General features: G+C 42.2%; 1 protein-coding gene across 1 annotated transcript; it reads left to right on the forward strand.

Moving 5' to 3' along the window:
• The first annotated feature begins 16,065 nt into the window (after positions 1–16,065).
• CARD11 (caspase recruitment domain family member 11) lies at positions 16,066–59,521 on the forward strand. Its single transcript, XM_018067289.1, has 24 exons — positions 16,066–16,193; positions 36,506–36,718; positions 37,311–37,448; positions 38,068–38,393; positions 39,326–39,505; positions 41,366–41,518; positions 41,612–41,737; positions 42,226–42,423; positions 42,858–43,037; positions 44,076–44,130; positions 45,347–45,444; positions 46,604–46,707; positions 49,371–49,423; positions 50,007–50,139; positions 50,663–50,864; positions 51,298–51,424; positions 52,516–52,756; positions 53,171–53,267; positions 54,328–54,423; positions 55,368–55,500; positions 55,937–56,116; positions 57,272–57,396; positions 58,224–58,339; positions 58,891–59,521. Exons 1-24 carry the CDS (start codon positions 16,181–16,183, stop codon positions 59,093–59,095), a joined length of 3,492 nt encoding a protein of 1,163 aa, XP_017922778.1. The 5' UTR covers positions 16,066–16,180; the 3' UTR covers positions 59,096–59,521.
• Positions 59,522–72,089: the final 12,568 nt, after the last annotated feature.

Consider the following 72,089-nt stretch of genomic DNA (forward strand, 5'->3'; position numbering starts at 1 on the left):
TTACTGGTTCAAGTCATTGCATCATTTAACTGTGTTTGCCCAGGACCAAAACTGAACTGCAACCCCTTACAAAGTTCACAGGTATAAAAAACTTGGCAGTGCTCAGGTGAGCACAGCAGATCCTTCTGTAGCTGCTTCCCTCTGACGAAAATCATGTGGAAGGTAGAAAATAAGAGATGCCAAATATAAGAAGCATTCGGGTTTAAAACTGAGCAGCATTAGTCAAAGTATGGGTCCTTTGGGAAGGTTTGTCTCTCCAGCATTAGTCAACACAGAATAGTTTTCAGAGCTGTTCCTTTGGTAGGAGCTGGAAGGCACCTTAACTGTTCCCATTTGTTTGGAAGCTCAGGTGTGATGAGCCTGCTCAGTTGAGGCTGTTGTGCATATTCACATCTCAGTCTGGATCTGAGTCCTGTTGATAGTTTGGTTTGCATTAGTTATGAGTATCTAAAAATCAGTGAGAAATTTCTTTAAAAAAACTAGTTGTTGAGTGCTGAAGGTGTAGTAGGAGAAATGCAATTTGGAATATATATTTTATTTAAAATAAAATAATTTCTCCAGTGCTCTTCTGCATACCAAACAGGCCTGCTGACACTTCTGATATACTTCATGCATTGTGACATTTTTACATTTTCAGCCAGGGAAGCATGCAGTACACAGCAGAAGTGATTGTATTAGCTTCTTAGTTTCTGCACTGCCTATTGTATTAAATAATGGCTTAGAAAAATAAAATAAACCCAGTTCATGCATAAAGATGAATGGTGTAGAATAATAATTATGTGCATAAGTTCAGACATCAAGTCTGGTAGGTTATGGGAGAAGCCAGGCTCCATGCTCAGGAAGTGCATGCTCCCATCCCGCTGAACACGAGGGAGATTTATTTCTGGAATCTGAGCAGGCTGTTCCAGTCCTGTCTGTGAAGGTGTGGGCACAGGGATCTCTTCCTGAGGGATTCAGGTGAGCTCAACTGCTCTTCCTTGAACACTCTCCCAGCAGAGGCTGTGCAGAATTTCTCTCTCACTATGAATTAGAGCAGATGATTTGCTTCCCCCCATCTCCTTAGACCTTAACTCCCCAAATACTCACCCCTTTGCATTTCCCTGCATAAAGCCCCCATTGCACACAGAAGAGCCCCCCTCACTGTGCAGCACTTGGATTCATGTCAGCAAGGAATAGATTTTTCTCCAAGTCCCTTTTATGCCAGACTGAGCACACTTTGTACTGCAGATTGCAGGGCTACATGTGCCCATATCCCCTCTGGGAGCAGGGCACTTGTAGCTGGTAATTTGCCCAGGTATCAAGGAGCTGTTTGTGCTGGGAAACATTACGTATGATAGCAAGTTTTCAGAATTAAACACACATAATTTTGCGTCCTGTTCATTTTTGTGGGTGTTTTTGCTGGGATAAGGTAGCAAGATTAAATGCTCTAATTTCTGTGGTGCACTTGGAATGCAGGCAAGGATATTCTACAGTTTCATGAATAGGGAAACTCCCAGAAAAGAGCAGTGACTTGGGTGTGCCAACCTCTCCACTTCCAGTGTCATGAAATGCATGGGAATGGAACAGAGCAGTGGAGAATAGCATAGAACAGATCAGGAGAGAAGCAAAACCTTTCTTACCTGTTCACATCCATTTAACCTCTGAGATTATATTTCCTCTTTAAATAGCAAGAAAAAATAGCCCAGAGAAGCTCATGGAAACCTTAGGAAGGATTTAAAATATCCCATCTGTGAAACTGTTTATGATTAAAATATTGACATGCAATCAATAAACCTATGAAATTTTACCAAAATAACTCTGCAGTGGTTGCAAAATTTTGTAGGATAATTAATACTGGAATAGTGTGAATTAATGAAGCACAGTATTAAAAATACATGCATAGAATTTGAAAAAATTTTGGCAGAATCATAAGAAGAGACACTTAAGAGAGATGAGCATCTTGCTTTCTCCTGGTTCTCACAGAAATTTGTGCTTTCCAACTTTTTTGGGCAATCTTCCAGTAAAGAAAGCCCAAATGGCTTTTTCTGTTACAGGAGTCACTGCTGTCAGGGACTGAGCCATAAAGAGAAACCTGGGTTTGTGATGAAATGAATGGAACTGGAAGGGTCCAAGATTATTCCAGAATTTTATTTTGCTGTAGGTGCATGTGTATATTTGTTCTAAAATAATTGTGAGTTTTTAAGCACATTATGATTTTATTAATTTTGAGGAAATGTTTCAGTGTTTAATACAGGAATTTGTCTGTAGATTTGAATATGCTTCCACTCAGAATCTCTTTAAAAATGAGACCAAGAAAAAAAGTAGTTTTTTTGACATTTTGTCTTCATATTACTAGCAGTAGATCTGAGGTGATCTGCTTATGTATCCTCTTTTATATTTGATCAGAGCATTTTTTTTTATTTAATTGAAATATATCAGTAATACAGAAGATTAGAATAGCACAGGAATAAGGGAAGAATGTCTAATCTCCACTTTCATAACTTGGACCCCCAAAGGACCCCCAAAGAGATCCCCACCTCGTGAAACTACAACTTAAAGGAAAGCAATGTTATTTATGATTCTAACAAACAAACCTACTGGAAGTCAGGGAGCAGCCAAGATAATATCAGTCTCTCACAGTGTAGATATTACCCAGAGCTGTATTTAAAATTATTCCTAATTGGAGTGTGAGTCTGCATATTTTGTACCCCTATGCAAATGCAGCATTCAGATAAGGGCTCTTAGAAAGAGATGTTCAGAACAGCAGACACTTGGAAAACAGAGTGTGAAATCCAGAAGCAGTTGGTTGTTAATTTTCTGTTTTCTGTATGGTTTTTATTGACCCAAAGTGATCTATTCCTTTATGAAATAAGACACAACCTCACCAGCATTCACCAACGTGTGTGAGCCCCACTCTGTGCTGAGCTGCTGGGTATGGAGAATTAACAAACGCGCTAAATGAATGCAATAAAAATAAATCAGGGATGGTGCAGTGCAAAATGGGCTTTGTTCATTTATTTCTGACATGAATGGTTTAGTTTTAATTATTTATAATCCTTCACAGTGCATTGGTAAATGTGCTGCAACATATTTTGTCGAAGTAATGAAGTTTTTGAGGCAGCAGAGCACGGCCTGGATGTCAGGGTTTGGGATGGTGGGGAGTGACCACTGCAGAGGGAGAGGGAGAGGAAGGGGGGGTTTGCTCCTGTTTGCTGTGGTGTGGGAACATTTGTGATCTGGACATTTGGTTTCTACCCACGCTGTCAGATGGAAGTGGCACATCAGGTGCAAATCAGAGCCCGGGGCTTTGGGCTGGGATTTATGCAAGTGTTGTGCTTGGGAGAGGAAAGCTGTGCTCACCCTCCTGGCCCAAACCAGGGAGGTCTCTCTGAGCTGAATAAATCAGTGTCACACGTGCAGGTGGCAGAAAGCAGCAGGGGACACCAAGGCAGCTGAGGGGGTTGTGCTGCTGGTTTGGGGAAGGCAAACAGGGACAGCAAACGCCGCGAGTGACCGAGCGTCTACGGGAACGAGGAGCTGGAAACTGCAAAGTGTGCACATTCTCTGGTTCCACATTTTCGGATCATTGCCTGCTCTCTTAAGTCAGCACTAGGAAGCAAATGAGGGCCTGAGTTTGGAGGCAAAGATTTCTTAAATAACCCCTAATTTCCTTCATATGATTTTGCGTGGAAACTAAGGAATGGAATTGTCTCTTTTTGTGCAGGAACAAGGAAGAGTTTCAGGCACTTGGGGAGGAGGGGAAAAAAAATCTCAAAAAGAATCAAGTATAATAATTTAATCTACTGTAAATACAAAAGAAATGAGCAGAAGTATATTTTAATCCATCTTTCAATTTGGAGAGAGCCTTAAAGTTCACTTTTGATTCTGACTGTGCTAGCTGCTAGGAGTTTGTAAACTCTAAAACCATTTCAATTAGATTTTCTGGGCTTTACTTTTAGTACTTTTTGTCTGGTTGAAGTCATTAGCTATCTGAATAAAAAGCTAATGTATGAGATAACCCTCTCTGCATCCATGTGGAGGTAATGGAAGATGTCTGATACAGGGGGGGTTGATGCAACTTGCTTGAGGCAGTGAAAACAGTCACAGAAGCACCGTGGAAAGAGTCTTTTTGCCTCTTATGTGAAAAACCCACCCCAAACCCTCTCCTTTTCTCTGCATGTGTCATTGCATTGATAATAACACAGCTAATGACTTACCCTTGATGGGAGGAAAGGCTGGATTTGCACAGCTGTTTATGATATATGTTCTCTCTCTCTCCTGTTTTTACCTTGCTGTTTCGCAGTATTGATATATTCAGCACTCAAAATAATGCAGAGAAATTAGCGTCTTCTTTTTACCACTTTATGACAGCAAATATATCAATACAAATACAAAGATGCTGTACAGAGGCAATCAAATTTAGTCTGGCTTTATATGCATGTAAATGTTTTATTTCTCAATAGTATTTGTAGCCCTTTACTGCAGCAATGATATTAATCTCTGATGACTTTGAGGAAGACCAGAAATTCTAATGACTAGCACAGCTTGCATAGGTTCTAGGATCCTAGAAATAATGGAATATGCTTTACAGTCTGCTTTATTCTAATGTCTTTCTCATAAAGCCACTTTTGTAGATTAACATGGGATTTAAAATACAATCCTTGATCCTGATCCTGCAGAGACCTACTACTAGCCTTAATTTTAAGCACTGCTACTTCAGTAGGACTGTTCACAGCATGGAAGAGGAAGAACCTATGGAAGACTTTGCAGAATTTAGATCCAGGATACTAACTTTGTCTTAGTCTTGTTCCTTAATTATAATGGTGCACTGTTTTCAGGGACAATTAGCAGCTACCTCAATTACAGGGAGCTGCAGAGTGGCAGGTTTTGTTTGTGCATTGATCCTCCAGTCTCTGGCTGGTACCCTGGTACCATCCAGTCATTGAACATACAGAGAATGTCTGTTCTTGTTTTCTCTTACTCTCTTTTGTTCCATGACAGAATTAGTTACCCTTTGCTTCTGACCATGCCAGCAGCATAACTGGGTGCTGCCTCCTCTTCCTCCTCTTCTTCCACAGGAGTGCTAAGTATCCATTAGAAAAAAGAGAGATCTATCACACCCAAAGTTGTCTCCTCCTTTGAAAGTCTCGCAGTGGGTTAATCTAAATTCTGTGACCAAAAAGAAGCAGTTGGCCTTTGAAGTGCCCCTTTCTCCGCTCTCAGGGCCATGCCCAAAATAATCTGTCCTTTCTGCATTACCTTCACCCCCTCACAGCATGGAGACATCCTGAATTCAGCTAAAAAGGATCTATATGTCTTATTCCAGAAATGAGATTCGCCCAGGGTCTCTACCATGTGCACATTCCACTACACATCCTGAGAGTTCTCCCTATCCCCCCTCCTCTCTTCAAGGACAGCAAGTTCCTACAAGGTCTCCTGTCTTGATGGTGCTGTCCTCTGGGCTTGTCAGAGCAGACATTGTGTCCCTGCCTCCCTGTTGTAAAGCTGTTGAGATTTATACAAACAAAAGTAGCCGTCCCTGGTGCTCTGCTTCACCCAAGTGATGTAAAGCTGAGGCACTGAAGATGAGCCTGCAGTGGTTTTGTGGGGATACCACGGAATGAGCTGATAAACCACCCAGTTACTGCCTTCCCAGATGTCATTTACTTTCTGCAGGGCAGGGAAAGCCAATCCAGGGTGAGCAGTAATGGTCTCCAGCAACCATAAAAGCAAAATGAAAAGTGACACTTTTCGACTCAGCAAAATATAAAAGTGAGCTCTCCTTCTCCACCCCTCTGAACACTGGAGCTTTTGCTCCCAGCCAGGGCTGTCAGTTCAGACCAGACTCAGCAAAGTGAAAGCCTCTGCTGAAAGCACTGGATCATCAACTTAGTCTTTCTCCTCACTTTTCTTCCTTGTTAATTCATCTTTACCAGGCCTTTTGTTCCTTACTGTCACACTTGTTTTGTTTCTTATACCTAAGGCGTCCACAATGGTTTCCCACACGGAAAAAAGGTTGGACCTTGATTTTAATGTAACAAGGATCAAGTTGTGCTAAGTCTTATGAGGCCACTTCTTGTTTGCCTCTGGTGAGAACATCTGTGGCTGTTCTGGAATCACTTTTAAGACAATTTCACTACCCTTCCATTTCCATTAGTTGGGTTTTTTTCACTTTGTCTATTCAGAACTATGGAGAGCTACAGCTTTTGTACCTGAGATCTTCATATGTTGGCTACTAACAGCTTGTACTCTTGTCTTTTCAAGAGTTAATTCTTCTGTAACTTACGTACCCATCTCCAAATCCTGTTTGTTTGCCTCATTACTTTGATTACATGATTGCTTAGTTACTTTGCTTGTATTTCCAGACACAGGCTGTGTATAAATGTGAAATATTTTCTAGACCTTCTGTATAAAGAAATAAATTAAATGGTATTATCCCTATATGGTGGATTACCCACTCTCTTTCTCATCCTTCATTAGATTCCAGACACTCTCTTTGTTACTGTCATGTGCTGGATTAACTCTGTGCACAGAATATTTTATGGATGCTCACTATTACAACAGGATATTATTTACCAAAGATAATTTTGCTCGTACTGCAGCACACTTGAAAGTAAATACACAACTTGGGGAAGCGTATGGAGATTGTCCAGTGATTTTAACTAAGTTACAAATGTTTGAGACATCCAGTCACACATTAAAGAGATGACCAGAAATATCTTCCTGGACCAAGCTGGACTCAGATACAGCCACTCACTAACCCCTCCAGGGTTCTCAGGGAAGGGCATCTGCTGCTGCATTTGTGTGGTTTGCTGCAGTTTCAGGAGCTGGGCAAGGTTCTGTGTCTCTCTGGCAGGCAGAACTAAAGATAGCATTACTGGCAAGGTTTGCAGCCTGTAGGAAATGGAAGCCTTTTTGTTTCCTTCCCCTTTTTCCCTTCCTTGCCTGCACATGGTCACAGAGCCAGACAAGGACTTCATGTTCCTCTGTGGCTGTGCTTCCTGAAAGGTGCTTGAGTTCTGCTGGACCCCAAACACATGCACAGAATCAGGTCAGTTTAATTGGCTCAGGCACCCACCTTTTGTTAGTATTTACTGCCTTTTGAATTCATTCCCATGCTGGAAATAATATGTACTTTATTTAAGAAAGTCCTATTACTGAAATCATTGAATTTATTTTTTTATGAAAAGGCACTTTCTAAAACTAAAAGCCAGAGAAAAATCAGATTCCCCGTTTCTGACATTCTGACATTTTCTCTGACATTTTATGAGCAACTTCCATCTACCAGTCACCAGAGTCAGGCTCTGGGAGAACAGAATAGGACAAAGATTTCGGAGAATACTTCCTAGGAAACCCATTCCCTGTTGTGTCAGTAGAAGACTGATAGTTTTCCAAGCAGCTCTCAGCCTTCCTGACAGGCTGCTGTTGATGTGTTAGTCTCTTAAGACCCAAACCACACTTGACTTTTTCCCTGGGAAGCTGGCACAACCAGAAATGGATTGCTGACCGTTCCTGGAGGAAGCCTTCTGTCTTGTTTGTTAAATGGATGGTGCTAAAACCCCTTTAATCACCTACTAGTGAGCTGTTAAATACAGTGAAAGCAAATATACTCCATGCACACATTAATTTTTAATGATGAGAGAAATACCCGAGGTACAGGATGTGCATGACTTCTGCTCAGAAGAAAGGCAGGCAAGTCGGTAACAACAGGGATGTAATTAGTAAAAGACTGTCTGGTGGTATGTTTTGAGAAAGAACTATTTTGTTGTGGATAAATATTCAGGATTAGTGTGAACAACTGTTAAATTCCTCAATTATATTGGTGCAGAAAAAGAGCTCAGTGGATCCACGATGGAATATAGAATTTGGTTTGTTTCATAATGTAAGGATAAGAATTTGATGCAGTAGTTGCAAGGGGAATCTATAATTCCCTAAATCCTAATATAAAATGGTAGGTTCCCTATTTCTGTCAATACTATTAAGATTATTGCTTCTTTGTCTCACTGAAAGTCCAATTTAGGAGTCACTGGGGTTTCTTAAAATTTACAGGTTTTACTCACTGGAAGCTTAAGCCTACAAGTTTATAAGCAGTTTTTCATATTTTTGTGAGCCAAAATAGGATAAATACATAATTTGATGTCTTTTCATAAACAGACAATATGGTTTCTTTGTTCTATCCAAAACTTTTTAGACTCTTAAATTCTAAAGCACTTTGCAGTGCTGTAAATTTTGGACAAATATTTTTTTCAGTCTTAGTATGAAGGGGCTGTGTCCCTCTCTCTGTCCTTTCCCTCCTACATACAAAATACGACATAGGTATATTTCTGTGGATGGATGGGGGTCAGTGAGCTCTGCAGTGGCCTGGTGTGTTTTACACAAGAATCAGGCAATTAACACATCAAACCAGGTAATTAGTGTAATGTCTCATAAAATCAACCTTCAGTTTTATTAGAGATCATTATCTATTAATGTCATAAATATAAGAAGTTACTACAATCGTGGTAATTTAGATCTACAGATAAAAAAACTAAACTCGGCCTGTGGAAACGTAAATTAATTTCATTTCCACTGCATGTTTTGAGACGTGGTATCTGCATTCTGTTACATCAGGTACATCAGAAGTAACTCCATGAATGACAAGTGAATTAATGCTTGTTACAAATTCCATGGCCTGTAATGTTTGTGGGTATATGGGTATTGGAATGAAAGTCCTCTATATAGATGTAAAGGTATTTAATACTCTAACAGAGAGTTGTCATGCAGTGAAAAAGCACAGCTTCCAGAAACCTATACCATTGTTTCAAAGAGAAATGTTAAAAATTCAAAGCCAGGTATTCATTTATGGATCAATAAATAGCAGTCACATAGTTTTATGGCCATGTTTAATCTCACATATGTAAAATATTCCTTGATATATGACCACTATTTATATGCATCTTAGGAGCTCTTCTACAGGAATGCTCAGTGTCCTTCCCTTGGGAGCTGCACAGTCGAAAAGAAAATGAGCAAGAGAGCTTGGAAGAGCAAATACATCCAAAGCTGAAAAAAATAATTTATCAGCAGCAAGTCACAGAGAAATTGCACATCCTGATCAGGTGTGACACCGAGCTCTCTGTGAGCTCAGGGCTGGGCTCTAAGTCACACAGGCCACTAAGTCACACAGGCCACTTCAGCCTTGCAGGCTGTTCAAAACCTTGAGAACTCCCCACTACCTGCTGCTCCTGCCCTCTTCCCCTTGCTTGGAATGCATGATATGTTCATAACCTGCCCGGGAAAGCTCTGCTCTCAGCAGTGATCACTGCTGTTGTGGCAGAAGAGCTGTGCATGTGAGTTTGGCTCGCTCTATTTAAAGGAAACAATAAGGAGAAATAAGGCATAACATGGTAATATCTCAGTCTGGCCTCTGGGCTCTGGTAACTTTTCCATCAAATTACTGACTTAGCTCAAGTTGCTTTTGGCAAATTCCTGTTTCATAACCTTCTCCCTGTCTCCTCTGTAATGAACCAGCTCGTGTTCCTGCAGTGGAGCTGCATTTCCATAAGGATGAGTTCAGCTTCCAGCTTTGGGGAAATACAGTTTCTGTTCTCTGGGAGAGGTGGATCTTTGGTGTACTCAATATAGTAATTCTTGCTTTTCTAACACTTACTTATGATGTGCTCACGTGGGGCTCCATGGTCTGGTTTTGACACACCTCATTTATGTAACAGTTTCAGGTTCAAGGGTGTTGTGATTCTCTGTTGGATTTTGTGAATCACAGAGGATGTTGGCATCAGAGCTGCAATGAAAGTTAAAAACTCCTTAACTCCCAGGTGTGTGCTGCATTCCCCGGACACTTAAGCTATGGAAAAAAAAAACCCCTTGCCATTCAAACTATGTGGATCAATATAAAATTCTTTTTTAGATATTACATCATTTATATTCTTAATATTCTTGTTTCTGTGTTTTCTCTCGAAGCACAGCTCTTAGCACAAGTTTTCCTCCTCCTGACCTTTCAAAGAATTTGTATAGATTAATAAGAGAGAAAATGTTGAAGGATGGGACCCATTCTGCAGTTGCTTTCAATTTGTCTCTATTAAAAATCTGCATACTTTTATAATTTGAATAAATGCTGACCTATAAAGAAGACAAGAAACCTTCCAGTTTCAAACAAACAAACAAAAAAAATAAGTAACTCAACCTCTCCATACATCTTCTAAATTTCAAGTTTGATAGATTATTCCTTCAGATTGCAGATATGTTAAATCCTTCAGTCTAATAATCAGAATACATACTGACAATGCTGCTATTGCATAAATGGGGAAAGATGACCTTGTATTTTAAGCAAAAGATGAGATATGGGACTGATTAATTTATTTAGAAAAAATTTTAAAAGAAGTTTTTGAACTAAAATTATTTTTTTCCCAGTATTTGTTCTGGTGATAATGATCTGAATTCTTTTTTTTTTTTTCAGTAATAGTGATTGGATTCCTTCCTGTCCCCCTTGATTTTATAAAAAAAATGCCATAAGTTTCTGCCTTGATTTTTTAACTTTTTTCAGTTGTTGTTTTGTGGTTTTTTAAAAATAGATCGTCGGTGGTTTTTTTTAATTGAATTACGTGAAAATAACTCTATTTTTAACACTTTTAAGGGGAATAAATATTCCTTTCTTATCACCCCAATACTTTGTCTCATCATCTATTGAGTATGGATATAAATATGTAACTCATTGGTTGCTGTGAAACTGAATTATTTGTCTGGAAAGTTTAAAGATCCTTGGATTTTAAGCTCCATGGACATGTAATTAAGAACAGAAGGAAGAGCATAAGCACCTGAGCTATGGCTCATACTCGGTTTTGCTGAATTATATATGTGTGATGAAAAGAGACTTGTTTGAGTAATAACTAAATTAACTCTTTTCTGGAAAGAGCATCAGAGTCTGGAGCTTCCCGTCCTTTGACCCCAAGAAGGGGCAGAATAGGTCATAGAATCATAGAATTGTAGAATTCCAGAATGGTTTGGGTTGGAAGGGACCTTAAAGCCCATCCAGTTCCACCCCCTGCCATGGGCAGGGACACCTTCCACTAGCCAAGGTTGCTCCAAGCCCCATCCAACCTGGCCTTGGACACTTCCAGGGATGGGGCAGCCACAGCTTCTCTGGGCAACCTGTGCCAGGGCCTTCCCACCCTCACTGGGAGAAATTTATTCCCAATATCCAGTCTAAATCTACCCTCTTTCAGCCTAAAGCTGTTCCACCTTGTCCTGTCAAAACCCCAGATCTGGGTCCTTTGCTTCAGTGGAGGGTTGGTCTTTTGGCAAGGCACTACCCCTGTGCCATGGATTGGGAACCCAGATCCCAGATTGGATTTGAACCCAAATTTTCCATAATGGGTGCATATGCTACTATCTGACTCAGATAAATCCCATTATACTGTTGAACTCAACAGAGATTGTACATTTAGTGCAAAAATACATAACCCCTACCACTGTCAAATGAAAGAGGGAATTTTATTCTGTCTGTTCCCCACTGATATATGTTTGCCTGTCATCTTATTTCATAGTTCAGGCAATTGAAACACTGTTAAATGTGTATCATAAACCTATAGATAAGAACATTTCCCTGTTGGATTTAAGCCATTACCCCCAAAGGTGTTAAAGAAATCCCGCCGCGTGTCACTTTTTAAGATCAAGGGGCATTTTTGATGTTAATGCCTAGAAAAGGCAAATGAACACTAACAGCTGCTTATCCACAGGCTGGTGAATTGAATAGGGAAATACTTCTGTTCTGGAAGTCAGATCTCCAGAGAAAAATGATAAATTGTGAGCATCCTTAAGTAAGAGTGATAGTCTCTGAGGATAGTTGAGCAAGGCTGATAATATAAAATATGTAAAACGGGGAAAATATTTAATACTTCTCTTTCTCTGCTCTAAAGAGTTGGAAGGGTTGTGTTAACAATATAGAGGGAGCTGCTGTGCCCAGGCATGCAGGAGAAATGCAATATATTAGTTCTCAAATCACTAGTTTGTGAAATGCGTTTCTGGTATCCAGGGACTTTCAGGACTGTTACTCTGATAAGGAGTCAAGGGCAGTCTCCTCATGGGCTGGGATGGATCTCTGGGGAGAAGAAGGGGATAGAAGAAAAGGAGCAGCAGATTAAGAGCTGGATAGTTTCGTGTTTCTTTACTTCCAAGTGCTGATATTTTTTTAACTCTTCGGTCTGCAGCTATTTAAAGCTCTGTGGCAGCTTCTGTTCTGACTTACAGCCTCTCCTGAGCTGATGAATCACCTCTGTAAAAAGGCCTTCTGTAGGAAGTCATGGTGTAGAAGGAGAACCTTCCACTGTAGGAAGTTTAAGAATGAGAAGAAGAGAAACTTTCCATAGATTTCATACCAATCAAAATGTCATGGTATGAACATCCCCGTGAGCAAAATACTTAGGAGGCCAGCAACAACGTGGAGGAGTATCTGAGATTCCAAATCTTCTCCTCTGTTTGATCACCCTAGTGGAATAATAGAATAATGTAGAAATTTTGCTGGCTTTTTTTATGCAAGGATCCCAAAGTGAAAGCCTGGAGGAAGGGAAGGTGCAGCACCACCAAAGGGCTTAACGTGCATTTGTTGTTCAGGTTATACCATTAGGGCTCAGATCCTGCAAAATCAGAGTGATTGGAAGGAACTAAATATGCCCTTCTTTTCTGAAGTCTCTAGGGAAGAGGGAGACAACAAATACACCAGGTGTGTCCTTCCAGGTGATTTTCATAAACAATAAATTTATTGTTTCCTATACCAAGTTTAATGAAAGGAGTTTGAGAAGCCATAACCAACAAAAAAATAACAAAAAAAACGAAGCATTGTTTATTGTTACCCCTTAACTGGACAGCTTGTTAAACTGAAAATTCCAGTGGATTTTTTTTATTATTGTAAAAAAAAGAAACAGATGACAAAGACAGGTATATTTTTGAGGAAATTCCTTTCTCTGACCAAAAAAGAAAGGAAATTTTCCTGCTCAGAACTCTACTAGTCAAGATCCTAGACCCTACATTTGGGTCAGGAAAGCCCACGATTCAAACTCTGCAGCTTTTTGCTGTATTTCAGGTGGTGCACCTGAATTTCCTTGTATTTTCTGGTTGGCAAACAGAACATAATTATTTTCTACACTTACATTGTGTGAAACACATAACTTCAGTCCACCAGCCTCGAGGAACTGTAACCTCACCATAACACTTTTATAGCTTGAGAGAGTTTTTTATAACCGAAAACTGGGATTAAGACTGTAAATTCTTATAAGAAAAAGTTGATGCTCAGTTACATGTGGCTTTGTGATTGATGGCTGGATCCTGCTCAGCTAATCTCAGTTTGCCAGTAAAGCCTTTATGACTATGAGAATTTTAGGTCCTTTGAGTTTCAGTGATAGATTCCTTAAAGCTGCTCAGGCTTCACTGGATAATTGCTTCATCTCTAGGGCACCACTTTAGGCCCAGGGAAATGTGGGATCTCCTTTAAAACAGTTGTTGAACTTTTTGAGCTGTTTGTAATCTACAACATTAAAAAAACCCCAAAAAACCAAAAGCAAAAACAGGAACAAATGATACCTGACCCCCTGCTCGGCTCCGTAGGGCGGTTTCAGAGTGTGCTGTCTGACACCTTGTTTGCCAAAGAAGCCAAGGACAGAAGGAGAAAGCTGTAATGAGACTTGGTGAGTCTTGATTTGAATTTCTAGCATGTTTTTCCTTTCAGGTTGGGAACCATGTGTGGAAGATCTGTGGGTTTTAAATCGAAGTGCAGCCACAGAGTTTCTCTGGTTGTGCTTAAAATGGTTCCTCTGTTGCATGCACGAATCAGCTTCCTCTGTGAAAGCAGCAGAAAGCTTGACTCAAAAGTAATATATTGGCTTTGACTGAATAATTGTAGTCCATGATTCTTACAGTTCTGTTTCACAGTATTTTCCCCAAAATATCACTTTCCCCCCATCAGAAATTGCAGAACTTCACCTGTGCTGTTGTCACATGGATAGATTTTTTTTGGCTGCTCAAAGCAGGAGGATTTCCTGCACCTTGTCACATGCAGCTCCAAGTTTGTTCAACAGGGAATTTTGGTAAAGTTGCATGTGAATATCAGTAACCCAAAACAGTATAGTCCTCACTGGAAAAAAATTGATAGGGACATAGTGTGTTCTGCTATTGTTCAGCCAGAGACAGAAATTCCTGCCTTCCTTAATCTTGGAGAAATCTTGGTTTAGAGAACTGTAATTCCTTCCAGAATTCCTTTCAGTATCAACTTGACAGATAAACTTACACCCTCACTAGTGCAGGTACAAACATGTGAAACTAGAGAAAAAATCAGGGAGAACTGAGGCAGAGCTGCTCTCCACATTTTGCTCCCTCATGATTTTCGCAGGATTCAGGCTTTCAGTTTGCTAAGAACACTTTTGCATGTTATTGTAACAACACTTTGAGCCATGTATTTTCTCCCTCACATTTCCTCTTCTCACTTTATCATCTCACTTCCTCCATTCTGTTGTCTTTGACGCCCCTGTATCCTTTGATAGTTTTTCCACTGTTCTTTTACACTTATTTCCGTTTGTTGTGTTTTCTTTTATTCTCTACCAACTATTTTTTCCTTTCTCATTCTCTTACTCCATTACTGTCATCGTGCTTTTCCACTCTCCACATTCCTAAGTTATCTATCATATGTCGCTTATGCTTATTATCCCTTGTGTTTCTGCTTTTATTTCTGTGATTTCCTCTCAGGAAATAAAAACACATCCATATATACATAGTTGCTTTCTTCTGGTCACCCTCAAAGAAAAACAACCTCGCAAAAATTCAGGGAGCAGAATGTATTCCAGACTGGTGAGCTTTGCAATCACCCTCACAAACACACATCCTTATTACACTCATATAACTCTTCCTTCAAGTGGTCTTTTCTCTGATCCTCACACATCCAGAAACTATTCCTGACTCCGGTGAGGCTTCACCTGTGCACATCTGCCCGGTGCAAAGGTAAAGCCTCGGGAGCAACCGGGACCACAACGGCATCTGTGCCTTGTTTTCCCCCTTGGGATTAAATAGGCACCAGCAGAACAGGAACCAGCACATCATGCAAGGTGTTCAGGCTTAGGATCCCTGAGCGGGGTGGCAGCAGCACTGAAGGATGTTTCTAGAAGTGATGGTGACTCCTCGTCCCACAGTGAGGGCAGGGACTGGCTCCGGTTGCTTTGCCTGTGGTGGGAGGCTCCTGGTTGCAGCCTAGAGGTGAATGTCCTCGGTGAGACCCACCAACAGGGGGGTTTGCATGTTGGCCTTAAGCCTGGAGTCCAGCACTGAAGCAATACAAGATACTGTGGCTTCTTTGTGCCGGCAAAACTTCCTTTGGAAAATGCATTGTTTAAATTATCATTCAACTGCAAAATAATCTAATGCATAAAGTAAACCCTGTTGACTACCTTTCTAGCAGAAGCACCTACTAATAAAATAGATGGTTTCTTGAAAAAACTTTGAAACCTCGGGAAAACCCAGAACTCCTTCTGCCTGGAACTGTTGTTCTTGAAACTGTTTTCTTCAGTTCTTTCTTTCTTTTTCCTTTCCCTCCTGCTTTCCACCAGCGTGTGCCCTGAGACACTCTGTGGTGGGAGAGGCAGAGCAGCAGCAAGGCTGGCATTCAGCATGTCCCCTTTTGGCTGAGGGAACATGGAATTCTGGAGAGCTGGAAGCGAGGCAGTGGAGCCAGGCTGCTTTCTCTGTCTGAGCCAGGCTTTGCACTGCCACCACCTCTGCCCACTGCTCTTCCCAGGGAAGGGGCAAAGGTGCCCCTTCATTTGCTTGCACGGTGCTCGGGGCTCTGCTGTCACCTGTGTGCAGAGTCATTTGCAAACAGGCTCTATCGCTGGGGAGCAGAAATGTGTTTTTTTCAAACCCTAAGCAGATTTATAGTCTGGTTTCCTGTCAGATCTTTGCATTTTCCTTCTCTGCCCCTCCCAGTCTCTGACACACTTTTTCTTACTTTCTGTGTGGCTCTTTGCTCATTCTGACACCGGTGCACCAGATTCTCCTGAAACTTTTGTCCTTAAGGGGCCAGGGGTTGCTTTGCTCCTTGTGTTTCCTTTACTTTTCAACTGCTGCAGAGCACAAATAACCTCTCCAAGGCTCTTGGAAATACAATTGCATGGAGGCAACGTAGAGAGTTTCAGCCTGCAGCAGCTGCAGCGAGACAGCCCGGTCACTCATGAGCACCCAAGGTAAGTAAAGCAGCTGTCAGAGCAGCTCCACCTCCCTGACCAGCACAGAACTTGGCTCTGACCACTGCAAGTTCCACCTTTTGTTGGTTTTGAGTTGATTTTCAAGACAGTGTTTCTTTGGAAGTGGCTGCGTTCGCATCTTCCGTGCCCCCAACAGCGACCATCCTTGGAGCCCCGGGTTCAGGGAGGCAAACAGGCTGTGGCTGGAGGTGCAAACGTGTTCTTAAAGGAGGAGTCCACTGGGAAGGAGAGTTGACATGGAGGTCTGGAGAGGGCAGATGAAAGGACTGGTCTGCAAGGAATTTCTGGTTCTGCCCATAATGTGTTGTGCCTTAGCCTTTTCTTTAAATCTCTTCACTGAGATTTGTGATTTCTGTCGACTAATAAATCTTTCTTGTTCTTTTTTTTCTCTTTTAATCTGTTCTTCACACTTCCTTTATTCTATTCTCAACCCTACATATCTCTTATTATCTTTTTCACCATCTTCTTATGCCTGTTTTTCATCAAGTGTGTTTTCTGTGTGACAAACATTTCCCTTGTTGGTTCCTTTCCTTTCCCTCTGCCTTCTCTTTCATGCCTGTGCAAGACTGTACATCCTCCTCCAAGTTCTTAATCTTTGTCTCCTTCCCCTCTGTCAGTTCCTTCTTGTTCTGGTGTTCTCCTTTCCCAGTGCTCCTCTAGCTTCACACACACACTCCTACTTCCCGCTCCATCCTCTCTCATGCACATTGTGTATTTTGCACACACAGTGGTGTTGTCTTTCCACTGGGTTGTCCTTGCACACACATCTCTGTTCTGTCTGTCATGTACATGTGCAGGATTTGCAGGTTTGGGGGGTGCATCCCAAAATACAAGACTTCTACGCTTCCTTCCACTTCTCAGACTCACATTTAGTCATTCACAGCAAATAACCACTGTCATCCTGTGGCTCTGTTTCTGTCTCAAAACTATAACACCTATAACACCCCTCTGCTTCCTCTCCACTCCCAAACACAGCATGCCCTGACTTTGTGTATTCTATCCCTTCTCTTTCTACTATCCCACTCCTTCCTACCTCCTCACTACAACTCTCCATCAGGTTTCTCTACCTGTTTTTATCTTGATGTTGCATTCAAATTAGGAGGAACTACTGATGCATATGGGCTTACTTTCTGCTGCCTTACCATGCCCACTGTGTCCTTGCAGATAAAGTGGAGGAACTATTGCAGTCTCCCAGCTCCCCTTTCCTCTGCAGACTATGCAACCTGCAGCAGAGGAAGAGCTTAGCAATGAGATTGAAAGTAGATGAAAAAATGCAAATTGTCTTTGGAAAGCTGTAAAAAAAGCAGTTCTAGTGGTTCATAAGCCTTTTTACTAAACTTAATAAACTTTTTGACTTCCTGCCCCACAGCAGAACTTCTGGTCTGACATTTGGTGGAGTTTTTGTCTTGTTGATTCCCTGTGGAATCCTTGTGGGATTCCAAGTCTCAGAGGTTGAGGTTCTCAACTTTAAGGCTGTGGTGGGAGTAACTTTGCTCCTAGGATCTGGAAACAGTTCATTTCTTTTATACCAGATATATTGGTGAGTCACCAAGATCAGGCATGGCTGAAAACTGCATCCAAGGACAATAGCTGGTATTATTCCTTGCTGAATTTTGTAAACTTTGAATCAGATGTGACAAATAAGTACATTTCTTTGATGAAGCATTTTAGCCTCACCTTCTAAAGCAGGACCATTGAGACCGAAGATTTATTTCTGTGGATGTTCCAGTGCAGGCTTTTGGGAACTGAGGAAGGATCACTTATTAAACTCAGCTGAATTAATAAGAGAATTATTATGTGGGAGAATTCTCTTTAGCGATCTGTCCTGCTCTCTCAAATTGTCCCTCTCCTTATGAGTGAAAGGAGCTTAAATTTTATGTTTGCAATTATAATATATCCTTTCTGATTCAGAGCTGAAAACTGTGGCCTTTGAGCTGTGAGTATTCTCTTCTGAATACAGAAATGGGTACATTAAAATATCTTTGCCTTTCGGATCTTGCAAAAAGTCCGCAAGTCTAGAACAATAAAATAAGAGCTCATTTTATACACAGAGGTCTAACATGACTCTTTCTTACTTTGTTACAAGTCACCTTGTGCTGTGAATAGCACTTGTGTTCCTTTGAGTCATTCTACAAAACTTGTTGATTTTGTGCTTTTCTTTTCTTCAGCATTTTGTGCCCTCATTACTGGTTCTTTTTGTAAAGGCTTGATGTCTCCCAGAAATAAACTGACTGAGCCAACATCTCTCTCTTCCTCCTTTTTCTTTTGCATCATGATAGTTTGCTGTATACTGTGTTAAAAATAGGCATTGTCCAAGTTGGGCTGTGACATTTTCAAGAGGATCTGGAGCCAGAAATTTTATTTTTCTGTGTGTGTGTATGTCTAGTTTCTTGAATCATGTGTCTGGCAGAGAAGAAATTTCAGCTGGAAAGAGCCTGGGAACTTTCTATCCTACCCAGCAAATCCTGTATTGAAAGAACCAACCTCAGAACAGAAATTCAGAATCATGTTTGACTCCCTGTTCTTTTGCAAATAATGATTTCCAATTAGATTTTACTCTGAATTAAGAGAACAATAAACTTTCAACATGTGTGAAAAGAGAGAACCATCTGACTGCATGTATCTCTTAAAATTAAAGGCAATTTGAACCTTCTATGGAAGGATATATCCCAAATAACTGGGATGTGCTGAAGAAATCTGAATGCCATGTACCAAACCACCTTGGTTTATCTGCTGTTCCTTGGTGAAGCTTTTCATCAGGTATATGGAATGATTGCTCAGAGAGGATGAAATCCATAGAGATCCTGAGGTCTCCCAATATCATGTCTCTGTTACTGAGAGAGAACAAGGTACCCACTTGTTAGCAGATGCCTCAACTCTCTCTTTGATATTGAAATACATGTTTCATCAAATATAAATCCTTCACTTAGATGTGGTCATTACGTGTGTAACTGTGGAATTTGACTTATGGCAGCTTTCTTTGTCAGCAGCCTCCATAGCAGTCTAAACTTAAAAGCCCAAGGAATATGGGACCAGGCCTTGTGATTTTTAAACTGGAGGGCGAAACCATAAACCTCACCAAATTTAGTCAACTGTTGACACTGGTATCAGAGAGAAATTCTTTCTCTCGCCTGTTTTGTCCCTGCTGTCTGTAGGATTTGCATTTGCAGAACACTGTCTGCTCTGCTGCAAATCCAGTATCTGCAGTGAATCTGCAATTCCTCTTTCAGAACAAACGATGGGGTTTTCTCAGGTGTACATGTAATAAGATTCTCCACTTCCTCCCTTCCCCCAAATTCTCTCTTAAGTGCTGCCTTCACCCTCTAGTCTGGGTCAGTTATTTAATGGCAATGAACATTTTCAAGGAAGGTAACCTTTCTGCTTGTGATTTGTTCAAGGACTCTGGAATTATAATGGTTGCTGTCAAATGTGTATAATTGGTCTCTGTGGCACACATCCAACTGGTGATAAAAGCTTCCTTCTCTCTGCTGCTTTTGTCTGTATTCTCTCCCTATATCATCCTCTCACTTCTGCTCCTCTCAGGCAAGAGGAGAAGACAGTGCCAGGCTGTTTAAAGTGCAGTTTGACAAAGCAGCAGCTCTGCCATATTCCCTGTCAGGAGTGTCCCAGCTGTGGGCAGTGAGTTTGGCTGGAGGTTTGCTCACTGACTTGGGTTAAACATGAAGGTCTTCTCTGAACTTTGATTTCTAACACTTTTCTTCCTTCATAACCTTCTGCCAAATAGTTGGGCTCTAGGAATGGTGATAGTTTGTGAGTACCATGAATTCTCATGCTTAATGATCTACATGGGGTGCCTGTAACATTTCACCAGCAGGTAAGAACTTTGTACTTTCTCGTACAAAAAGCAAACACACGGGGTTTTTTTTTCACAGCCTGTAAGAGCACACTACTTACAGCACCAAAAATTGGCAACCTGGTGTGCACTGTCTGCTGCTGAACATGGAGTGAGGAGAATATTCCTGTTAAGTTAGTCCTGCAAAACCCCTTTTATCTTCAGGGCTGGATGGGGCATTACTTTCTGATGCCATCTACTTCAGTGAATCTGTTTAGCAGCTCAAGAGGCAAAAGAAATTTGTCAAATCTCTCTGGAAATCTGTCAGAAATGTCAAACGGAATGCTATAACATTCTGGTTTTGTCAAAAGGATAAATGTATATACAGCTGTGTATGTGATATTATTTGCAGTAATTGTTGCCTCAGTGAATTTGTCTGTGTGAAGTAACTTGGAATGGTGTTAAGGGATGTTTGTTCTGGTCCCTGAGGCCAGTTTGGCCTTACACAAAGATACCTGTTATTTGCCCAAGTCAATCCTGGTTTTTGTAGTTCAGGGGAGAATCAACTTCAGTGTAGCCAAGGAAAAGATTCCCACCAGCCTCCTGAGCACTGGGTGTTTGCTGGCAAATTCTCCTCAGGTTGTAATTGAGATGCTGAAGAGTAAATGTAACATAAGGTTTCTGTTTAAACTGGGATAAGGATTTTGTTTTTGCTTTTTGAATGCAGAAAAGGCTGTGTGCTAGCAGTACATATCTGGTTATCATTAGCAGTTAATGGATTGTTTCAATTTCATTTTTATAGCTCTATATGTGTATAAACATTTCCAATCTATCTGTGCCCATATTTGAAATCAGGATGAGTATGTTTAATAGGTTGTTACACATACTTAATATATTTGAGCACAAAAGTAAGTTCCTCCAAGGTTTGAAACACTAATAAAGACACCTTTCAAATATTTCCTTCTGGAAATTTTGATTCCTGAGAAAAATGGGAAAACACCCAAAGGCTGTTTTAACTTGTTTTCTGAAGATTAAACCAAATACATTTCCAAACTACAGTGGAAATGGTGATTGAAACTTTTCTCCTTGATCATGAACGGAGAGATTATCACATAATAAGATCATTTGAAAGCTTTTGGCTTTTAAATCTCAATTAAAATACCCGTGACCTACACTACTCACTGATCAAGCAGGTCCATTCATAGAGTCTGTGTTTAAAAGAACTTTCCTCCCTGGTTGCAATTCTGACCCAAAGTCTACTGGTGCATCCCAGTCTTTCACAAGAACAGTGTCACAGTGTCTTTCCAGCATCTGCTTCCTGCATCTCTGTTTCCTGGCTTTTTCTGAGTCATAGAATTATTTGGGTTGGAAAAGACCTTTAAGATCTCTAAGTCAGACCATTAACCCAGCACTGCCAAATCCAACACTAAATCGTGCCTCTGAGCATCACATCAAGGTAGTTGCCATTCCGTATGTTTTTTGAGGTAATTAGTGAGATCATCAAACTTATTTCACTAATGATTTGCACTGACTGAAAATATAAATTTCCATAAATTTTCCCCACCACCTTAACTGTTGCTGAGCTGATTTTCTCCTGAGAAAAAAAACCCCAAGCTTAAGATAAGACTCTTCCCTGCTACTGCATTGCTGTTCTTCCTTCACAATTCCTACCAAAGTTAAGTCAGAATACATCTCAATATTTGATTGTTTGAGAAGATTTTGGGTGTGTTTCATCCTTTCAGTAACAGATTCCTGTATTTCCAGTTACATATTTTTCAGGAACACCCAAGACTAACAGGTTTTATTGTAGAAGGTTTCATTTCCTTCTGTCTTTTATTCTCTCATTTTTGCAATTTATGCCATGAAAGATATCAATGCAGTATGAAACAGAAAATATTTAAACTTTTGTGTTTAAGGGAAGAAAAGAGTGTGTTTTCCTTTGGCTTGAGTTGTTTGAGAAAAATTAAGGAGTTTTACGTTTCCTGTAAGGCTGGAAACACTGAATCTGTTGGGTTTTTTAATCTGCAAGTCCGTGGCCTGAAGGAAAAGTGATACTTGGGTATTTTCATATAGAGTGTTGCACTACAGAATGGTGGGTTTGTGACTCATCCATATCCATACTGAGAGCAGCTTCCAGGTAGTTTTGCTGGATTAAATGCTATTGACAGCAACACCTTCACTGAATCACTGAACAACAAGGGTTGCACACCTGGGAGGATGGTGTCTGGCTCGATATTTGCCTTAGAAGCCATGTAAGAATATGGTATCAGGAAGGATGGAAGTTTTTCACCTGCAAGGAACAATGGGAAAATGCTGTGTCTGAGACAGAAATGATCAGAATTTGAATGCCCTTTTGAAGGCTGTGGATTTATTGAGAAGCTACTGATACACTGTAGTATGTGCTGCAATGCAGGAAAATGTAAACTCGTTGCAACTGCATCATTATAGCATGATAATAGTGCAGAAATCCAGAGCTATTTGAGCAGGATGATATTAGAAATCTTGGATGTATTTAGAAATCTTGGCTATTAAATATAATGCTGTCAGCACAGGTCTAGCAGAGTCTCTGCACAAAGGGAGTGAACGTAAAGATGATTTGAACATTCAACTGCTGTGAGGAAAGAACATGAGAAAAGGCACAGGGTGGTTTGTTATTGCTCCTTTTGTCCTCACAAGACATCCTAAGCCCTCTCTCCCCTCAAACTGACCGGTTTGTCTGACTCACCTCACTTGTCTTGTTTAATATCTCCTTTCCTCTTCCTCCCTGATTCTGATTCCCAGCCCATATAAGGCAGATGCATCAGGTGAGAGAAGGGAACTGCCAAACTTCTCTCTGTACAGCAGACTCCAGAGCTGAAGGCATCAGTCACCTCCTTTGTGACTGATCCTCAGGGAAATGAAGCAAAGCATCAAGCACAGCAAATCAAGAAAAAACTCTGCGTGAAGGTAGAGAGAGGCCATTGTGCCTTGGCAAGGGCTCTGACCTCACTGACAGAGTCTTATGTTCAGCTGGGATATTCTTCCACTTCTTTTCTCCTGTGGAGAATGCTTAACACAAACAGTTGGCTGCACAGTACAGGTTGTTCAGGTTGTTGTACTGGGTTTCAGACAATGTGGTCCAAAACTGACCCTCTGGCTGCGCATCTAGAGCTGCTGGAAAGGGTCAGGTCAGAGCATCAGGTTCTGTGGGCTGGGCAATGACACATCCTGACCTTCTGTATTATGTTCTTTGTGGGTAAAAATGAATTCCTGCCCACCTTCCCCCTCCCCTCATGAAGGCATGAACTCTGTAACCTCAGACCAGAAATCTGTTCTACCACAAATTTGACCTTATGCAAGTCCAAGAGAAAATGCCCAGCTGTCTGTTCCTTAAACCAGCAATCCTTATTTCCTCCAGAGAAAAACCCAGTGAGTGGAATGAACGCCTTCTGATGGTTGGATGTGGGTTCTAAGCCACCAGCTGGACCATTCTGTCCTGAAAAGGAACAGCAACATTTTTGGCTAAGTGCCAAAAGCTTGCACATAAAAATCCAAAAGGAGCATATGGTTATTGCTTTAAACTTACCTTATTCTTTTAAAATATACTTTACCAGAATTATTCATTTCAGATTCTCAAACTGTGGAGTGAGAAAGTTTAAGTTCCTTTTTTTTTTCCTTGCTAGGGTGAGTGACATCATAAATATTAGAAAGAAACAAAGAGTTATTTCAGGAATTTGGACTGGGATAAGTTTGATTTATAGAGACTGACGTCACCACTCCACTGAAGACACCAGGGGCTGTGATGTTTGAAGAAAGCTGTTTGTCCTTGCTCAGCTCACCTCAGCTCTACCAATCACCTCATCACCAGCATTGCTGATAAAATGTCCAGTGTTCCCCAAGTCAGTCTTGGCAATGACATCTCTGGGTTGTGGCTGTTTGCTACTGCAAGTGAATGACCATGTAACAGCAATATAAAATTGTCCTGATGTGTTTAAGTAACCAGGACCAGCACTAATAAAACCCTTTTTACCCCAGAGAATTGAGAGCAGCCAAGGGGCAATGCCCACTCACAGAGTTACTCCTCAAGCTCTTCTAGCAATCTGGGAATTATTAGTAATTAGTGGCTCTCAGGACAGGTCCTGTAAACACTTCCTCCCACACTGACTTGCTGTGAACAATTTCAGTGTGAGTCTAAGGAGAAAGTACACTTTTGTGGTTACTGCAGCTCAGCAGCCCTTGCAGAGCTCTCCCACGGTCCTTGCCCTCGTCCCCACGAGTCCTGTCTCCTGGGATGGTCTGTGTGAGGTGCTCCCTCTCCCAGGCTCCTCGTGGAGCAGCAGTAGGACACCTGTCCCTGCCTTCAGCCCAGGTAACTGTGCTGCTGAGCAGGGGAATGTCCTCGTGTGACCCCCTCACACTGACGTGGGTGGGCAAAGTCAGAGCAAGAGCTCCTGACCTCTCGAGAACTGCAGAGAGAAGATGGCAGAGATACCTCACAGTGACAGAACCTCACCAGCAATGCCACCCTCGGTGCTGATGTCAGCCAGGACGTGGCTTCTAGGAGTGCTAACAATGAAAAGGCTGGCCACTTTCCTATTTGAAGAGGCTTTTAAAATTCTCCATATGCTTCCTTTAAAAAAATTCCTTTAATCTTCCTGATGTTTGCAGTACCCTGGAGAATAATGAGAGTTCTCTTCTCAGTTGATGAGTCTATTGCTTTTACAGGATTGGAAACACTTGCTGACCTGAGTAGCTTATGACAAAACAGGATTTTTAATTCAGATCCAACTTGCTCTGCCTTGCTTCTTTTTCTAATCCAGAGTGAACCTTATCTATTGTTATTTTGTATTTCACATGATGCTGGAGTAATTACTGCCACAGAGGATAGAAGGGCCTTGCTATCAGAGAAGGAGACCTGTGAACACAGCACATCATTCTTAAAATACCTGAAACGTGGGTGGAGGAGAGCAGGAGTTAAACTGGCTCCTGCATAACACTTGTTTTGTTTTATACTTTGTGTTCCATCCCTGGGCCTAATTCCTCAGTCTTGTCTTCCGTGGTGACTTCGTTAGCAATGAGATGCTAATTAAATTTCATATTTACGATTAGAAAATAAAATCACTGGACCTTTTTTTAAATATATTTTTATGAGTTTTGGCTCAGTTAGCTGAGTCAGCAGCATGGATTCTGCAAGGCTGAACTCACCGGCTTTGGGGGAAAAAAAAAAGATAAATAGAGCAACTAATGATGAAAGGAGAGTCTAATCTAAAACCTCATACAGTTTCTACACTGTATTAGCTTTTGAGCATAAGAAAAATAAATTTGGTTTGGTTCCTCCTAGAAATAAATACTGTTAGTCATGTAGAAAGAACCCTTCTTTTATTATGTCTTAGAGGGTTCAAAGCTTAAAATGTCACTTAATTCTTAAAATCTCAGCTGTGGCTGTAGACAACAGGCTGAAAAGGGGTTGATGCATCAGCAGTGTTTGCCATCAACTGTTAGCTGGCAAAATATTTATTTCACAGCTTCAGAAGGGTTAGACTTAACACAGGTAAGTGCTGACACACGGCATCTGCCCCCTTCCCTGTGGAATGTGTACTGCTGGAGAGTTTATCCAACACCAGAGAATCAGAGCTACCTAAATACTGCTGCCAGCCAGATTTATAGGCACTATATAGAGCAGTTCCCTATTCATGTAAAAATTAGCACCTCACAAAGCTTTAAAGGCCCATTTTCCAATACTTAGAATTTGAAGGATGTTCCAGTTGTGAGAAGATTTTTGAAAGGGCTCAGCTTCAATTTAGGCGTGTACAAAAGACCTGATTTTAAGAAGTGTTTAACGCTCAGCAGCTCTGTGATTCATAGCACTATCTTAGCCCACACTCTGAGGCAAATCTTACAAAAATCTGGCCATTTATTTTGACGCCTAAATACCACCTGCACTCTTTGAAAACCTGACCCTAATTACGAGCTGTGCCCTTGAGTGGGAATGAGAAATAGGGGAAATCAATCCTGCGTGGGAGCCATTTGCTGGTGCTCATCTCGTGTGTAACCTCACTGCAGACACAAATGCAACACTGCTTTTAAAACTGAGCCTTTTCTGCACATTCTGCAAATGATTTTGTTGTCAGCTTGTGCTCAGGAATTGTTGTGCTTCAAGGCATAAGTTTGGAGAATAAAACACAACTTCCCCTGACTTTGAGTTGGTTACCACCCTTCATAACATCAAATACCTCCTCAAGATCAGGGTTTGGGTGCAAATAATCCTGAAAATCTCGCTTTTGTAATATTGCTTATAGATGCTGTTTAAAAAGCAGCTGCCCATGCCTAAAGACTGGGATGGTCACAAATGGAATGTAATTCTGGCACCACTTCACAATTGTTATTTCCACAAATATTTATTTCCACAGTCAGCAGAGAATTCAGTACAGTTCTCATACTTCTTATGTTGACTTGTGCTCAAGAACCACACCAGGTGAAGACAGATAGTCAGATTTATTGCTATTTTAGTACTTCACTTCTTTGGTCTTTACAAAAAAATACACATTAACCATGAACTGAACCAGCCAGAGTTTCCTGATGAGACCAGAGTTTAGTCTCTTCCCATGGTTAGTTAATTCTTCTGGGATAAATTTTCCACATGAAAGCTTTACAATATTTTATTCTCTATCACCAGAGCAAAGGGCTTAGCTATGGAGAGAGCAACAGAAGATGCTTAATTCCTCCTTGCAATGCTTTGAAGGTAGAAAATATAGAATTGACAAGTATTTGGTATTATCTCTTCCCCAAGACAGCAAGACAAGGTCATGGAGACATTACCACTGCAGAAATAATGTAGAGACAATGTGAAAACAGACAATTTTTGCTTTAAATTGCTGCAGAAGTGACTTACAGGAGCCTTTCTGCAGGATGGAGAGGGAATTGTTTCTCTCTTTTCCAGGGATTGCTTTCCTGCTCTTAATTGCAGCCTTATGGTGAGGTTTCTTTGGTGACATGGCATGGCTGAGAAAACCCAACTGTGCTACCTGCAGGAAAAAGGGACCTGTTTGAGGAGCTCCTCAGGCCCTTCCTGCTCCATGCAGAGCTCACAGCTCTCTGTGGCCGGGACAGCACTTCCTCTAAGACTTTCCTCTGCGGGGGTGTCGTGTTTGAAAGTTACCCACACCCTCTGTTCAGAAGAAAAGGGAAGTAAGGCAGCCCCCAGAATCTTTCTGTCTGCTATTTATAGACAGGAGGCTTGAGAGAGGGGATGGTGGGTGTTGTGTTTCCGGGGCTACGTGACACAGTCCCACAACACTGGTGCAGAAAGAGGACACAGAGCAAGGGGAACACGAGGTGACCAGCAAGCATAGGTGGGAACAACCTATTCATAAAACAAGTACAACCATTTCCATGTGAAAGGAAAACTCTAATTTCCAGAGCTCCTTCTGATTCCTGATGAGGGTTTGCCCTTCCTAGGCCAGGCTGCTGTGATCTCTTGTAGACTTCTTCTTGTCAAACAGCCTCCAATTTTCCTCTGTGTGTGTTGAGCACAGCTGGCTGAGATGTTCATGAAGACTTAAGCAAACCTGCAAGGATTTGGTCAATGAGTAGAGCATCAAGGACCATGGCAGACTGTGACTAGGAGTGAAGTTTACTTCTTCCAGTGACTTTGAGGTGGAAAGGCTACAGGTATTTGTTATATTGGTATGTTTGTTGTTGTTCAAGCTTCAGTGGAGTTGCATGTGCAAGAGAGCAGCCTGTTCTTTGAAATTAGAGTCTGTTTTAAAGAAATAGTTACCAACGGGTCACGAAAAGGAATAATGTGGACATATCTGTTGTCTGTACATGAAGCTGTGCTTTTACATAAAATTATACCTTTGCACAGTGCATTTAAGATATTTAACTGAAGCATATTCTCATCACAATCAGTGCTCTTACAAGTCAGTGAACAGTTTGCATGTGGGTTGTTTTTCATGTGTTTGGAGTAGTTTGTTAAGGTTGATCTTAATATGAAGGTTATGAGAGTTGGCTTCTTATTTGTTCTTTCTTTATATTTTGTGTATTTTGACTAACTGTAGGATTCTTTAACAGCATGAAGCACTGACAGGGGAGGCTTACCTGGCTATTAGGAAAAGGTTCTTCACCAGAGGGTGGTTGGGCACTGGAACAGGCTCCCAAGGGAAGTGGTCACAGCCGGACAGATTTCAAGAAGCATTTGGACAACAACCTCAGGCTCATGGTGTGATCTTTGGGTTGTCCTGTGCAGGGCCAGCAGTTGGACACGATGATCCTTGTGGGTCCATTCCAACTCAGGAGTTTCTATGATTCTTCATGTAGAAGAATCATGTTCTATCTTATTTTCCTGCCATGTTATGAAGCTTGCTATATGAAATATTATTTTCAAACTTTCTTGGGCCATGGTGAATCACAGTGAGATTATCTGGCAGTATTCAAGACTGGAGTGTGACCTTTTCTGTTTTAAGAATGGCCTACACATTTACTGTCAGTTGTTTCTGAATTTGGAGATTGTTAAACCAGAGTGCAGTCCTCTCCTGGAACATGTTCTGCGTTATCCTTTGACTGTTTGGAGACAAGAATATCACCTGCAAAGAGTCATTATCTGAGTGTGTGGAATATGTTCTTCTCTGATGATTTTTTGTTATTTTTTTTAAGTTGTGTAATAGAAGAGTTTGCAGAAAGTGGCAGCTTTTTTAAGAAATGGACTAAGTAGGAGTTTGTTTGGCAGAGCTACACTCCTTTCTCTATTCCTGTTTTATGTTACTTGTGTTAATAGAAGTGAAGTGTTAATAACACCGATAAGAATCAGGCTGGCTGTGCAAGGGTACATATCAAATAATGAACCTTTGTCCTCACCAGGTTCTTATGTAGCTCAGTCCATGGAAATCCCTCCCAACACTCTGTACCACAGAATGTGCTGGGGTTTGTAATGCAAGCACACATTTTAGCAGGACCTGAGGTCATCAAAGCTGTTTTCATCTTTGGGCAACGTGAATTTTTAATTCAGGGTTCCTCCTAAGCACCCAGGACTGTGTGCTTGCCCCCAGCTGTGCCTCTTCCTCCTCCTCCTGAGCTGCTGAGAATCAGTTGTAAAAACAGAGTGAGTTAGTCTCAAGGAAAAATGAACCTGGGACCTGGTAATGACTCCTGAGGCGTTTATTGGGCCAGCACTGTCATGAGCCCTCTGCAGCCTGAGGATGGCAGCTTCTTCCTCAGATCTTGGCTTTCAGCACACATTAGTTGGAAGGAAATGCTTGTGTCAGTAGCTGATGCTCCAGAACAGAGGGCCAGCTCTATAAACATATTTGTCCACTGTCAGCACAGCAATTGCTGTTGCCCTCCTCATCATCATGCAGAGCAGGATGGAGCATGTGCAGATTACAGCATTTGTTAAATGTCAGGTGCTCACTCTCCACTGCTGCTTTGCAAATCCTTTAAAACAGATGCACTGAAGTCCTGTGGTAAATTATTTTTTTTAATTATTTTTCCATTATCTTGATTTGCATGCTCAGAAGTAACACTGATTTCTAATGTGTGGCAGGTCCTTCCCTACTTATTCCCTCATTTGCTTTACACCCCACGTTCCTTGCCTTTGCCTTTACTAAGCCTTTCCTGTTCCCATCTCTGTTTCACTTGTGTTCCTCACTTTCATTCTGAGTCCCCCTCTTTCTAACTTTCTTTTTCTTTTCCTGCTTGCTTTTTATATTTCCTTTCCCCTTGACCTCACCGTTTTTCATCCTCCAATCTTGTCTTTTTCTCCCCTGTTCACTTTTTATCTCCACCTCTCATTGCTCATCTCCCTCATTTCTCATTTAATTTTACATGTATTGTCACTGAAATGGTATCACTGGCAGTTTCTGAAACCTGGGAGTCAGATTCTCAAACAATATGTGAGAACAGAGTAATTTCCATCTAATCACCAGTGCAGGTATTGACACCAGAAGGGACAAATCTCTCTCCATAGGCCCTGGAGGAACCCAGTGACCAGGAGTGGCTTGAAACCAACCTTCAGAGGGCATTCCAAGGTGGGGGTATAAAATGATGGAAGGATGTTTTGAACAGAACATTTGGCATTCACTAGAGAGGAACTAGGTTTCTAAATTAAAACACCTGCCTAATTCAAACTGGTGAGATGGATCCACCCCCCAAAATTGCTCCTCTATCAGTAGTGCTTAGACAGGGTGTTATTGCTGGAGGTAAAACAGCTTCACTGTATGTAGGAAATAGTGACACACAGAAAAGTGACAGTTGTCAAAACATCATTTAACCATATTTGTAGAGGAGTATTTTTCCATCCTCTTTGTTTATTGTTGATAATAAGTGCTCTACAACCACACCTGATTGAGTGCTGCATGTTGGAGGCAGCACAACCTGCTGTGGGTTCGCCATTGAGGCAAAATGAGTCATTTCCTTCCTCCCAGATCAGATGATAGGAACTCTGAGGCTCTGAAGCTGCCAGACTTGAGGAAGATGTAGACTAGACACTCTCAGCAGGTGGAGTGCAAAATGGGAAAGCACAGATCTCAGTCTTTTATGAATAGAAATCATTACAGAGCCCTAATAAGTTTTACTGCACTGATTAGGGTCTTTTCAACGGTGTTTCGTTGGGAAGAACAGCATTATTGACGTGTAAATAGTTTTTTTCCTGCAGAAAGTGATAGGTATTGTAAAGAATTTAATTTGCAATTTCAGAACAGGCAAAGGCTCAATGTAGTCAGTGTGGAATTCAGTGCCAGGATTGTTCAGCTCTTAGGCAGTATTAGCCTGCAATATTGAGAACTTGTCTGTCTTTGTTGCACACAGTGTTTTCTGGTTTAGGTGATACTGAGCAAACTGTTGAGTGTCCTGACTAACAATACTAATAACTGATCCCTGCTTTATGTATGTGTTACCCTTTCCTTTATTTTTCTGAGACAGAGTTTTATATGGATCTGTTCCTAGGAAAGTAAATAAAGACAAAGAAAGAGATAATTAAAGAGAGTTCCTAGAGTATTAATTCTTCTGGCCCCCTTCTGTTAGGACAGAAATAGTTGATTAGACACAAATCTCTGATTTATTCCATTGCTTCCTTTTTTTCATCAGAGAGCAGAGATACTGAATGAGAGTAACATGATAAAATTCTTCTTTTTTTTTCTCTCAGTTGTTGAGCTTATAGTTATGAAAATAAAGGAAATTTTCCTTCTGTCCTCTGAAGCCAGATGAATATGCCTCCAGAGCTCTCTGAACCAGTTAAGAGACTTGGTTTTGGTTACTTCTATCTCTCTTCTGTTCAAAAAGTGGGAGTACTGTTCATTACTGTGGCTCTCATCTGGCTTCACCTCACTGAAGCCTTGCAGCTCTGCTGGTGTTTGGGTTTTCTTTTGTAGGCTGTGTGTAACAGGAAGATTGACTCAATGGAATTGAATAGGATACTTTTGTGCAAAAATAATCCTATTTCGTGTTTAAAGCCTCCTGCTCTTCTATTACTTTGGTATCTCTTATTCTATATTTTTTCTTTTATGTATTTTGTTGAAATTAGTAAGCTGGTTGAATATTTTCTATAAAAAAGGGGTTCTGAGATAGACAGAATGGTTCTTTCCATATACACTGTGACCCAAAACAGAAATACAGCCCAGCTCATCCAGCAGTGCTGTAGCTTCAGAAAGTGTTCTGGGGCCTGCAAAGTATAAACTAATAAAATTTCACTAATAATAAATGTTTTTCTAGGGCCTTCCCATCTTGGTGGTTCCATGTGCTTTGCAATCACTAATTAGCAAGTCCTACCTTGTCATAAACATACCTATTACCAGCCTTGTTTTCAGGTGGGGACACTGAGGTAGAAAGAATGAATACAAAGTGCAAATTCCTAAAGGCAGGTGAAGACACTGTCTCCTCTCCTTTGGGAGCCCAGGTGTAGACACCTGCACTGAAAAAAATTACAAGTATAGGTAAGCAAATTTAGTCTTTTTTACCAACGTTTAAGCCTTTTAAAAGTGGTTTTCAGTACCACAGAACATCCAGCAGTGCCACCAAAATAATTGGAAACTGCTGGTATTCAGCATTTTGGAAAGCCCCCAGGGCACACAGAGCTCTCCTGTCCTGAAGCAAAGGAATATAATTTCCTTATCACACTTTAAACTGTGACTTTCCTCTAAAAGTAAAAATAGCTCTAAATCCCTTTGTGGTTTTGTGGTTCTCTGATGCTGCAAATCTGCACACATCCACACAAGCAGCTTTTGAGAAAATCACCCAATTGTTATACTTTGTCATGTGAGGTGCTGTACAAACTTGAGGGAGAAAGGGCATTGCCCCATGGAATCTAGAGATGTGCAGGGGGAGAGGGTGTAATACAACACCCTCAAAATGTTGAGGATAATTATATACACAGGTTTAGAGTGCTATTTGCATCTTTATTTTTGGTTTAAAGTGTGATGATTTATATGTCATTCTTTCCTGGTTTATATACATATATTTGGTATTTACCATAAACTTCTATTCTTGTTAATGTATGATTTGCAAAACATTTTGTGTGCTGTGGTTTCTTTTTAAATTCTGCCAGTCTGTGAATATCTGTGACAAAAGCAGAAGTCCAAAACTCTCCAACTGATTACCCGTTCCAAAGTAAACTTCCTCCTGCTTCTCAGCACGAGGACAAAACCCTTTTTTTTTTTTTTTCATATTCCACAAAGGAGACATCAGGAAATCAGAAACCCGAGCTGCAACCTGCATCTGCAGTCTGCTGCACGGGGGTTCCTCAGTGTTGACAGGCTGACAGGAATTCAGAGCACGGGGATGCAAATAATTAAACGGCTGAAGGGTTAATTTCTGCACCATCATGAAACGAATCATGAAAAAACAACAAAAAAAGAAGCTTTAGATGTGACCTGATGATGAGGACTTTATAGAACCCCTGGGTCTGAAGCCTGCAGGCTTTATTCCCTTGATCAGCAGAGAGTGTCACTGACATATGAGAGTGTGGAGTCTGAGTGAGAACAGGGAGCAGCTTCAACTGCAAGGTGATTTGTTCTGCTGAAAAATATAACAGAAGAAAATAGCAAACACATAGAACAATTCATTTGTGTGTAACAGGAGAGGGATAGTCCCTTGGAGAGAAAAGGAGACAAGGAAGCAGAGTGTTCCTTTTAATGTAAAAAGGGATTCTCTCTTTTGTCTGTGTCTACAGAGACCTTTGAAATAGATGGAACTAGCTGAGATTATTACTGGATTAAGCTCTCCTGCAGTTAAAAGCAATTTTGTGTACTAACTACCAAAAGGAGCAGCAGGAGAACAATTTTTTAACTGCTGTGGTGATTCTGATTTCTTTTTGGTTAATGCCTATTGAAGTCAGTCCAAGTCTGTGACTTCACACCTGTGATTTGTAATGGATGCCATAGTATTTCTATGACATATCACAACTCCTGAATGTGTTAGGTTACAGCTCTAGAGATGCTGGAATCAGAAAGTAGACAATGATGATAAAAATCAGGTTAAATAAGTGATTACACATTTGAAAAAAAAATTAAATCTGTCATTTTTAATTTTATAAGTGAAAACAAGTTTTCTGCAATATCATCATATGAACAAAGGACAGAATAAGGGAATAAGGGCCTTTAAATGCCTAGAAAATGCATATGCTGCTGAAAAACTTTTGAAATTAAAGCCAGTAATACAAAACCTTTATTGGTTTCCCACTGAGTTTTAGTTGTTACATGTGGGTTTTTGACCAGCACACCAAAATTCCCACCAATAGCAAACATTTTGCTTCCTATTCGGTATTATATTAAATACTAAATCAAATAACTATTTGCTCATTAAGAGGGGTGCTGCACTAATATCAGCTGTCCATGGCTATTTTCTCTGGAGTGGCTCCACAGGACAGTGGAGTTATGTGGGGGTTGTGCACCAGCCTGGCCAAAGAAACACAACAAAGGCAATGCCTGAAGCTCTGGGAGAGAGAGGAGTGATCCCTCTTACACCTCCCTGGCAGGGGATGAACAGCACAGGGAGTTAGGACAGAGCTCAGCTGTCCTTCTGGCATTTCCAAGGTGGAATTCCAGAGAAGAAAGTAAAAGGAAGATTCTGACATTCCTACAGGGCAGTGAAGGACCAGTCCACTAAATGTCATTTCTCAGGGCTTGCTCCTGATAATAGACTGTGTTTAACTGGAGTTTGCTACCAGAAATCTCCTTTTAGAATTCTTAGCCACTCATGCAATATACTTATTACTTTCCCATTAAACATTATGTCCCCAAAATAACAGTATGGATGTATTATGCCCATACACGAGGGACTATTTGATAAAGGTATTTTTAATGTCAGGTAAAAAAAAAAAGCGTGTTCATGTTGAGAATTACGCTGATGAGTGAACTCTTCTTGGAATCATTTAATGGAGAAATCCCTTACTAATGTCCTGAGGGAACTGCTGACAGTGTGCAATAATTTCTGGTTCAGTGCAGCAGATTACAGGATATCTTGCATTTTATGGAATTCAGGCAAGTGCTTCCTTTGCACTCTGAGGTCCATCTGTGAGCTCCCTGCTGCACTCCAGAATTAAAGGGCCTGCCACACTCCTTTTTTTAGCTGCAGAAGGTGGCTGTGGCTGTGAGATGACTGAGGTACTGTGTGACCTTCTGCTTCACTGCCTTCTACTCCCAAAAGTTCACCTTCTCCAATTATGTGGTGTTTGTTAAATTCACCTTTGAAGTGAAATACAGTTTCCTCCAGAATAAGTGGTGGAGAGTGAGGTTCATGAGAATGTGTGAGGACTTCAGATAAGGCTCTTTCACCTTCAGCATTCCTCCCACTGCTACCAGCTTTAGAAAGCTTTTTTTCTGTTGTTTTACCTTTATTATGATTGTTCCTGCAGTGTCATCTTTACCCTGCACAAATACTGTGGCTTTCAGTGAGAATTTCATGCAGCTTGTGTGGAGTTCATAAGACCAGGGAGGTTTTTCCCACAGCTACAGTCATGCCCCCATGATTCTGGATCCCACTGAGCAGTCCTGGTCTTCTTCAACCACTGAGGACCATTGTCTCTCCCAGAACATTTAATAGCAGCACCGGAGTAATGAATCTACAGAGCAAATGCAGAATAAGTGGTTCCCAAAATGTGAAACTGCAATGGAAAGAACTCTGGGAAAGCTGCTGGAGTACAGGAGAAGAGCAGAGCTCCTGGCAATTCTTCTCTAAGCTGTCCATACTATAAAGAACCCATCCAGACTTTTCCCATAGGGATATTGAAACCCAGACTATGATTTTTGACAAATTGGGGAAGCTTTTAAAAGCATTAAGAAGAGAGCGTGCTTTATTATTTTTTTGTAGGAATATTCTATATTTCATCATGCAAGAACACTGACACACTATTTAGCAGATTAGCACTTTTGGCTTTAGTTTTCAAAATGAGCCCTTGGCTTTACAGTTTACAAGCTGGTTTTGCCCAGGGATGCTCAGTGTAACACAGGCTGCTGTGCAGTTCCTAAAGCTGGAGGCTGAGAAAAACATGTTGCTTTTGAGGTCTTTAGTTACTGATTACCAGCAAAGCCTCATAAAGCACAGCTCTCGTCTCCTATGACCCAAGAACTGCACATTCTTGTTTCACCACAGTCTCTGATGGGGTAAGATAACTTGATATAGAAGCTTGTGTTCTGTGTGCCACCTGGATCACAAGATCCTGTGAAAGTTAGAATGCAAAAATAGGATTTGTTTAAAGGTTAACGTTTATTACAGAATAAAGAAGGAAAGTTTTTGTTGTTTTTTTGGGTTTTTTTTGTTTTTTTGCAAAGTTTCTTTAGTTTTAACTTCAGTACAAGTTCTCTTGCCTCAGTGTTGCCTGCCTTGTAACCTTCTCTGATGAGGTGGGTACAAATTAGGAGTTGGCAGGAAATTGCTTATCAAGCACTCAGAAATCATGTGACAACATTTGCATGAGTCAAGAACATTTTCAGCCTGCAGTGATGCAATGCTCACACCTACCCACTCACGGGGGAAAGGCAAGGTCTGAGCTCACAGGTGCTTGCACTCACACCCCTCAGACCATCCCAACCTGGCTGCAGAGCTGCCTGCTCATGAGTTAACTCTCCTTGTGTGCAGCCATTTACAGGTGTTGGCTCATCACATATATGCAGGTTCACATGGGTACAGTTGGGAGGAGCAAAGGAGGGGAGGATAAGAGCCTTCCTTACCTGCAGCAAGTCTTTGCTCAGAGCTCTGCAGGTTCATTCCCTTCCTGCTTTGCGCGGTGCCCTTTGCCATTGCTCCCGTTGAGCAGAGGGGTTCTCTGACTTGCAGAGACCTTCATGGGGTTGGCTGAGTGCAGCTCCATCACTGGAGAGTGAGGAGCAATAGTTCATAGACTGGAGACAGCACTTCTGTGAACTGCCACTCCCCAGACGAGCTGTGGACAGGCTGCACTTCACCTCAGTTTTAGTATTACTCAGGAATGGTTCCAAGCTCATCCTATAGGACATGGAAGCACAAAAAAAGTGCTGGGGTTGAAGTTGTCCTGTTTGGTGTTCACTTGCCAATTGTTTCCCTTGTTAAGGAGGAGAGCCAGAGATGGACGACTGCCTGGAGACACTGAAGGATGAGGAGGAGGCTTTGTGGGAGAACGTGGAATGCAACCGGCACATGCTGAGCCGGTACATCAACCCGGCCAAACTGACCCCCTACCTGCGGCAGTGCAAGGTCATCGACGAGCAGGACGAGGATGAGGTGCTCAACTCGCTTATGCTGCCCTCCAAAATTAACAGAGCAGGTAATTATTTGGTGAATGGCTGCATCTGCATCCCTTTGTGAACGGCATTGCTTTGCTAAGCCTGGAGGGAGCCTCTATCCAGTTACAGATTATCAAATGGAAACCCTATATCTCGTTTGTGGAAGATTTAATATAGGGAGGGATTCTGCTGCTGCTATTTTGGTAACAAAGACTCTTTGCAGTGCTGAGCAGACTGGAGCTCTTGGGGTTCATGTTCCCATCAAAGCCTTGGCAAATATTTCAGTTAATACACAGCAGCAGCCAGTGCCATTCCAGGAGTAGCTCTCCAGCTGTCTTGCTGTACCTCATGATTTGAAGGACTTGCCATCCTTGCCTGTAAAGGCTCTACTGAATAATGAGTCTTTTGAAATCTCTCTTCCAGAGACCAGTTTGCCAGCACTCCTTCAGAATAACCATCACCACAAACTTAAGGAATTGGAACCATTGCTTTATGAGTTCAGCTGAACTCAGTTAATCAGCCAGATTTTGCTCAGCCCATTGCTGTGGCAGAGATGAACCTTAAGCAGAGTTGACTTCAGGGATATGGTGCTTGCTGACGGTGCTGATGTGTCACCTCTCTGTCTGTCCTTAGGCAGACTGCTGGACATCCTCCACACCAAGGGCCAAAGGGGCTACGTGGTTTTCTTAGAGAGCCTGGAGTTCTACTACCCTGAGCTCTACAAACTGGTAACAGGGAAAGAACCCACACGGAGATTTTCCACTATTGTTGGTGAGTAGAATCAATCACAGAGGAGCCTGTTGAAATAAAGACTGTTTTGGAAACTGAGTTTGTTTTTTTCAGGCAGGAAATGGAAATAAAAGCTAATCTTGTTGTAGCATTCTGCAGTTTTTCAATCCCCTTCAAAGCAAAACATGATAGCAACAGGTAATATATAAAGAGAAGGGACATATCAGCTGTTTGAAAAGAGCTGAAGAGCTTCAAATTGAATGACAGGCATTACCAGAAATCCCAAGAGGAAGGAACACTGGAACTGTGGACAGCACATTTGAGGCATTCGCATTAATTGTACTCATATAGATTCATTTTACAATGTTTGTGCTGTTTCCACAGGCTCAGTCAAAACAGGACAAATGTAAAGGCTTCATTTTCTATCCAGACAAGCTGTATGTGCCTATATTGTGATTCTGGTAGCAGTGTGCTGTGGAACATTTGTACTGTTCCCAGTTAGATATACAAATGTGTATGAATTTGTGCAAATTCTGCCCCTCTGTGCATACTCTGGGCCATTTGTTTCTCAGTTCTGCTGATCCTACTTATTACCTTATTAATAAAATAACTTAAATAAGATGCTTTACTAGACGTTGACAAGCTATTCAAACACTTTCAGTGGAGGAGGGACACGAAGGCCTTACCCATTTCCTAATGAATGAGATCATTAAGCTCCAGCAGCAAGTGAAGACGAAGGACGTGCAGCGCTGCGAGCTCCTGGCCAAGTCTCGGCAGCTGGAGGACGAGCGAAAGCAGCTCAAACTGAACAAGATAGAGCTGCTGACCTTCCAGGAGAGGTACAACAAGATGAAGGAGGAGAGGAACAACTACAACGACGAGCTGGTGAAGGTGAAGGATGAGAACTACAATCTGGCCATGAGATACGCCCAGCTGAGTGACGAGAAGAGCATGGCCGTGATAAGGAGCCGAGACCTCCAGTTAGAGGTGAGAGAAATGCTCTGAGGGGCTTCAGTCAGGAGCAGCAGTGGAGGGTGCCAGTGGCATCTGACAAAACAAGACCTTCTCTGACAGCAGAAAGGTGCAGAGCTCTCATTTGCTGTGCTTACCCAGATGATTAGAGGCATGACTGTACAGAAATGCCAACTGCAGTGATGTGTATTAATAGCAGATAATTTACATACTTGCAATGGATGAGCAGAACAGAAATAAAAATAAAATTAAAAAGACATAATTGTTTACTTAAAAACATAATTTTAGCTTTTGAGGCTCAGTAATATCTTGGTATTACTGTTATCAGTTGTCCAGTTTTGCTGGAGGTCTATTCAAAAAGTCTCACATAGAGCATTGGAACAGGTTGAGGTAATTTAGGAAATACAGAGAAGTGCTTGAAGTGCCATAGAATTCGTGCTTGTATGTGTGTGACAGATGAGATGGAGCAAACAACTACCCATAGTGGATGCTGCATTTTAACTTTGAACCCATGATATCAAATATTTTACATAAGACATCACTTTTTATTTTTTGGGAACCCTTCTTTCCTATCCAGAACTCAAAGCTCTTGTTTTTCCTGTGCAAAAAGCTCAGTGCGTGGTCAGCCTCCTAAGTGTTAGTTCTGTTTCATATCTCTTTATTCATTGGAGGATTGAGGATGTGCCACTTTTTTAGTCCAGGTGTTCTAAAAATTCCATACCAGCCCATGCCAGCTGTAGCTGGCAAGTAGCAGGTTTGTGCTTTGAGAGTTCAACAGTTCAGTTGTGGACATTCAACACACATTCCCATACACCCAATTGTCTGCTCCTTGTTAGCATTCACAGTTTAAGATATCTTTTCATCTATGACAGTATGTTTTCACCTGGAAGTGAGAGTGTTATCAGAGCAATCTTTTCCTTTCCTATTTCTCCTTTTCACTGCTCCAGATTGACCAGCTGAAGCATCGCTTGAACAAGGTGGAGGAGGAGTGCAAGCTGGAGAGGAACCAGTCTTTGAAGCTGAAAAATGACATTGAAAACCGGCCCAAAAAGGAACAGGTTCTGGAGCTGGAGCGGGAGAATGAGATGATGAAGACCAAAATCCAGGAGTTACAGTCCATCATTCAGGTATTAAAGGAGGTTGCTACGTTTAAAATTCCTGACGCTTCAGCTTGCCCCTCCTGCTTACCCTGAGGATGGATTCAGCAGATTACAACCAGTCTTTGTGTCCAGGCACCCCCACATCTCCTCACAACCTTCCTTGGAGGCTGCCCTTCGGGATCTAAATGTCTGGAGGAGTCTGGGAGAGCAGTGACAGCTCCTGTGTGTTTTCAGTAAGAGACAGGGAGATGAGTGTCTAACGGGGAAACTGGTACCTATGGACAGGAGGCAGTGGCATGGTCTCTGCTACTGCTCCTCACACACACTCCTGTTATAGTGCAGGAAGTGTTGGGTGAAACCTCCACCTGTAAAGCTACAACAAGCATAAGTGCAGTTTGGATAAACAGAAGGTTGGTTGTACAGCTCCCAGCTGTCTGTGGCGCTCTTTGCACAAACACGTGCAGGAGGAGGAGTGCTTCAAGAAAATTGTCATCTAATAAATCAAGCTGTACAGGAGACATTGGCTCCTTCAAGGTGCAGAGTGCAGCTGTTTAATTGCTGAGCATTCAACTCTGTGGTTTGCCCTGCTGTGGTTCCTTGTACCAGCCTGTCACCACAGAGCTGTGCTAAATGCAGCCCAGAAATTTCTACCAGTGCCTTTGTGTACCCTGTTTTAGGCTATTGTCATATCTGTGTCAAACGGTCTTAATGAAGCAGAGGGTGATAAAGGTCTCTGTGCTTGGGTGTTCAGAGGGTACCAGGGTGCCCTGTAGAACTCTGCTGTAACTTGCACAGGGAAAAATGTGATGCAGCAAATTTAGAACTCCTCTGTGAAAAGCTTAGCCAAATATTAGGGTACCTGTGAGAGTACTTAGCACTCTGTTAGAAAAGGCTTGTGGCATTTTAAAATGACACTCAAAAAATTATCAATAGAATGTCTTTCAGAAAGGGCTGTAGCCTCTAGCAATGCCTAATGATTCCTAGTTCTAAGACAAATCCAATTCAAAGGTTGAAAAAGGGTGTGGTGTAGAAGGTTCTGGGAGTTCTGATCCATGTGGAATCTCTTATATTAATTGAAATGGCCTTATAGCACTTAAAGGGAGAGAGAAATAATCATGAAATATCTAAAAATAGGATTGAAATACTCCAAAGCAAAAGTATGGACAAACCTCAAAGCAGTTTGTTTTAGAAATGCTTAGGTATGCTTAGAAATATTGGATAACCAGAATGTCCCTAAAATCTCCAGTTTAATCTAGATATTTCAAAAATAAATATGCATATTTCGTGCTGGCAATTTTATGCTTTTTTCATCTTCCTTTTATGGTTAATTTTAGATGACACTTTATGTGTCAGAACATGTTCTGGTAATTGTGTTAATTTTAAATCTGAAAGAAATAATATTGCTGGGCAGTATAGAAAATGAAACAATGGTACAAACCACTCCAACCATGTTTAATATTCTCTGAGCACAGCCCTGCAAAGGCTGTGCATGCTTTAAAAATTCCCCTGAATGTTTTCTTAGGCTCTGCTCTTAGGCAAAGGGTGATGTTTGTGCTCAGTGAGAGCTGATTAATAGAAAAAAGTTTTGAATGCAGGACTTGGAGAGAAGAACTGTCACTGCATCCAATATGGATCAAATTATAGCCAGTACAATAGACCAGTAAAACAATTCCATCATCAGACTATTTTGACAGCAAGACAGCCTTTATTTATCTTTTCTGACACTGTTTTAAAATATGAACAGATGTCTATCTCTTCTCCTGCTTTCCCACTGCAATACCTTGTCCATTTTCTATTCCTCTTGCTTGTTACTGTCTCTGTTACTTCTCTCCTTGCAATGGTATCTTCTGTTTCCCTGGCCTGGCTCATGACAATGTCTTTCCTCAGGCTGACAAGCGGAGTTTGCCGGATTCGGACAAAGCCATCCTGGATATTCTGGAACACGACCGTAAGGAGGCACTAGAAGATCGTCACGAGTTGGTCAACAAGATTTTTAATCTCCAGGAGGAGATTCGTCACGTGGAGGACTTGAGAGACAAGGTGAGAAGCGGAAGGGGAGAGAGATGGAATGTCTCAGGGTGGTGCCCGAAAGGCCTCTGAGAGCAGTGCTGGTTAACAGTGTGTCATTTCCAGTATCTTGAGGAGAAAGAGGATTTGGAGTTGAAGTGCTCAACACTAGGAAAAGACTGTGAGATGTACAAGCACCGTATGAACACTGTGATGATACAGCTGGAAGAGGTGGAAAAGGAGCGAGACCAGGTATCTAACAGTTAAAGTGGGGGAAATCAGTAGCAAAAGCCTCCATCTCTTCTGTGTCGCTTTGGGGAATTGTGGGTAATTGGGCCCAAAATACCGTTATAAAATAAGCAGTTAAAAGAATTACTTGTTGGAATTTGCATTACAGTAATTAAGCATAGGATAATATTGGGTTGTTTCCACTGTGTAGCATCTGGCAGGCAGGACCAAGGTCTTAACAACAGCCACTGCAAGGCTTTATGTCAGTGTTAAGTCACCCCATTTGCACTCTGGAGCATTTTCCCACCAGCCAAGAGGGAGCTGTAAATGAACCACCCTCATCATCATAATTTTTAATGGTTCTGCTGTGGCACATCCAGCTCCTTACTGCTGTGTTAATTGGTGACTGGGTGCCAGTTCTGAAGTCCCTGTTCCAAACACCTCACAAACAAACCCAGCAGGGGAAGTGCCTGGTGCCCAGGTGCCGAAGAGGTTTCTCCTCCCCACCGCAGGCGTTCCGCTCGCGCGACGAGGCTCAGACGCAGTACTCACACTGCCTGATCGAGAAGGATAAGTACAGGAAGCAGATCCGAGAGCTGGAGGAGAGGAATGACGAGCTCCGGATCGAGGTGGTTCGGAAGGAAGCATGTATTGTCAACCTGGAGTGCAAACTCCGGCGGCTCTCCAAGGACAACAACTTCCTCGACCAGGTAGGGCTGAGGAACACGGGTGTGATTTCTTTCTTTAATTCTCTCCATGAATTAACTGAAAAAAATAATCTCTTCCTACTAAATGTGAATGTTGCGAGTTGTTCTCTGTGGTGTGGTTCAGGTTGTCTGTCATGGATGTGGTTTCCCAAAGGCTGGAATTTCACAGCTTGATTTTTAAATGGAAGGGAATGAAATGCAACAAACCAATTGTTTTCTACACTGGGATAGAAACTACAAGTACTTCTGAGGAACATGCCCCAGTGAACAGGAATCCCCACAAATAATCTAAATTACTGATTTGGGTCTGGCACCACGTTCTGCATAAGATTCTGAGGCTCTGGAGTCACAACACGTTCAACCAGATTACTCTAAAGAAAGGTCATGAGTTGTACCAAGCTGGTCTCAGAAGTAAAGTGTTTCCTTGTGATCTTTAGACTTTGCCACGGAATCTACCCATTACCATTATCTCCCAGACCTTCGGGAATTCCAGCCCAAAAGCCAACGGTCAGGAAGCCGATGACTCCTCCACTTCTGAAGACTCTCCAGAAGACAACAAATTCTTCTTGCCTGATCAAGCTCGTCTCAAGAGAAGACTGAATCTGAAGGGAATCCAGGTGTGTCTGAATGTGAGGCTGGAATGATATGTTGATACTGATAGAACTAACAGACATAACACATGTTTTGGTCGTGCCTCTGAAAGGGCTGTGGTGTAAAGATAAGAATTGTTTCGTGTCTGATAGTGAGCTGTCGGTTTTTGCCCTGTGGTGATTTGCATCTTGAGGAGCAGATATAATCAGGCTTCATAGGCCATTTTCTGTCCCTTCTGCCCATTTTGTGTTTTCATCTTGCTTCTGCTGTTCATTCACGTTCTTGGAGCATTGTCAATAAATTGATTCTTTGCCTCCTTAACATTAGTGGGAAAAAAATTACATAATGCCCAAGGTCCAACACACACTGAAGGAGAAAAAAGAAGCATTGGTGAAAAAGCTCACATCAGCTGGAAGGAAAAATAGAAAGAAATGGACACAATCTAGAGCAAAATTAACTGTCTAATTTAGAATTAAATTATGGCAATTTCCTCTCCCCTAAGAGGAAGGGGCAGCATGGGTTAGGTTCATGATTTCCCTGACTAGCTGCATTCACACAGCTATTACCTAATGCTACATTCATGAATTGTAAAAAATATAAAATCTAACATTCGGGGTTTTGAGGTTCCCTTTCCTTTTATCTGCATTTGAATTGTCCCTGCCCTTCATAACCTTTCTGAGCTCTGACTGTCATTATTACTTATGGCAACAGAGCTGCATTTTTCACATTGCACCCTCCAAAATGATGCCCATTGTATTAATAGCTGCCTGAAACCAGTCCCAAGGCACCCAATTCACCTTTTGTCTCTTTGTTCCCTCGGCAGAATCTGGAAATTGGAAGGCGTTTGGGCCAGACTTTCCAAAGCAGTCAAGTAGCCAACCCTCGATGGCTGCCATGGCATTTAAATAGCTAAATATCTTCTGAATTTGGGGTCCTGTTGTTCAAAGGAGGGCAAATATATTGCAGCATAACAGCGAAGAAAAAAAAAAAGGGTGAAAATATCTGGTTTACAGTGTGTGGCAAGTGTTCTGCATTTGTGCTGATTTTTGTCCTCTTTCTTTTAGATAAGTCCAAGAGCTAAATCCCCTGTCAGCATGAACAAAACATCAGAGTTTCAAGGTCAGAAAGAGCATCCATGTTCTTATTCCTTTTCCACTGCTTTGTCTCAATCACTTAATCTCTTTAAGTTGTTTTAACAAATATGCCAACCAGGGAAAGTCTTAACTAAGTCCAAGTCAGTAAAACAGGCAGTTTCTCTCATAGTTACCAGTGTCATAATATAAAGTAGTCTAGTGTTCTCTCTAAATGTCCTCTCCATCTAAAGATAACTCCACAGACACACAAAATACTGCATCCCATAGCTTACCTAAATTTTCTGTTTACTTGATTTTCCCTTTAAGTTTACAAAAATTTTAAAGTCATTTGTGTAACATCTGTACTAGAAGTCATTATACCATTCTCCCTTTGCTGTTGGAAAAATCATTCAAGCTGAAAAGGCCCTCATCAAGTCATTGTCTAATGAGTTCTTTTGTCCTTCAGCAAAAGGGAATTAATTTTAAATCTAAAGCATTGCAAAAGCTGGGGGAGGGTGATTGACCCACCCACCAGCCAGCTGCCAAGTTACCAAGTTTGTTGCTGTATAGTCATGTTTGAACTACTCCTAATTCTGCTTATTTATGTAAAGCTGCTCTCAAACCAAACACCATTGTAGGTGGCACTTCCTTTAGTTGTTATGTGTGGCAGTGGGATCCCTGTTTTTTACAAAATATGGTGGGAAACACTGTTTCTGCTCCAAGATATTCCATGTTAAATAGTAGGTTTGGTATCAGGCAATGAGCATCACTAGTACAAATCAGAGGTTCTGAGGAAGGAAAGGAGTCCACAAAGACATTGACACTGTTTTATCTGGAACTGCTGAGAGATCTCAGGCTTCTTGGTCCATGCTGTGAATTTTTTGTTGTGAAAAAAGCACGATCAGTGAGTCAGCCTTATTGCAGACTGCCAGATTCAGGAGATGAAGTTAAAACACAAATTGATGAAACAATCCTTCTTCAATTTGCAGACAGCATTCATAGATCTATTAAAAACATAAGGAACAGAGTTGAGAGATAGTCTGTCCAGGGTGTTGGGTCTTTGTGTGCATTGTTGGGAGCTGACGGGAAAGGAAAGGGAACTGGAGCTGCAGGGCACAGAGTATGTCCAGTACAGGGTAAGGGAAACAAGATCAAATGGGAAGATAACAAAAGTGTTGCACATCTGTGGCAGACTCTGTCTGGGCAGCGATCTGACCTGGTTTCCTGTGCTGTCTGTGTTTCCCTGTCTCCCACGAGCGCAGCAGTGAGAGCGCAGGACGAGGACGGGGCCGACGCCAGCAACGGCCGCACGGACACGAGTTCTTCTGTCTCCATCAGCAGCTGTGAAGTCAGCAAGATTGTAAGGAGCCTCCACGTGCCCCTGGCCTGTCTAGACTGTTCCTCCTGTTGTAGCTCAGAACTCTCACAACCTAGCATTAGCACTCCCCAGCATCCCAGCTGTGATCACGTTCAAGGCCCTTGTCAGCGGCTCCCTTAATCCTTTTACCCGCATTTTGTTAGAACCTGTTATTAGCCTTTTCCAAAATAACAGAATTGGTTTATGTTTATTTAAAGATGTTTCAAAGGTATTTATGACCTCTCGCTGTCTCCTTATGCCATTTCACATTTACTGTTAGGAGAAAGAGATTTGCTTTCAAAGCTGCTTTGTAACTTATTTAAGAAAATTTTAAGCATTTTTTGAGTTCCCTAATGCCTTTCCTGTCTATAAGTATCAGTGAGTGAGAAAAGGGGTGCAGATCACAGTTGGAAATTTCTGCATACCATACTCAAACCATTTCTTCCCTGCTTGCTGTATCCCCATAATCTCCCAAGGTAGATATTCCATTATACATATGTGAGCACTGACACAGCAGGACAACCAGATAGAGAGAGTGCTCTCGCAGAGTGTTAATAACAAAGAACAAAACATCTTTCTAGAACACCGTGAAAAATGCTGCCCCCAGGAAATTAAAATTATGCTCAAGAATAGCCAGGAAAGAACTCTCTGCCACTTTTAATAAGCTTAGCAGGGTTAGGAATATTCTTTGGAATATCTGTTGGATGTTGAGATGATTTACGCTGTCTTCCCTCTCCTACAATTCAAAATTTAGTTTCCAGTGTACTGGGAGATTAATAATTTAATGTATGGAGATATGTATTTTTCTTCCTTATTTATATATATATGAGTATGCATACATTCTGCTTTGCATCCTCTTCATCCTGTATGTCAGCTGTGCAACACGTGCACACATCAAGGGTAAAGTTACAATGGTTTAGTAAATCAGGCAGCCCTGTGGTCCCAGGAAAAGGTACAGTGCCAGCACCCAAGCTGTGCACAGTGCTGAGACACTGCAATGTATGAATGCTCCTGTATGCAGCACTCTGCACAGCCAGAATCAATTTTTCTTACTGTCGTGTGCAGAGCAGAGGACCACAGGCTAATGCAGCTGTGAGTTAGCAATGAGAGCACATTTCAGACAGATAACCTTGCTGACACCTTTTTGGTGTTTTGCTTAAAGCAAGCGCTGAGGAATCGCAATGACAGCATCATGTCGACCACTCCCGAGCCTCCAGGAAATGATTCCATAGTCCGGCGGTGCAAAGAGGATGCCCCTCATTGCAGGTGGGTCTCCACGCTGGGGAAACATGTCTGGAACCTGCTGTCACAAGGAGAAGGCAGAAAGGGCCACAGATGTCCTTGTGTCTGGCTCTAGTTGAGGAGCTTCTATAAAGCGGCAGGATTAACTTACTTAAACTTCTCAAGGCTACAGTCCTTCATCCCACAACTTGTCCAAAACACTCAGGGGTCTCTGATAGCTCAGCTGGGATGAATGATAGTGATACCCCTGCAACAGTGACTTCTTAATGTACATAAATAGACATAGTACTGAAATGGCACCAGTGCTATTGGACACAGTGCTCTACGTTCATACACCGATACAGCTTCAGTTTTGCTGTCTGTGTCTGTCCCTGTCCTTTCCCCTTCTCTCAAAGCCCCTCCTTCTGCTCTGTAAAGCTGCCAAAATAGAGCAGAGCTACTTGAATGGCTGTGAAGAACAGGGGGGAGAAGTGGAGGAGGGAGGTGGTTTTTGTCAGGCTCAGGGCTCTGTATCTCAGCATAGCAATGAGGGGAGAGAGAGGCATCGCCCTCGGCTTCACCTTCTGCTGCAGCTTCCACTTGTGTGGGGTCACGGCCCTGTGGACTTCCCCTGGCATAGAAATCAGATCAGCTGGTGAGTGGGAAGTCGGTGGCAGGAAGGAGAGAGACCTCTCCTGCCTCACAGTTCCCTAAATGGCACTGGCTCCTTTTCTGAAAGATTTGTAGCAATGCCACACTGTGTTGGTGTCAATGGCATCAGTGTTTGTATCAGAAACATCAGAAGATACAAATACAGTCCCCCAAGGTCCCAAGCAGAAGGAGGAAAAAAACCAAAGCAAAGCAATTTAGAAGAAAACAATATATGTGAGAGGTCTTTATTAGATCTGGTTTTAATATCTAATCTTTGTTAGAACTTTATTCAGATTTTTATGTTTTTCAAAACTGATTTTGGGCAGACAGCCACTTGCCTCTCTCTTCCTGGACAGCTTTGCAAGGCAGCTTTCCACTGAGGGCATCCTCAGCTGGTTCTCCCTTATAATTTTCTAGGCTGCTGAGGATTTAGGCAGTGTTTATTCTAGTCTCCCTTAGCTTCTCCTATATCGTCCTCCAAGTCCCCTTTATAAGTGTGCTGTATTAATTCAAGATGGAGAAAAAAGGTTGTTTTATTAATGATTTGAATGGTTCATGTTTCAGGTGCTTGAGATGCCTTTGGCATGCCTGAACTTCTCAATATTTGCAGTATATTACAGAATGCAGTACAGGTTACATGGAGATTATTCATCTTGTGGACTTATTTCACTGTAGCTCTAACTATATTCTGTTCCATAAGTTAAGGCATTGGAAGACTTAGTTGTAGTGGAATCTGGAATTTTCCCTTAGATACTCTTTCCCACCAACATGTGGAAGGAAAAGGTACCCTGGAGCAAGGTCTGAATGTAATCTTTATTGAGCTTGTAATCACTAAAGTCAAGTATCTCAAGAACGTGCCCAAAAGTTCACTGTAGTTTATAACTTTATAATTAGCCTGGTAAATTTTTTTTAACTTATTTGTCAACATAATACCAAATACTTGCTATTAGCATGCCAAGATGCAGGTTTTACAGTTCATCTGATCTTAATTTGTGTGGGGGGAAAAAAAAGTGAGATCATCACTTAATGTAGGAAAAGGTATATTATTTCTCTGCTTATGCATGGTATAAAAATAGCTGACTCTCTGCAGCCTGGCTGCAAAAATTCACCCTTCATCTGAAGCCAAATATGAGGAATATCAGCTCCACAGGAGACCTACAAATCATTCTGAATGGGAAAAACAACAAGCTGTTATTTAAACAGCTTTGCAACCAAAGGACATGCTTTAATGAAGTCCTTCCAGGGAAGCAGGCAGATCACTCACTTGGCTGGACAGCCCCAATATCCCTGGAAGAGAAAAATTTTGGTGAATTTTGACTGTCTGTTTTTAAGGCCAACCAATTTAGCCACCTTTCACAGGAAGGGCTGTGTCAGTGGGAGCTGGACTGGGAGCAGAGCTGGGGCAGTTTCTGTGCCTGGTACACCTTCATTCTGTACTGTGGGTACCCCAGTAACAGTGTGAGGTACCATTAAACTGATATAAAATGCTTTGAGGGTTTTAAATCAAGCAGCTGAATTACTCCTTTACTGCTGCACCTCAGTCCCTTCCCTTGCATTCACTCTGTCCATCAGTAAGCTTCTGACATTTTTGATATATCTTGGGAAAAGCCCATGGTATGTACAGCAGGCATTATGCAGCCATTTATCTCGGTGCTGAAGCAGATGTGGTGTGAGTCACACATGAGACCATCAGTCAGCAGCTTCCCTTTGGCTTCAGCAAGGTCTTCATTCCCTCACTGCTGTTAGCAGTTCTTCCCTCTGAACCTTCTTGCTGCTTCCCATGCTTCCCATCTTGGCTGACACATATTGTCTTCCTGCCATTTTCCCTCATTTTCCCTGGACCCACAAGTACATTGCTGGCTTGATTTTCTGCAGCTGTGCCATTGCCTGATGCAACACCTCCAACTTCTTCCTTTTTCACAGAAGTTCCTCCTTCAGAACTTAATGAAATCTGCTGAGGTTGGAAATCTGCTGAAAGCTGGCAAGTGAACAGCTTTCAGTCTCTCTCTCTCTGTCTCTCTCTCTTCCATTATCTCATGCTTTGTTTTTAATTCCAGCCTGGTTGAAGAGGACAATGACAGCTTTGGATGTGATGCTTTGGAGCTGGATGGTAAGCAAGAGGATATCACGTGTGTAGTTGAACTATGAGATCTGTGTGATTAGCTCCCCAGTTAATCAGAGACTGGCAAATAACCAACTCCTGCTCTAAATAATGGGACACACAATCTGAGAATAAATCAAGAAAACAAAGGGTCACCTAGTGGTGAGAATGAGAAAGCAGTTATTCCTGAAGAACTGAGTGGGAAGAGGGTTAGTTTTTTTACCATGAGTGTGGTCAAACACTGGGACAGGGTTGTCCAGAGATGTTGACTAGTCTCCGTCCTTGGAGATATTCAAAACCCAACTGGACAAGTGCTGAGCAATCTCCTCAAGCTGACCCTGCATTGAACAGGGACTTAGACAAGACAGTCTCCAGAGCCCCCTTCCCACTTGCTGTTCTGTGACAGTGATCAGGAAGGTCCAGTAAGCAAGACTGGCATTCCTTGTGCCATGTCCTGCAGATATGAATCATGCCTCTGCATTAGGAATTTCCTCCTTCAGTTTTGGCTGGAACCAATCAAACATCCCTTTTCCTCTTTTGCATTTTTGTCACTCTATCTGGGACTCATTTTCATTATTGTTTCTCTTTCCAGATGACAGTCATGACAGGCAGTCACACGGAGCTCCTTCAGTGCACTCTTCCTCTTCTTCTCATCAGTCAGAAGGCCTGGATGCCTATGACCTTGAGCATGTCAACTCCCTGTTTAGGAAGTTCTCTCTGGAAAGGTATTTGGGATGACAGAAACTAAGGGGACAGTCTGCTATGGTAGAGGTCCTCTATTTATCTATTAGTTGCTGAAGATATGGCAGGAATGATGCCACAAGTTGTTATTTGACACAAATACCTTATGATACTGTGCTAAGTCTTTACTTCTTTATGGTGGCAGTATAACATGTCATCTTAGTGCCCATTCATGTCCTCTAAATCCACAAAGGCCATCCTAAAATTTCAAAAACTTCAAGGCAGACAAAATTTTCTAAAGGCTTGAATTTATCCTTGTGATCTTGCTGTCTTGCTGCAAGAGGGTGCTGAACGGAGTACTGTTACACACTGAGTTACTCAGTCATGCCAGAGCACTTGAAGCTGTCCAGCTGCCCTTCTCCAGAACCTGTGCAGCATCGAGAAGGATTTCTGTTAGAGTCCTTAGGCCTCAGTGCCTGATAACACTGAAAGTTTATTTCTATGTCCCTCATTTATCATGCATTTAACTGAGACTGAGGTAACTGTCGCTTCCTTTCGTGACCCCAGGCCCTTTCGTCCCTCTGTCACGTCCGTGGGCCGCCTCAGGAACTCGTGCCACGCGATCCAGCGCGTGACGCTGAACGGGGACAGCCTCAACTCCGAGATCACCCTGGTGGGGGGCAACGACAGGGGGAGCTTCATCAGCTCTGTCAAGTCAGGATCGCCTGCGGAGAAAGCTGGACTTCGGGAGGGCCACCAAATCCTCCTGGTGAGCTGGAAATAATCACCAAACAGTTCTGGGTGTCTGGCCACCTGCATATGCTGTCCCTGGTCTCACCTAAGTTCAACAGTGCTCCTGCTAAGTTTCTCTTTGCTCAGTTTTCTCTCTATTGCCAATGTTCCCAAAACATTTTCCTATTAAAATGCCTCCAAGGGGGAAAAAACCCCACCCCACAATTTGTATTCCTGCACTACTTACTCATGGGAAGCCTGGGATTGCCAAAGTGCTGCAGTTCTGTTGAATTCTGGCATTCCTAATTTGAGAGAAAAGAAATTAAATAATTACAACATAATTTACATCCCAATAGCAAAGTGTCTGCATTGTTTAATCAGAAAAAGATTATGGCACTTTAAAAAAAAAATGGTATAATTGACTTAGAGATTGAACCTGCACTGGAAAGTAATATTTCTTTCACATCTAGTTGGAGGGCTGCATTAAAGGGGAAAATCAGAGTGTTCCCTTGGATACTTGCACAAAGGAAGAAGTTCACTGGACAATTCAGAGGTGCAGTGGTCCAGTAACACTCCAGTATAAATCAAATCACGAAGGTAAGACCAGAAGTATTTCTTAAATAGTCCCAGGTCTGTTACAGCAACCTGTCTGGAAGAGAATGACAAAACCAGAACATCCTTTGTATTGGGATAAATCTGGAGAATGCCACTGGTGTTAATTACAGCTCCTCTTTGGAACTGTTCCAGCTTTTAGCCTTGTGACTGAGAACAAAAAAAGCCCATATGCTTGTCACTACAGGATTCTAAAGAATTTGCATGGTGGGCCAGTGAAGACATGATTCACAAAACACATTCAAGCTTATTTTTATGTACAGTTTTCTGCAATACAATGTGGTGAGCTGAGTGATCTTTATCCAGCTGGTCGATTTAGCATTTACCTGATGGAGTTGCCCTGTTTATTACCTTTGTGGCTTTATCTTATCTTTAACAGCTGGAGTTCATGTTTGGCGAACAGAATTTGATTTTTGTGTTCATGGCCTATAATGATAATTTCAGGTTATGGATCAAAAGTTACGTTCCAAAATCCATTTTTTACTGGTATGTGTAAATTGGCTTTTGTTTTGGGGGGGGGTTGTGCTGGTTAGAGAATGTCAACTACATAGATCACACACAAAGTGATGTCTTTGATTTTCTTTGATGTTTTCAGACATAGGGAAGACTATTGCAATTTTTTTTGAGCACCACTTAACTGCAGATAAAGCATGTTATAGATTCTGGGAGTGCCAATTAGAGCTAATAATAAGGAGAATAGCTTGTCATTAAATTGGTGGCAGAACTCACACTGTACTTAGAGGATGGAGCTATGGCCGTGTCTGTGTCTTTGCAGAGTTCTTTGTTTCACAGGTCATGGGTGGAGTATTGAAAATGGAGTTCCCTAAAAGTAGCATTAGAATGAGAATATTCTCACAGGTCTGACACCAACAGCACGAGCTGTCCCTGAGCCCCATTGGTGTCTCTAAGGGGCAGGCCCACCACCTTGCTGCAACCAGTGTAACCAGCACTCTGCAAGTGACCCCCTCTCAGAGGAGCCTCAGAAGTTTGTGCTGTGGCTTCTCACAGAGGATTCCTGGGAATGCAGCAACACCATGACGTGAGATCCTGCTTCACCCCTTCCCTCACTGCTGCAGGTTACAGGAAGCTGCTGTCGGAGCTGGAGGAAGGGCTGATCACGTCGGGGGACTCGTTTCACATCCGCCTGAACCTGAACATCTCCAGCCAGCTGGACTGCTGCTCCCTGTCCGTGAGGTGTGATGAGATAGTCCACATCCTGGACACCATGTACCAGGGCAGGTGTGAGTGGCATTGTGCCAGGGTGGATCCATTCACGGACAGAGACCTGGAAATGGGGACCATCCCCAGCTACAGCAGGTGAGTGTGATGCTGAGTGACCACGAGTGAGAGCAGTGGCTCTGTGAACAGGGACATGAATGACTGCTGTAAGGAAAGAGGTATATGTCTTAATTTTTGACATAAGGGCTGGTGATGTTAAGCTGTAATACAAGCTATAAAGCTGTAGAAAAGAGATTCCAGTTGTTACTTGAAAGAATAATGTGGGTTACTCAAAAAAGTATCATGTGAAAATATACCATGGAGATTCTTTAATCCTTAACTGCACTGCAGTCCTGCTCATTATTTTGTTCCCGCATTTACTGCGTGGTTCAGTCAGTCCTCACTGCTATTTCTATTCAACCCTTTCTGTAGGCACAGAGCCGTTACAATCCAGCTTTCTTTTGAGTGGTTTCAAAAATGTCTTGATCAATGCGATTCCGTTCTTTCTTTCAGAGCCCAGCAACTTCTTTTGGTGAAGCTGCAGCGGTTGATGCACAGGGGATGCAAAGATGAGACAGAAAACTCCTATAACACCCTTCGGGCACTCCGGGTAAGTATGTACAAACAAGGTCTTTTTAACACCTGATACTTCCCTGGTACTTGTTTTTCATTTTTCTGTTTTCATCATCAGTTTACAGAAAGTCCTGTTTACACTCTGTGTAGGTTTTGATTGTGCCAGGAAATGGGTACCTTATGTTTACTTTAAATAATATTGTCCCTGGTAGTGAATGTAGCTATGTAGCTCTGACTCACAATTAACCCTTCTAGCTATGAGGGAGCACACTTTAAAAGTCAAATCTCTGTTCTGTGTTTTAGTTAATCCTTTCCATTCTTCTCAACCTGTAAACCTCCAATGCACTTTCATATGCACATGAGGAAGAAGTTGTGTCCTTAGAGTCAATAATCAGAATTATGTCTCTCCTGTTGTGAACAAACCTCTAACCCACAGAGCCCGTTGTCCCATATTATAAAGACCTGTTTCTTCTAATTTACAAGCTATGGAGAGAACTGGGATTATCAAGTCTTCACACACAATATCACCTTTTCCATCAGTCAAAATAATTTGATTTTTCTTTCTCTAGACCCAAAAGTTCCATCTTTACATAATTAAAGCTACCTTCTGGGTGTATTAGTTACCATAAGTTATTTTTAGAGTCTGGGAGACACATATGCTTCTAACACTTGCAGAGGCAGGTAGACAGTGCTTGTACTTGATTTCAGTCAAGGTTAAATGTCACACATTCCTTCTGTACTTGTGTCCCCACTGATCAGAGGGACAGAGATCACTGGCAGAGGTGCTGGTGAAAGCAAGAGCTTTGCATGCTCTGTCTCAGTGCAGAAATTACCTCTTTCTCAAGGTGTGGAGAACAGTCTCTTGTGAAAAAGGGAATGTGGAAGAGCAGTGAATGAGCAGGGTTTCTCAGCATAGACCATGCTATGTCTGCAGTTTGTTTAGAACATTGTGTTTGGGATAGATCTCAATTAGTATCCCTTTAATTGGAAATATAAAGGATCTGCTTTTGCTTGGTTTTTTTCTCAGCTGTTATGATTAAAAAAAAAAATATAAAAAAGAGGGTGGGGAAGAAAAATTCCTGTGTTAATTTTGATAGAATACATTGCAGCCAGAGGAGCCTGCCCAGCCGAACGACCCAAAAACCAGCCCTCGCCTATCCAGAGCCAGCTTTCTTTTGGGCCAGATTTTACAGGTAATAAAGTTCAAATCCTCAATGCAGTGTCTGAAATAGTGGATCTGAACAGCAGATATTCTCAGGCTATCCTAATTCCTCCAGAAATCCCAGCTCAGGTATAGAGGCTGTATCGGAATTTATTCCTATCAAAAAGAGATTTAATACATGAAAGAGAAGGATGGGTTGTGTTTTCTCTGGTGATGTGGGGTGTTCATTTTTAAGAGCATGCCTTCCATTACTGATGTACCTTGAGGAATCCCACATGTCTGCCATCAGAGGCTGAAATGTGTTTTGCTTGAACCATAAGGACAAATCCATTGGGCTAGACCAAATCTCCAAGTCTGTGAGATAAGGCTCCAGCAGAAAATAGTCCTTTATTTGTGGGTCAGTGACTCTGAGCGTGACAGAGACTGTGTTGGGTGAAAGATAGTCTTGTGAAGGAAGGTGGTTGTGAAGGTTAGCAAATACACAGGAGGGGGAATTAATATTTGGATAGAGGAATAGCTGAGTGGATGAGGAAGGAAAGCATGAAACCTGTTTCTCATGTAAAATGACTGTAAAAGGTGCCATATGGGAGGTTTTAAGTCTCTCTGGTAGAGCAAAAAAGAGACAATTTGGGTATAACCTGTGACACATTTGTGCACATACTCCAGGTATGTTACTCTGCTGAGGGCACATCAGTGCTTGTGCTGGTGATAGCAGGGAGCTCTGTGAAGGGAAATCATGCCTCTTAAGAGCAGAAAACAAAACAAGAAATCCCAAAGGGGATTAGCAAAGGCTCTGAATCAGATCTATGATATTTAAAGAGTCTTACAATTCGGTCAACAGATCCATGGGGTCCTGTCTTTGATAGACATTGGTAATTCAGACCTCGTAGGTAACACGTGTTGGCTGAGAATAAACAATGCAAGAAATGTGGGTCAAATCTCTTTTTTTTTTTTTTTTTTTGTTCACCTTTTCAGTTTGTCAGTAGGTCTGAAAACAAATACAAGCGTATGAACAGCAACGAGCGCGTCCGCATCGTCACCGGCTGGCCCTCCGGTCTGGCACGGACCTCATCGGAAGCAAAGAAGCAGTTGCCTGAGAAACTAGAAGGTATGGACATAAAATAGCTTTTACACACATGGCACTGATTTTGCTACAAGTGCTTGGGGCACTAAGCCTTCGTGAGCAAGTTTAGGACACTGAAACTTCCTGTTTGGCTGGAAGTTCTTCCTAAGTGCTTTCTTGCTTTTTTGTTCAAAAACACTGAACTCAAAGAAAGTCAAACTAAGAAGCAGAAAGAGGCCCCAAGCAAGTGTCATGCTGAGGAGATTATGGAATAATCTCTTGAAAGCAAAAGGCACTGAAATTACTTAGTGTTAGGTTGGACATCCTACTGCTGCATACATAGTAAAGACAACCCTGGAGAAAGGGAAAGGAGGACCAGTATGACTGACTGTGTTATTTCTGGTTCATGTGTTTCTCCTTTTTTTTCTCCAAATATCGATGGAGAGGAAACCAGAGGATGAATGTCTTGTTCTCTACTCAGATTTGGATTCTGAAAGTGAAATCAATAAGAAGCTCAGTCTGATCCCCTATAGCCTGGTGAGACCCATCCACTGCGAGCGCAGGCGCCCAGTGCTTTTCACCCCCACCATGCTTGCCAAGCCCTTGGTACAGAAGCTTCTCAACTCTGGAGGTGCCCTGGAATTCAACATATGCAAGCCAGGTAACAGGATAAAAGAGGGCCATGACTGCCACCCTCAGTGCTGGAAATACGAGCATATATATGCGCACACACGTAGGGCCGTGAGCGTGGGAGAGTTGCTTGAGGTACTTCAAGTCACATCAGAGTGATGTGTAGCTGTAAATCTTGCTTTTTTTGAGACTATCTGAGATATTTGAATGTTTTTGAGACAGCCACTGCACATGGTTATGAGATTCTGTGTCTATAAATATTATCCATGTGTATGCTGTGTGGTTGCTAGGCTGCCCCTCAGAGACTGAAATGCTGCGAGTGCTCTTTCTGTTTGCATACTGTTTGCATACTGCATATCTAGGCAATGTGAAATTTTGATTAATTTGTTTCTAGTATTTGCTATTATGAGGAATATCTTCCCTAGAGCGACTTTAGGTTTCTGTCTCATCCAAGCTGTGAAGATTGTGCATTTGATCTACTCGAAAGACTGATTTTCTTCCATGCTAAGTATTTACTATTAAAGCAATAGCAGTACCGTGATGGCTGGAGGGCAGGATTGTACACAACACAGCATTAAACCGAGCTGACGTTTCATTTTTACACTAATATTGAATACCCACCGCATAGAGTGCAGCCTTACAGTCATCCAGACACAGAAACTGAGAAGTTAAGTATTATAATAAATATCCCCTGTCTTGCAACATAAAACAAAAGCTTTGATGTAGAGCTGCAATTCACAAGGGGGCCGGTATCACACATTGCAACCTAAGCCAAATTTTTTTGAAACTTTAAACACAAATGTTGGAACACTAAATCCCTGCTTTAGGATCTTGTGCTGAAGAGACCTCCTTTTTTTAGCACTTCTCAGCATCCTCCATCCCTGAACTGTTGCTATATAACATTAGGTGCTGGAATTGTATTTACTGTTTTAATTTAATGTCTTCATAGTGCTGTAGTAATTGCCCAAGGACTCATTGGTGCAGGATATAGCTGAGATGCTCAGCTGTGATCAGATTAGGCTTTAATTGAATTCAATGGAAGAAATGAGGCAGCTGTTAAGACAATTCATTGCTCGTCTTCCTTCCCTGAACCATCCTTGCATCCCGGGTGAAGTGTTATTGGATAGTTTTCTACGTGTTCTGCTGTTGTAAACTTGATTTTGTCCCCATTCACATCTCTTTCTAGATATTGTAACAAAGGAAGAGTTCTTAAGGAAGCAAAGGACAGAGACTATCATCTTCAGCAGAGAAAAGAATCTGAACACGTACGAATGTATTGTACCTGCCAATATCGAGGCTGTCACTGCCAAGGTGTGCAGAGTCCTCAGTGTCCCTTCACTAGGCTGGCTGTGCACCTCTCTGCAATGCTTTGAATAAGAGACTGACCAATTTACAGCTGCATGTTCTCTCTCTTGCCCACCTTCAGTCTCAGATTTGTATTTATTCCCCCCAATGGCTTTTATTTGTGCTCTGGCTTCTTTTCTTTTCCATCCTCAGCCGTATCCTTTCATATTCTCGCTCATTCCCTGTGATGACCCACATTGATGCAGCAAAATATCCTTTCGTTTTCTGTGCTCCATCCCTTATTCATTTCCTTTTTGTATCATAAGCACACATGAATACACGAGAGAGTAAGAGATACGAGGACCTAGACAAAGGAAAGGAAAGCCTGAAACCCAGACACAAGGGTGTTCAGAACAAAGATAACAATGCCAAAGACAGAGATCTGATGTCAAGTAGAGTAGATTTGATGCACAGCATGGAAAAAAAGGAGAATTAAAGTGATGTTTTTTCTCTCACAAGTAGTTGCAGTAGATGTTCTTTCTGAACAAAAAGCAAGTGTGTGTGTTTGTGTCTATATGTAAAACTGGTATTTTATCATACTTTTCATCTTTAGAACAAATCATTTCTATTTAAACCTTTTTAAAAAGCTGTTAAGCTCAGCTGTTATTTGTCTGAGTAGTTTAAACTAGTAGGAGGAGTTGGACTTTAAATCTATATTTGATTAAGAGGTTTTAAATCACTACAATGGTAAATAGAGAGCTTTCCAGCTGACCCCGTAAGGGTTGGATACCTTTACCATGAGATTTCACAGCAGTGAATGTTCCTCTGTGACAATGTTATGACTTTGTTTTTAGAACAAGCACTGTCTCCTGGAGGCTGGAATAAGCTGCACAAAGGATTTAATCAAAGCCAAGATATATCCTATTGTTCTCTTTATCAGAGTCTCAGAGAAAAACATCAAGAGGTTCAGGTAACATATCAAACCTTTTGCATATTTGATGTTCCATCTTATTCGGTGAATAACTCTTGAGTCCAATAATGTTCTCACTGAGAGAAATAAAGGACCTCATCTCTCTTAATGTATGTGCACTGTTTCCTCCCATGACTCCTCCCTGAAATCTTACAACAGGAGAAAGCAGGAATTCCCCAAATCTAGCACTCTTTCACTGTCACTGGTAGCAATGAGCATTGTGGGAGGATGAGACCGAAGAATATGTGTTTTTCTCTGTGCTTAGCACTCCCACAGCATTTCTTAAGGTAGTGCTGGCTGGAAGAGGGAAGGTTGTAAACACTTGCACTCTCCTGCATTCAATCCTCTTAAATTGTTTCCCCATAAGCAAAAAATTTTTCCTTGGGGTAGCGTGGAGGTAAGGGGAGGGTAGACCTGGAGTAGCTGTGTTCTCCACTGCTTTTATTGCTTGTACATAGTTAGTAGACAATAAATTTTTGATGGGACAGCTGGGGCTGCAGGATTAACTTAAACTGTAAGACATTTATTTTTGGTCTGCCCATTTGATACAGGAAACTATTGCCAAAGCCGGAGGCTGAGGATGAGTTTTTACGTCTGTGCCGTCTGAAGGAGAAAGAGCTGGAAGCACTGCCCTGCCTTTATGCCTCTGTGGAGGCAGATGCTTGGAGCAGCATTGAGGATCTCATCCGAATAATAAAAGACAGGATCGGGGAAGAGCAGCGTAAAACCATCTGGGTGGATGAAGATCAGCTGTAAAAAAAGAACTGGTAAAATGGAACTCTTTGGCGACCAAAGGACACATCCAGGTGGAGCAGGGGCTCCCATAGTTCTCTGTTAGGTGCCCAGAGCTCACTCCTGTTTCACCCTCACTGGCTGAGGACTTCTGCTGGCAGGATGCACGTATGGAATGGAACTGGAGCCGTGTTGAAGAGCCAGTGTCTCGTGTGCTGGGATCCAGGTTGTGGGTCAGGCCACAGCCACCGCCACAACTCCTGATCCACCAGCATCTCCTGAGGGACAGCAGCTGTTTAACCTGTGAGGACAAAGATACTGAGAGGGAGATGGGGGTAATTTATTACGTTAAAAATATAGATCTCACTTGGCTCGGTGAAAACATCTGGTGAGGCCAAATAAGTGGAATCCGAGAGGAAAAAAAACGTGGGAATTGGGCTACAGGATATGAAATTGAGATGTGCCCCACACACCCCCCGAGGTGAGATTCTGAACATACCCAGTTGAGGAAGCTGAAGGTTGGTTGATAGCAGCAGCAACACAACCACTGATGGCTGGAGCAGCTCTGTAGCCTTGTTTCTCCATAACCATTTTAATCAGAAGAGAAGAAAATAGCTATTCTTCCTGGCATTAATTAAAATGAAAGCTCCAGTTTTATTTAACAGTCTTGCAGGTTTCCTTTGTAGTCCTGGCACTTGTAGGAAAATAGATTCCATTGTCCCAGTGGCACATCAGATCTTTCCAGATCTGCCAGTGTCTCATTTAGTTTATCCCTGCCTCTGAATCCTGTTCATTTGTTCATCTCTCAATTTTTAACGTTTTTTTTACTTGTGGAAAATACGATGGTGCTTCCTCCAGACAACAGGTTTCTCTGTTTCTCCACTGAAATATTTCTCTACATCATTGCCTGCCAACACGCCTGCTCTCAACAGGAGGGACTGTTCTGAGAGGAGAAAAGGAGAATTTCATAAGCCAGTAATTGCTGTGAACCACTCAGTCCTTGACCTCTGTGCCGTGATTGACAGCGAGGAGACCAGCGAGCACCACGCTGTGCTGGGGCCGAGGAGGAGAATTCTTTCAGAAGTGTGTACATGACTAAGGAGACCACGTCCCATTTTCAAAAGCACTTAAGTCCTTGGAGAGTTTAAGCTCCGCTGATCAGGAGTGGGGCTCAGACTCCTAAATCTCTTCAGTCTTTTAACATCTTTCCTCTACGCATTAGATGCTGTATTGAGATTGCCAAATTGGTTCAATAATAACGACCCGCGCAATTGCTGATCTGAAATGCAATAAAAATTGACCTACAGATGAAGAGTTGTACATCCCATTGTCCTCAGATCCTTCCCTCCTTGCCATATCCCTCCCTTTAAGATGCATTTAATAACAAATTTACCTCTGCTACTGTCTTCATCCCAAGTCCCCCATCTTGGGGCTGCGGGCTGGTGCACAGCAGCTGGCAAGAAAATACAATCAGAATCCAAACAAACATCTGGCCTGGTTACCCTCACTAGATTAGCTGCTCCCTTGTGTTTGCAATGAGCTCCTGATGCTGTGGTTGTGTCTCAGTTAGACTAGATCAGTCCTTGTTGGCTTGTGGGATTGTGCTTTTCTGCTCTTCTCTTTTATGCACATCATTTTTTTTAACTAATGGAACCTTCTAGAAGTAATTTACGTTGCTTTACATCTAATTTCTGCTACCGTGTTTCTCAAGTTATTAATGTTTGAAAGACTGTTCATAGCTGCCACTTCTCAGAGAATAGCTCTTTACCTGCCTGGTGCCATCTGCTTGGACTGTGCAAGCAGGGGGATACTTCTGTGTGCAATCTCCTTACAGAAAGTACAGGCTGCACACACAATTTGCAACTCCCTCCAGGGCAAAGAACAACAACCAGTTGGGGTATATATAGAACAAATTGGATAATTCTTCAGAGATCCTCTGTAGCTCAAGCAGAAATAAGAAAATATCAGTTGGAAGAACTAAGCCTTCCAGGAGCATTTTGCATTCATTCCTAGTGTCCTGATAATGCAACCTTGCGGAACAGCTGCCTGTGGTTTGTTCCTGCCCCTCTTGTGAGAGCTTTTGAGTCCACAGCTGAACAATGGGAGGGACTGTAGGAAAAAGTTCAGCCAGGTCAGCGTCAGATGCCTCCAGGAGCAGCCAGCTGACTGCTCACCGGACAGAACGCGGAGGATGCCCGTGTCCCACTGGCTGTGCCACAGGGATCAGTACCATCTGCTGGAATGGCTGGAACAGATGGCTGGTGGGGCTGAGGGGATGGAGTATCTCAGGCTGCCACGGTTGTTTCTGCAGTGATCTTGTCTCACCACAGCTTTATGTCTGAGCCCTCTGTACATGGGCAACAGCTGTGGATGTGATTTATCCCACTGCACTTTCGGCACAGGAAAGGCATATGTCAAACTCTGGAGGAGGTTCCTTCTGCAATGAACAGAGATACACCTCCAAAGAGCTGTTTGTCTGACTTACTGGAGATGGCTATCCAAGGGTGAGATGAATTGCCCTCTGAACTGTCTGGGGTTTTCATAGACTACACAGAGAAACAAGAGAATTAGCCTGGCCTTTAGCATTTAGCTTTTTGATCTGTAATTTAGGACAGCTAAACCACCTTATGGGAAAAGTGGAACTAGATATTGTGGCAGAGAACAAGAGATCTAATTATTTCTGTGAAACAAGAGAGGAATGAATACATGGAACAGTCTTTTCTTCTCTGTATCCGAGTACATCTGTAAATTCCCAGCTCTGCAGGTGCTGTAAGGCATTGTGGTTGTCAACTCATGTGATGCAAAGCAACCAGACCCTGTCAAGTGAAGTTCATGACACAGCTGTGTGCCATAGCTTGCACAACCCTCATCTCTCTGTGACAGTGGAGAAGGATTGGAAACTCTATTCTCTCTTGACTTCTGGGTGTGAACTCAGAGCAGATCTGTACCCAGAGTTGAGCTGCAGAACAGCCACAAAGTGAAAGAGGCTACTGTCGTTTACACTGAGTGGGAGGTGGTTCTGGTCTAGATCTAAGTGCTGTCCCTCTGAATTGGAGGAAATCAACCTCTGCATATTTTGAAATATATTCAAATCTTGAAAAGAGGCCATGATTTTCCCTAAATGTCAGAGTGCTGGATTCAGTGTGGATTCCAAGTCCTGAACTGGCAGATTTGAAGTGCAAACTGGGAACTTGGGCTGTAGATCCTTGTAGTATTTTCAATTCTGCTAAATCTCACTTGTGAGGTGTCACTTGAAGCCACCAGCCACTTCCCTCCTCACATACACATCCCATATACACAAACCTGGGCTCAAATGCACAAATGCCCAGCCAGGCATAGTCAGCTTCAGGAGGGATTGTGTGGTTGAAAAACTGGGAGCAATAATAAGGAATACAAAAGGGGAATTGGAAATGTAAATGTTTCCTGTAAACAGTGTCACAGCAGAATCCCAGGCAGATTCTTTACCTGATCTCATCAGAGGGTAAGGACGGGACAAGTTTTATGTTGGGTTATTCTTTGGGTGGTTTTGTACTGTTAGACAGCACTTGCTATGAGATTTGGGATCAATAACTGGACTTGCAGGTACCACCAAAATTCAGATTATAATCTAAATCAGTCTAATAAGGAAGAAAATCAAACTGAAGACCCAAGTTTGGACACCAGAGCTCAAGCCCAGCTCTGACACACCCGTGTCTGGATCCCAGGTGTGTGTCCCTACCAAAGGTAAGCAACATTTACAGCACAGCCTGTTTTAAAATTACTCATGGTTCTTAATTAATGTCTGGGAACATTTCTCAGTAATTTGTATTTTAAGTTAGAAAGGAGGTAACAGAAAGTCTGGAAACTGCCCTGTGCTTGGTCTGCTGCTTTTGCTGTAAAAGGCGTAAAACACAGAATAATAACTGCCTTTCAGAATGGATTATTTGAAAACTACTTCTTCTTGCCTTTAAGAGCTCACGAGAGCTTGTTGGAAAATTTCTCAGATGTAGATTGTTCTTTTGAAAATGTCATTGAAAAATTGCCCACTAGAAAATGCAATTGGAAATTTTTTCAATGGAATATTGTTCTGTTAGAAAACATGTTTTCATCTAAACCAATTGTCTATGGAAATTTCTCCATTCTAACATTTCATTTTATAAAAATCTAAAATATTTCAATAATACTGAGGCAGTCCTTTTCAATATTTCACATGCTTCCAGTCTTTTACCTGAAAGCAATTTTTTTTTAATTTTTAATTTTTGTAGTTGAAATATTTTTAAAAGACTACGTTTAAACACTTGATTTGATTTAAACACTTGTTGTATTTGATGTTTATATACTAAAAAATGATGGAGGTAATGGCTTATAGCTCTCAGATGTGGTATAATGTCTGTGATCACGAGAGAAAAATCAAACTGAGTCTGGCTTTGCGTTTTGTTTAACTCTGCTGCAAAAATGATGTATTATATAAGTTGGTATCACGCAGTTCAGCACATTGGGGAATTGTTGCAGGTAAAAATTTCATGCAAACTTTATTACACAGAATTGGATATTGCTTTGAATCAGAAATCTGGCTGGAGGCAAAGCTGTCAATCGGTCCTGCTGCAGCTCAGACAGCTCTGGCAGCACAATTTGCAAGGGGGTAGGAACACACACAAAGCAGACTTGAGCCTACAAACTTTAAGTGGAGATAGATGCCAAAGCTGGAAAAATGCCTATAAACCTGTTAGAGGTTTCTGTTTTCTTTTATGCCAAGCTATTTTCATGGTCTAGGGTTGGAAAACTCAGTAGCAAGGATGGAGAGAGAGGCACCGCTTGGGCTGAGCCCCGGAGCTGCCATGAGGGTTTCAGCACTGCATGGGCACACAGGCTGAGCTGTCTAAACAGCATTTATTATTATGCTGCTCCCTGGAGACTGGAAAAGCAAGACATAGAAGTTAGGGGCTTCTGGGAGAGCAACATTCTAGGATTTTGCAATTATTTATATTGTGTACTTCAAATAATTCAGCCTTAATCAGCTTATACCGTGAAAATGTCTTCCCCTTTGGTGCACTTTTCACCTCCCTTGCTTTCATTCAGTTCTGAGAATTGAATAGTACCTCACAAAGAGGTACATGATTTCAACCAGGAGATTGTGATTCAGTTTTTATAAGTTACCTTGTTTTCTCCATTTCTCCTGCTTGCTCATTTTCCAGAGTTGTTTACCCTCCACCCTGTGTAACACAAGGTCTGATTCAGCCTCGAGATCCCTCATCAAAGCACTGCTCTGTGCAGTGGTCTAGTGCACCAAAAGATTCAGGAAAGTCTGTAAATTGAAACTGTAATTGCAGAGAAACCTTTTGCTTTTCCAGACTCATCTCTAATGGATTAAGGCAATGGGCTTTTTTGTTTTGGATACTAACTCCAGTGTGCATTTTGGTTCAAGCACAGTGACTAGGGCTCTTTAGCACTGGCACCTTGGATAGCTGTGCAGTCACTGGCACAGCAGGAGTTACACTGTCAGTGCTGTGCCAGAGTCCTGCCCACACAGCACCTGCAGGAACTGAGGGAACCATTCTGTCCAACACTTTCCTGGACAGAAATCCCAGTTCAGCCAACACAGTGTTGAAAAACTATGGCATGAAATTTCCTCCCGTATCTTTCAGGTACTGCAGAATTCTGCTGTGTTCCCAGAAATCACACTTGATATCTCTATAAAGCTGTCTGTCCCTCAGGGATGATCCTGTACCCAAACAGTGAAGAACCTGTGCCCTTTTCACGGGACTTTTCCTTGGTGCCTTGTAAATTTTCATCTCTGAGGCTGCAAAAGCAAACAGAAGGCCTCCCATCCCCACAGTTTTCATCTGTAGAACTAATGCTGCTTTATGAAGAAGGTGGTGCTGTTAATGTCTTGGTACAGATGGAGCAGGTGGACAGAGCTGAGGGGGCTTGTCCACATGAGCCAGAGACACAACCTGGCTCCCCTCGGGCTATGCTGCTCTGTCTCAAGACTCGGAACCAGGGTGTGATTCCATCTGGCAACTGCATCAAGGGTTCGAGTGGTACCTGCCCCAAGTGGTGAGATCCCTAGTTTGATTTGAGAACCCTACCAGTAAGCCAAGTTAGAACAACAGGAAGCTCACCCACCCTCTCTCCCTCACCTCCTTTTTTTCTGTTCCTCTGCAGTGGAAACTGTCTGATGTTCAGATCAGAGACTCTCCGGGGTTAAATGCACCACTAGTCACTACAAAAAAAGGGAAAAAACAGACCCTTTTAAAAGCAGATGGTAGATGACAGAGAACCTGTTTGAGAGTAACTATCTACCACAGCATGTCTGCTTCATCAGATATTAGCATCAAAAGCTGTCTGACAATTTAGCAACAAACAGCAATATTGATTTTCTTCCAAAGTGCAGATGCAGAAAGACAAAGATAGAGAGATGGCTCTTTCAGAGGATCCCCATCATGCCTGGGCAAAGATGAGGCAGTAAAGTGACTGCAGGCCCCAGTTCCATCAGGGTGGTACGAGCAGCCTGCAGGTTAGAGGTTGTGGAGGGACACCTGGGGTAGATCCACTTCAGGCTTGTCAGGAGTCTGTGCAGAATGAAGAGTTACCATCCTAGGGGTGAAGAACTGGGACCAGGGCCAGGACCAGGCTGCTCCCACCAGGGGAAATGGGAAGAAGTGCAAAGTAGTGGAACTGGGATGGAGTGTGGAAGAGCCCTGGGATGCAGTTTGCTTCCCTTGCTGCAAAACATTCCGAACAGTAATAGCTACCACTCCACCTGTCCCTCTCTCAGGTACAGCAGCCATCCTGACTTTTCAAGGCACTGCCAACATAGCCACTTTGTCACCTTGGCAATCTGGAAAAATTCCACTTGAGGACTAGGATTTTTTCTTTACTCCCCATCCCATTAACTTCTTTTACACAAGTTGGTAGAAAAGCCTCCTGGTGGTCAGCAGTTGGCTCTTGGAACCATTTCTTGATGACAAGTGTTTGGTGTATCCAGTTCTTTGGACAACATCTCCCTGCTTCTGATTTAAATTCACTGCAGCCAGTGGTCTCACATCAATTATGTACACTGCTCCTTGTGTCTGAAATGTCAGTGAATCTGATAATTTTTGCTCACAGAGGTGGGGGACTAACAAGGATCTCTGGCACAGCCTGCAGTGATTGCATCTACGAAGGCATCAGCAAAACAGCAAGGAAACAGAAACAGACACTGACACTTGCTGAAGTTCAACCCCCTGCTCAAACACTGATATTCAGAGAGTAACTCCTGATAGGGCTTAGGAAGGCACCAGGACACAGCAGGACGGTGCTCAGGAAGGGCTACACAAAGCCCATCTCTAGCTGTGGTCATGGAGACATTCAGAATGTTCAGGAAGGAAAAAAACACGCTAAGAAATAAAGAATATTTCATAATCAAACTGATTTATTCCTGGCATGAACGGACACAATTCCATTAGCCCTCAGTTCTGTCTAAATATGCACCAGAAGGAACTAAGCTGGATATTGACTCTGACCTAGTTGGAGTTGTTTATACCAACATCACTGCATTGTTAAAATACTGCTTTAAGAGCCAATTTTGGGCTATTGCCTTGTCTTTGCACCCTAGAGAAACCCAGTGGGGTAAACTTCTATTAAACGAATGTGAAAAATTGATGCCTGTTCTAAGTGCACGTTTATAAATATCAAATCCAGTGGTTTACAGCAGCTTCTCTCCTAAGGAGCTCCACCCTCAGAGCCCTGAGGTGGTCATGGTGTCTCTGACCAGGCCCCTGGATCAGTCCAGCACCTTCCAAACACAACCTGGTGCTGGGGAGATTCAGCTTTGTCCCTGTAGCAGCTCTGCAGCATTTCCTTCACCATATCCTGGTGCTGAGCTGATTTGCTCATTATCAGATTGCTGTTTATTAATCAAAGCAGTAACAATGGGACAGAGGAGCTGGAATACAGCACAGACAGTGCTTCATTTGTTCCAATTGATTTTCCTATCACATTTTATTACCACTATTTACTTTGCATGCCTCGGGAAGATTGAACTGCACTGTGCAGTAGAGGTATGTATTTGAATTTCTCTTCTCTTTAGCTCTTGCTATTTTCTGTGGTGATAGTCAGAACAGTGGGTTCTTCCAGCAACTAAGCCATGACCTTCTTTGCTCTAAAACAGCATATGGAGATTTTGTGATAGTGAGACTCCACCAGTGTGTGAAGTCCTGCAGGTGGAGTCCAAGGGAAATCCATGAGAATCATGGATACAGAGCACAGATTAGCTCTCCAAGATGATACCTTACAAATCCTCAGCACTGACCAGAACCACTGCTGGAGCTGAAGCAGCTGGAAGGCACAAGCAGAGAGAACAGCCCCACACTCGTGCTTAGGCTGAGGCAATCTGGTGGTGTCAGGGTGAGGTTTTGTCCTGCAGTAAAATTAATGGGGCTGATGGCGACGATGTTTTTTCCTGCTCCTTCCTAGCTCCTCTCTAATGTCTTTAGATCACCAGCTGGATCTTGCAGACTTCAGCTAGCACATCTAAGCCATCAGGGAAGAGCAGATGATTACTGTCAGGAGGCACGTGGTGCTTTATGGAAGCTGACGTGGGGGTCAACAGAAAGACATAGGATGGCACAGGCTGTAAGACTGCATTAATCATCTCCTTGCCATTAACAAGGCTCTCTGGGAACCAAAAGCAACTTAAAAACTGCCTGAAAAAACTATCAAAATCTGTGGTGAAGCTCCTATTTTCAGCACAGCAGGGATTTCACTCTAGAGATTTATAAGCGTTTGAACTATATTTACTCTGAAATTGCCCCATTCAGTGAGTACAACAGGAAACTCATGGTTGGCTGCAGCTGTAGGTGTGAGATGCAGTTGCGTGGGGAGGTGATGAGAATATCTGTTTAACAAAAGCTTTATTTTCTGCACTAATTTTAGAATTAGCCTGCCTGAGGAGTGAAGAGGAGGCAGCTCACAGGTGGCAGCACGTGTCATCAGCGGAGCTCAAAACACAAACCACAGACAGTCAGCTGAGCTGAAAGTTTCTGTCGGCTCCTCACTGTTACTGGGAATGTGAGAGTCCCTCACACAGGAATTTCTTTGTTATCACTTGTTTTATCTTGCTGAGATGCTGTTTTGTGACTTAGGCAGAATGGGTGACTGCATGTACGTGTGTAAACACGCATCTGTGTGCAGCACACAGCAGAGTGATTCCACACATACATGACCAACATCATCCTCTTTGGCTATGTGCCACGTGACCTTGGAGAGTATTGCTCCTTTTTTGTTGTTTGTTTTTAGCAGAACTGCCTCTTTTGTCCTACCAGCAGAAGCTTTTGGTTTTTAGAGCTGAGTTGTAGTGCTCTGGTCCCTCTCTGAAGTACATCCATGCAGTTGTCAGTGGGCCAGCAGTGCCTGAGTGACTTGGAGCTCAGCTCATGGCTCCCCCTTCTCCTGCAGCTTGACGACCTTGAGCTGCACCAAATAATTATTTTCTCCCTGTGTTTTTTTCAGCAGCAGTGGGGGTAATTGGATGATTGTAAAATAGGCCACTAGGCCACTAGGGGTTAAGTGAAAATGAAAATAACGCCATTGAGGGGAACATTTGTTGGTCTCACTTAAGGTCACAGTGAGATAAAGGGTTAGGAAATATCAGCCTGAGAGTTTAACATCACAAGTGGTTTCTGCAAGCACAGATTGTGAGTGATGGGAGGGGGAGAGGAAGAAGGGAGGGGAATATGTCAGACACTGGTGGTGGATTTAACCAGGACTAAGTTCAGACACCTGGAGCAAACTCACTTGAGCAGTATTGATCAGAGTGGAAACATTAAGTATCTCTGTTAATCTGGCACTGTTTCATTCATGCTGCATTATTATTGTTATTAGAATCTGTGATTTACTGTGTCCAGCCTGGACCAAATTCAGCAGCTGTATTTCTCCAGATTATTTTTTCACTCTTTCTTACCAAAGTGCAGTGATGACAGCAGAAGTTTTACAGCTTTTTAAAGGAATGATGTCTCCCTCCAGTGGTGATGGGAAACAGCTTCGGCTCCCAAAATCAGTTGGGGCATGTGAGTCTGGGTGAGTGACCATGACACTTTTATGTAAAATAATTCTTTGAAGAAGGGAATGACCCTTCACTATTAGAGATCTCTTTTTATAACATTTCTCTCGATAGAACCCAGTCTCTTTGAAAACCCTCTCTTTTATAACAAATCTCAATTTAATACTCCTTGTTTTAACAAAATAGTTTAATATATGCAAATAGCACTGAATTCCCACTCAATTGGCATGTTTTACTATTCCAGTAGTAATAGTCCCTATTAGCTGATTCCCAAGTTGTACAATAAAACACTGGGTTGGATCCCATCACCCTGTGGCATGAGGTAATACAGTGCTTTAGCCATTCTTCAGAAAAAAAATCCCTTTGGATTAAGCTGTTTTCAGTTCAGAAGAGACATGTCCGAGCCCTGGTCACCTTGTAACAGAAAGCCATATGACACAAGTGCACTGGGGTGAGGAGATATTGATTTACCTTCTGTAAAATAAATGTAAAGTCAAAAGTCTGAGTGTTTTTCAGCACCTCTGCAGCACTCTGCCTGATTGGTGTGACCCTGGCTGCAAGTCCCATGTCTCAGCCCTTCCACTACACATCCCAAATCTTTCTAATCATCCCCAAATTGCAGATTCACAATTTAAGTGGCAAAACTTGTGTGGTCTGTGATGTGAGCTACCAGTGCTCCCTTATTCATCCATTTTGTGTTCCTTACTCAAGTTCTCTGTTTTTCCATCTCCCTCCTCACATTTCCATATCTGGGATGAACTTCATAAACCCCTTTTCTTTAGCTCCTTACTGTAGCCCAGTAGAAACAGTGAAATATCAAAAAGGATATTAAAATAGCAGAGTGATGCCTCCAACATGGGAACCAGCAACAAACGTTTTTCTATTTAAACCAGTATTTAGTGTTGATTATGCTTTTCCTTCCAGTAGTGAATAACCACTCAGTGCTGAAGTTGGAAGAATTGCTCAGAAAGAGTTCCATGGCATTATCTGATCATCATATGTCAGTGGTGCTTGTAGTTACAATTCTGCTGATTTCATGCAAAAATAATAGGCAGTGATGGCTTGAGATTCAGCTAAACAGATCCCCTTCTTCTGAGCATCATAAATGGGTTGGAGAAAACATATTGGAACATTTTCTTCCTGAGGTCTTTCATCATCAGAACTGTGTTATAGAGTAGCTTTCTTCCGTTCTTACTGTATCCCAACTGTTTCCTAAAATATTAATTTATTTTTGGAGATAAAATGTTACCTTGTCTCTTCCAGGAGAATGCATTCTCCGTCCATTTATTTTGGGTTTCTGGTTGTAGTTTTTGCCCTGTCACCCACAAATATTCATTGTATGTTTCTTCCTTCTTCTAGCCAAGGTTATAAATTAAAATTCAATTTCATTAAAGTTGTAAGTAATCACTCTCTGGCTCTCATTAGCAATGATTCGGTGCAGGGGGATCCCGGCTGCTCTCACCACTGTAATTCAATTGGACTCACCAGCTCTTGTTCACAAATCGCTTGAGCTGCACTTTCTTCCCAAATTTATGGCATCAGCACTGTCCAGAGGTTGAATTACAGCTGCAGGTTTGATCAGGGACTGCATTATTCTGCATCTAATCCCTGCATTCTGACAGTGGCGGGGGGAGCACTGTTGTTTTACAGGAACTGTGCATTGTTCCTCTGCTTTATGTCAGGGGCTGAATTGCCTTTGGAATCAGGGAACTGTCAGCCCAAAGCTACAAGCAAACAACAAGCTCCAGATGACACAGTGTATAAATAACAAACATGGAGACAGTCAAAAGCCAGCACTCCTTCCTCTGCACTCTCCTGAATTACTGGAATGGTGATTGACCACAGCCCGTGCTCTTGCATCAGAGGGTGCCATGTGAATATATTGGTGCTTTCTGAAAACACTGTTGAAATGTGACTCCCAGCCTTTACCCAAAATGAGGAGTGTTGATATTCACTGGTGGCAGAAAGTCACTTACACACTGATTAAATATTTCAGCCAGGAGCCATGTTCATGCATTCATTCACATCCAAGCCTTTCCTCTTGAGCAGTGGTCTGCAGCCTACGGCATTCTTGGCAAAAAGGGATCTGGAATGGCATGCAGCAGGACCTGTGCCATTTTCCATAGAGGTGATGTTGTCACCATCAGCTGACAGACAGGACTTTGCCTCCTGCAAGGCAACGTGCCCCCAAACCCACTGGTACCCAGGGTTTAAACCCAGTGGGATACAGAAACCTTCATCCCTCCTAAAAACACTGTCCTCCAGCTGACTGAGGCAGGGACTGGCAGCTCTTAGGCTGGAACTGATCTTCCTTAGGGCTAGAGGAACATGCCCCAGGCACATCTACCTCGGATCAGACCCGGGAGAAATGGTGCATTGCCTTTGGAAGCTTCTCCTGCTTTAACATATCCACATGTATGTGCTCCACCAACACAGAGCAGAGCCACAGCCCACGTGTATCAGTGTCTGCTACTCACTTAATTGACCTTTACTGTTAAATCATTAATGGAAATCGCTGAACACGGGGCAATAAGGTGGTTTCACCACTGTTCTGCTGCTTGTGGTTTCTACTAATTTTCTGGTGTAGTTTTGCTTGTTGTAATAGCAAAATCTGTCATCTTCTAGTTTTGCACAAATCCTGGGAGGCAAATTAGAAGAGATGTGGAGCAATTCCTGTGGACTCTAATGAGGGTTGTGGTTTTTAAAAACTACGTTAAGAGGAAAACTAAGCTTCTTTCATTTCTTTATGCAACCTTGCCTTTTTTATATGCTTTGTGGTTGGAAAGACTCTGACAGGAGACAGGCTATGGGATATGTCTGCTTTCATATAACAACTCAAAGCAACAGCATTTGGCTGCTGGACTGCAGCTTTCAGCTGAGCTGTCTGCATCACCTGTTGTGTCAGTCCCCTGGGGCTGCAGATCCCCCTGCAAGATTCTCAGTCAGCTTCCCAGGTGTGTTCCAACATGTTTTCAGTGTATTTTAGCTCCTTCATTT

Source organism: Manacus vitellinus, unplaced genomic scaffold (assembly GCF_001715985.3).
Source record: "Manacus vitellinus isolate BGI_N305 unplaced genomic scaffold, ASM171598v3 scaffold_12_pilon, whole genome shotgun sequence".
Classification (NCBI taxonomy): domain Eukaryota; kingdom Metazoa; phylum Chordata; class Aves; order Passeriformes; family Pipridae; genus Manacus; species Manacus vitellinus.

Excerpts from the sequence above, each read along its gene's own strand:
- CARD11 (XM_018067289.1), top strand. Across the intron at positions 43,038-44,075 it reads TGAATCTGAAGGGAATCCAG|ATAAGTCCAAGAGCTAAATC; the intron begins GTGTGTCTGAAT and ends TCTTTCTTTTAG. Across the intron at positions 50,865-51,297 it reads AGGGCCACCAAATCCTCCTG|TTGGAGGGCTGCATTAAAGG; the intron begins GTGAGCTGGAAA and ends TTTCACATCTAG.